Here is a 68696-nt window from a genome sequence, read left to right on the forward strand (position 1 = left end):
ATGTTCTGGTTGTATACTGAATTCAAATATATGAGAGGGGTATCGATCTTCATCTGGTGCGGAATACGAGTATATCCAACACATTCAGACTTTTGCTTTGAAGGGATAGTTTGGGTATTTTGATGTGGGGTTGTGTGAGGTTCTTATCCCTCATCAGTGTTAGCGGCAGTAGATGACTGACGGCATAAACAGCGTTTTCCTTTGACGCTACATCCCACTCAACGGTGCTGCTTCTGTACTGCAGGGAACACACTCACCTCACATCACAAGACCTGAACTTTCATTTTAAGGTTCAGAGCCAAGTTTGCCATCAAAGGTTCATTTTAGTGTTTCAAGAGAGTTTTATTTGCAAGATGTGTCTTGTCTGTTGTACAGTCGCACTTTTATGCCAGAAATAAAACGAAACAGACTTTAAGAAGATATTTAAGAAGATATCAAGTAAAAAGCTTTTTACTTTTACTGCACAAACAACCAACCAAACAAATAACAACAAACCACTGATAAAGGTTTAATATTTATATGAACACAACATGGTCAACCTACAAATGAACAATTTGACCTGAAGCCAGAAGTTTCAATACACTTTAATCTGAGAATACACACTTTCTTCAGTCTTCAGCTCTTTCTGCTTTCTTCCTCTTGTAGCTTTCCTTCCAGCGAAATTCAGCGCAGCGTAGTTCAGATCATGTCCACCATCAGTCTGTGCAGCAAATAAACAAGCTCATCATAGTGCAATCATATTCATGTTCTGTGCTGCCGGAGAGTTTTTAATCAATAAACTGGTATCATAACTTACAAAATCATGTGCCGTCTGGCTCGAGCTGTCGGGTCCTGCTGGGGAAGAGACGCTTTCTCTTCCTGATAAATGAAAACAGGGATATAATGCTTTTGACTCGACACTTTGACCTGATTTTCATTGAAAAAATTATAAACAGATATATAAACATATATAGTTGTTTGATTTCCATAAATACTGACATTGTGTAATGCACAACTTCAATACTGTGAACAACCAGGAATACAAAGATTCAAAATTAAGTGAATTAGAACTGATTCATTAATTAATCAACTTCTACTGATATCTATTATTTCAACTCTGTACATGAGGTTAAAGTTCACCCAGTCCTGTGTGAAGTAAGAAACCATCCGAGTATTAATGTTTTGATTCAGTCAACAACACTCACCTTTACTTTGTTCACATATTGATCTTGAAGTTCGGCGACAGATGAAAACAATATTTCCAATCAGAGAAATGACCAAGCAGATTATTGCCATCACCAGAGCAATTAACTCAGGACTCATTCTTCGCTCTAGACAACAAAGACAAAAACTTACCAGTCATGATGTTATTAAAATGTTATGAATACCAGTACTGAATTCAGAATCATACCGGTTTCCACTTTGGCTCCATTTCCAAACAGTATCTCTCCACATGTGGCCACAGCACAGTAGTAAGTTCCAGCATCAGAGGAGCTGACCTTCTTAGAGAAGTGGTGAACGCAGCTTTTCTGAGTGTCAGATCTGTCTTCACATTCATCACGTCTGTTTCCATCAGTGTAGAGGATGTTTGGATGAGATTTATCTGATCCGACTCTGAACCAGAACACACTGTGATCTCCTGGACATGTTTTAGTCTCAGAGTCAGAGAGGACTGAACACTGGAGAGTCTTCAAGTCTCCTGGACGGACTGGATCAGAGGCTGTCGGCTGCTGAACAACAGTGTAGTTCCATGTCCTCTGACTGTTTCCTGTATATTTTAAGAAGTTAAAATATAGCGTTAGCAGGACATATAATCATTTCTACCAAACAGAAATTATAAGTGAGTGTTCCGGAAGTAGTTAATTTGCCTCTAAATACTAGCAGTTAAAGTGAATGTTTATATTAAAAAAAAACAGATCATATATTTACCTTTCAATGACAAATACGTTCCACTCCAAGTGATCTTTGCCCAGTCCATGACTGCACAGTGATACATTCCCTCGTCTTCCTCAGTTGTCTCAAAAATGGTCAGATAGCTGATGCTCATGTTAACTTTCAGATCCACCCTGGAGGCAGAATATTCCACTCCGAACACAGGGGTTGTTTTTTTCCGATGTGACACAACTAGCTTCAGATTGTCTCCAACACTTTGCTTGTACCAGTGAAATTGTCTTTGGTTCAACTCGTAATCAGGCAAAACACACGTGAAAGTCGCGGATCCACCGAGTTGAACTGTGGTGACTGGAATCAGCGAATCTAGATGAAATCAAAATGTAAAATTCGTTAAACAGGAAATGATAATTGCTGTGGTAAATATGTAAAGAGCACAAGACAATCATACACATAGACTGCCTGCAGATACTTAAATGAATAAATATCATTATTATACATCACTTACATCCCTGATGGAGGAGAAGCAGTGTCACACCGAACACGATCATCCTGACTTTATCTCGTGTTTGGAGACTTCTCGGTTATTTTGTGAGTGAAGGTGGTGACATGTCCTGATAGGTCAGACCATCAGCTGCTTCTGATTGGCTAGAATGCTGCACTTCCTGCCTCTGGGGTGTAATCCTGCTCTATGTGGAGCATATTGCCTCTCTCTATTGTTAATTCACTTACTAAATTATACATCTAACTAAACTAACTGATTCATAGAGATTCACATTTTTTTTTCTTCAAATTTGTTCATCTTCACTCAATCTTTTGACTCTTTCCTTTCTGGATTTAGTGTCGAGAAATACTATTATTCTGCAGGGGGCACTAAATAACAGCACTGACATAGGGGATATTGTTGCTTGTGGCATGTTTATTGCTTTTGCTTTTTTCCAAGTTAAATGACAGTTAATAAACATTACATCTTATAACTCTGAGTTCTCTAATTTGCATCCTCTGTTGGATTCCCATTCACAGAAACAACATGTGCTTGTACACCTTAAATCTACAATATGCAACTTCTGCCGCTAGAGGGCTCGCTATAAAAACAAACATACTGATGTTTACAAAGCTTGATTTGCAGGGCCGACTAGAGGTTTTGGTTTAGAGCCAGATCCTCTGAAGACTAAACACCTGGAGTCACTTCAGATTCTGCTCAGATCAAAGCTGTGTAGTGACGGAGAGATTTCTCTTTAACTTTAGGAATTAAGAAGTGGATTCATCTTCAGTCCTGTTAATTAACCTGACTGCAACAGGGAGCTGACCTCTGTTCGAATGTTCCTGCCATCAAACTCACTTCACTGATGATGTGTACACCAGTTTATCTGATGTTACTCAGGCACACGTAGGGTTAGCACTGATGCTAACATGCTCAAAATTAGGTTAAGCAGGTTTACCATATAATTCACAGTAGTTTAGTATGCTAACATTTGTCAATTAGCTCGAAACACACAGGTGACGGGTACCGGGGTTACATGGTGGAGTGTGAGACAGTGTCCGAAATGCTAAAGGCTGGAGATGGATGGCGGAATAGACCTTTGTTTGCTCTCAGCGATGGCGGTACAAGCCGGCCAGCTTATGTAGCAGAGCTAGGTGCTTGAATTTCGCACTTGGGAGTGTGGTCTGACCAGCGTTTGGAGGTAGATGGGTGCAGTTTCGTTGAAGGCCAGCAATCATCTTGAATTGGATGTGGGCTGCAACAGGAAGCCAGTGGAGGTCACGGAGGGGGGTCACATGGGAGAATATGGGTAGACTGAAATGAAGGCATGATGCAGACTTCTGGATACGCGTCAACGGTTTAGTCACAGATGGTGGGAGTCCAGCCAAGAGCGAGTTGCAGTAGTCCAGGTGGGAGATGCCCAGCGCTTTGACCAGGAGTTGCATTGCATCCTTTGTGAGGAAAGACTGGATCCTGTGGATGTTGTAGAGGGCAAATCTGCAGGATCAGGCCACAGCAGTGATGCTGGGGGTTCAGGATAGTCTGTTGTTGAGTATTACGCCCAGGTTCCTCGTTGATGAAGGCGATACTGTGATGTCCTCGACAGTGACTGACAGGTCTTTGTGAGGGAAGTCTTTCCCCGGGATGAAGAGGAGTTCAGTTTTACTAAGGTTGAGGTGATGCGCCATGTACCGGGGGAGATGTCTGCCAGATAATCCGATATATGTTGCAAGGTGAAACATTTTTATAGCATGACCTGACTTTCATATGAAGAGGTGGAAGTGATGAAAGCCGTCTCCACTGCTAACCCCACCGTCTTAACAAAGCCGGGTGTCTTCAGCATCTCCAGTCAGTAAACTCTCGCTAATATGTCCGCTAATAGTATGTTGGTGTGTGTGTGTATTATGTGTTTGAGTGTTGTGGTGGTGAAGAGGGGACAACCACAGCATGATGCAGTGGAAAATGTTTATTAAAGTCAAATAGTGAGTGCATGAGAGAGAGAGGTAACGCATTTCACATGAGCAGGACAGCGCCTGTGTGGCAGGAAATGCACTTTGTATTTATATTCTGTGATAACCAATCAGAAGCATTAAATTGTCTGAGCGTCTTCAACACGTCACCACCTTCACTCTCTTAAATACAAACACGCTTCCTCATAAAGTCAGTGTGTCATGATGATCGTGTTCTGCGTTACACTGCTTCTCCTTCATCAAGGATGTAAGTGCTGTCGAATCACGACGATTATATTTTATAATTCAAGTATCTTAATGCAAACTAGATGTAGAGTATGGTGGTTAGTGTGATTATCTTTTATCTTATTCATCTTCTGACATGATACTATAATTGTCATTTACTGATTAATCTATTGTACATTTTAATTTCTTTTAGATGCTCTGGTTCCAGTGACCACAGTTCAGCTTGGTGAATCTGTGACCTTCACATGTGTTCTGCCTTTAGATGAGTTTGGCAGTGATGTTCGCTGGTACAAGCAGAGTGTCGGAGATCATCTAAAATTAATTGTGGCAGTTAAGAATAATAACAAACCTGAGTATGGACCAGAGTTTTCTGACTCTAGATTGGCTCTGATAGTTGAGAAGACTATTAGTAAACTGACCATTTTTCGCACAAGTGAAGAAGACGATGGAATGTATCACTGTGCAGTCTTTTACTGGAATAAGAATTTTTGGAGTGCAACCTATTTGTCATTAAAAGGTAAATATGTGATCTGTTTTTTTTTACAATGTTTTGGAGTCACTTTAACCACTTTCAGCTCCATTGTGTTAATGTTCTTTAACTTCACTGAAACATCACACAGGAAACAGTCAGAGGACATTGAACTACACTGTTGTTCAGCAGCCGACAGCCTCTGATCCAGTCCGTCCAGGAGACTTGAAGACTCTCCAGTGTTCAGTCCTCTCTGACTCTGAGACTAAAACATGTCCAGGAGATCACAGTGTGTTCTGGTTCAGAGTCGGATCAGATAAATCTCATCCGAACATCCTCTACACTGATGGAAACAGACGCGATGAATGTGAAGACAGATCTGACACTCAGAAAAGCTGCGTTCATCACTTCTCTAAGAAGGTCAGCTCCTCTGATGCTGGAACTTACTACTGTGCTGTGGCCACATGTGGAGAGATTCTGTTTGGAAATGCTCAAGTGGAAACTGGTATGATTCTGAATTAAGTACTAGAAGTCATATTTAAAGCATGTTAATGACATAATTATTGATGCGTTATTTTCTTTGTTGTCTAGAGCGAAGAATGAGTCCTGAGTTAATTGCTCTGGTGATGGCAATAATCTGCTTGGTCATTTCTCTGATTGGAAATATTGTTTTCATCTGTCGCCGAACTTCAAGATCAATATGTGAACAATGTAAAGGTGAGTGTTGCTGACTGAATAAACAATTGTATGACTTGAAGAGTTCAAATACTGTAAGAAGAGTACCGTCACACAGGACAGGATGAACCTCAACTTCATGTTCTGGGATAAAACGATACATTTCAGTAAATATCTGTTTTTCACATTATTAATTAACGTATCATCAAACATGCAGAACAATTTAAGTAATTTACTTCAAGTTTTTCCTTGTACATCATGCAATCTCAGTAATGATAGATTTCCAACTGTATTCATTTTCAATTTTGATAGTCATTTGTTGAATCAGTGGAGGATCATTAAGTAAAAATCTGATTTAGAACAAAACGTTCTTGTTTTTATTGAACATCAGGAATAGAAGGCATACCTTCACAAGCAAGAAATGACAACTCGAACCAACCAGTACATGATGTTGTAAGTACTGTTATTTTATTAACATAATTCCCAGCAGCTCTGTATAAAAAATGACTATATTGTTAAAGAATTATTTATCTTCTGCACAGATGGAAGGTGGAGATGATCTGAACTATGCTGCTTTACATTTAACTGGACGGAAAGTAACAAGAGGACATACGAAGAAAGAGCTGAAGACTGAAGAAAGTGTGTATTCTCAAGTTAGATGCTGAATGTGAAAGTGTGTCCATGAAATCATGTGTATAGTTGGTTTACAGTACTGGCTGATTGACAGTGTACATAAATAACATTGTGGCTTCCCTTCAAACTATAATGTGAATGAGGTGTTTCATGAAAAAAGCCACAATCATCCTGCAGTACATGCTCTTTGTATTTTCATGCTTGTATATCGATCATTGCATTATATTATGTGTTTGTGTTTACTTGCCCTCGCTGACTTAAGTCAAAAAATAATACGCACAAACTTTTTCTCACATATCCTTCAAACAATTCAATTTCTGCTTTTATTATTTTAGTTGAAATCGTGTTTTGTCTGCAATTTAAATCTGTAGATAAAAATAAATTGATGAAAATCTTTCTGAGTGTTAAATGTTGATGTTCAACAGGCCTGGTTACAGCAGAAAACATATCATCTTGTATATCAATCACTGAATTATATTGTGAGTTTGTGTTTACTTACCCTAGCTGACTCAGGTCAAGAAATAATACACATAAACGTTAACAGAGATATTAAAGTCTATAACTTTTTCATTGCAGATCTGTCATTCAATTTGTTTATCTGGTTTTATTGTATCAGCTGAAATAATGTACTGTCTGTATTTGAAATCTGAGGATTAAAATAAATTGATCAAAAGCTTTGTGAGTATTAAATGTTGATGTTCAACAGGCCTGGTTACAGGAGGAAACATAATGTCTGCATAATGAGCAAGTGCAGCCACAGATCACAGGTCGAGGCAAACCTAGTCTGGGAGAGCAAAACTTAAATCCACATGAAAACAGAAATCTCTGTTGCTTGAATCATATTAGCTTTAGAGAAACAACAGATTTCAATGATTGGTTAAACTCAGGATGTAGCTTCCAAAGTCAGAGCCTTTATGAAAATTCAACTTTGTGTTACTATTTCTCTAATGTGGCTCAGCAAGATTATACATAATTTATACACTATATTGCCAAAAGTATTCACTCACCTGTCTTGACTCGCATATGAACTGAAGTGACATCCCAGTCTTAATCCACAGGGTTTAATATGACGTTGGTCCACCTTTTGCAGCTATAACAGATTCAACTCTTCTTGGAGGCGTTTCACAAAGTTTAGGAGTATATTTATTGGAATTTTTGACCATTTTTCCTGAAGAGCATTTGTGAGGTCACACACTGATGTTGGATGGGAAGGCCTGGCTCTCAGTCTCTGTTCTAATTCATCCCAAAGGTGTTCTGTTTGGTTGAGGTCAGGACTCTGTGCAGGCCAGAAATTAATCCACACCAAACTGTCTCATCCATGTCTTTATGGACCTTTGTGCAGTGGTGCACAGCCATGTTGGAACAGGAAGAGGCCATCCCCAAACTGTTCCCACAGAGTTGGGAGCGTGGAATTATCCAACATCTCTTGGTGTGCTGAAACATTCAGAGTTCCTGTCACTGGAACTAAGGGGTCAATCCCAGCTCCTGAAAAACAACCCCACACTATAATCCCCCCTCATCAAACTCTACGCTTGACACAATGCGGTCAGACAAGTACCGTTCTCCTGGCAACCGCCAAACTCAGACTCGTCCGTCAGATTGCCAGATGGAGAAGCACGATTCGTTATTCCAGAGAACACGTCACCGCTGCTCTGTAGTCCAGTGGTGGCGAGCTTTACACCACTGCATCCAACGCTTTGCATTGCACTTGCTGATGTATGGCTTGGATGCAGCTGCTTGGCCATGAAAACCCATTCCATGAAGCTCTCTACGCAGTGTTCTTCAGCTGATCTGAAGGTCACATGAAGTTTGGAGGTATGTGGTGATTGACTCTGCAGAAAGTTGGCGACAAAGTGTAGGTTTTAAGCTTTTATGGCTTTTATATTTATAAACAGATGATGAAATATAACATCAAAATAAAATAATAAAACTATATTGTATGATGGTCCGAGATCAATAACATATATTATAACAGCAGACATACACATGTTTTACAGTATCTGAAGTTAATGCCCTGGCATCTGTAACTGTAGCTTACCTGGATGATGCCTAAGACCAAAACTCTATAGACATTTTCAATACAGGCCTAAACAGGCCATTCAGCTGCTACACATATGTGTACATTCATCATTTCCAGCATTGAATATGAACATATGTTTTTGTATAAATCAAAGTAATAGCATTGTATACATTTGGGGAAAGGAACTTTGGACAGTGCTAATTCAATACAACAAGCCATTCAACCACTGGAAAACAAGGCACTTTCAATACATTTGTAAGGAACTATAGATATTTAAGTGCAGTATAAAAAGAGCTTTTGGGTGGACATCGCCTTACATTTCTGTAAATAGACTTGACCTGCAATCAGTTCATTGGACAAACGCAGAGTGATAGGCTTTGGATTAACACATTTCCCATTCTCAGGAGGCTTTGCTTCCATTCTACATTAATTTAGGAACAAACAAACAAATATTGGCTGGACTTCTACTTCAGTCTAGTTCAGTAGATCTTAGAGATTTCCGCAGAGAATTTAAACAGCATCAGTAATTTCGATGAGCCCAAGGGCCGGCCGCGTACGTCTCACGGCCGCTCAGAATAATCTGTGGGCTGGTACGCACAAATTCATCGGCCGGCCGACTGAGAAAACTCCTGATCGTCCCGACTGCCACTCCGCCCCTGCCTACGACATTACTCATCACCCGCCTGCCTATGGTAACAGCCCAGTCGCCAGGACAAAATGTTGACAGTTAATGTTTCTGGTAACCACTGATACATTCATACCATACTGACAATTCTAAAAAGCATTTCATATCACGATTAAATTACAAGTTTATAACCTGAATTTCACATGAACAGGTAGAAGTGAAGAAAGCTACCGAAGCAGCAACCACAGTTGGAAGCTGCGTTTTCAATACTTGTGAGTATGAAACCAGTGGCCACGGGACATTTTCCAGCCTGTTCGTAGCAACAAACTCTAACGCTAATATTCTGCGCAAAGAGTATGCTTGTGTGTGTGTGTTATGTGTTTCTGTGAATTACTGTAGCTGAAGGAGGCAGCAAGATGCAGTGGAAAAAAATCTTAATTAACATCAAATAGAAAGTGCGTGAGAGAAAGAGGTAACATGCTCCACATACAGCAGGACAACATGTCTGTGGCAGGAAATGCACTTTGAATATATATTCTGTGATAACCAATCAGAAGCATCAGATGGTCTGAGCCCCTTCAACACGTCACCACCTTCACACTCTTAAATACAAACACGCTTCCTCATAAAGTCAGTGTGTCAAGATGATCGTGTTCTGCGTTACACTGCTTCTCCTTCATCAAGGATGTAAGTGCTGTCGAATCACGACGATTATATTTTATCATCTATCTTAATGCAAACTAGATGTAGAGTTTGGTGGTTAGTGTGATTATCTTTTATTCATTCATTTTAATTTTAATGTCTTTTAGATGCTCTGGTTCCAGTGACCACAGTTCAGCTTGGTGAATCTGTGACCTTCACATGTGTTCTGCCTTTCGATGAGCTGAGCAGTAAACCTCTTTACTGGTACAAGCAGAGTGTCGGAGATGATCTGAAATTAATTGTAACATTTAGGAAACATATAAACCCTGTGTTCGGACCAGAGTTTTCTGACTCTAGACTGGATCTGAAAGTTGAGAAGAATATTAGTAAACTGACCATTTTGAGAACAACTGAAGAAGACGAGGGAATGTATCACTGTGCAGTCATAGAGTGGACTGAGATTTTTTGGAGTGGAACCTATTTGTCATTAAAAGGTAAATATGTGATCTGTTTTTTACAATGTTTTGGAGTCACTTTAACCACTTCCAGCTTCATTGTGTTAATGTACTTTAACGTAACTGAAACATCACACAGGAAACAGTCAGAGGACATGGAACTACACTGTTGTTCAGCAGCCGACAGCCTCTGATCCAGTCCGTCCAGGAGACTTGAAGACTCTCCAGTGTTCAGTCCTCTCTGACTCTGAGACTAAAACATGTCCAGGAGATCACAGTGTGTTCTGGTTCAGAGTCGGATCAGATAAATCTCATCCGAACATCCTCTACACTGATGGAAACAGACGTGATGAATGTGAAGACAGATCTGACACTCAGAAAAGCTGCGTTCATCACTTCTCTAAGAAGGTCAGCTCCTCTGATGCTGGAACTTACTACTGTGCTGTGGCCACATGTGGAGAGATACTGTTTGGAAATGGACCTAAAGTGGAAACTGGTATGGTTCTGAATTCAATACTGGTATTCATAACATTTTCATAACATCATGACTGGTAAGTTTTTGTCTTTGTTGTCTAGAGCGAAGAATGAGTCCTGAGTTAATTGCTCTGGTGATGGCAATAATCTGCTTGGTCATTTCTCTGATTGGAAATATTGTTTTCATCTGTCGCCGAACTTCAAGATCAATATGTGAACAAAGTAAAGGTGAGTGTTGTTGACATTTTTAGTACTCCAACTGAATGACCTTAAAAGTTGAATGAATCAGTGGAGGATTATTATGTAAAAAATCAGATTTAGAACAAAATGTTCTTGTTTTTTATTGAACATCAGGAATAGAAGGCATACCTTCACAAGCAAGAAATGACAATTCGAACCAACCAGTACATGATGTTGTAAGTACTGTTATTTTATTAACATAATTCCCAGCAGATCTGCATAAAAAATGACTATATTGTTAAAGAACCATTCATCTTCTGCACAGATGGAAGGTGGAGATGATCTGAACTATGCTGCTTTGCGCATAACTGGACGGAAAGCTACAAGAGGACGTACGAAGAAACAATTGAAGACTGAAGAAAGTGTGTATTCTCAAGTTAGAAGCTGAATGTGAAAGTGTGTCCATGAAATCATGTAAATAGTTGGTTTACAGTACTGGCTGATTGACAGTGTAAATAAATAACATTGTGGATTCCCTTCAAATTATAATGTGAATGAAGTGTTTCATGATAAAAGCCACAATCGTCCTGCAGCACATGCTCTTTGTATTTTCATGCTTGTATATCAATCGTTGCATTATATTATGTGTTTACTTGCCGTAGCTGACTCAAGTCAAGAAAGAATACAGAGATATTAAAGTCAGTAACTTTTTTCTTACATGACTTTCAAACAATTTGATTTCTGCTTTCATTGAATTAGGTGAACTAACGTATTGTCTGTATTTGAAATCTGAGGATTAAAACAAATTGATCAAAATCTTTGAGTGTTAAATGTTGATGTTCAACAGGCCTGGTTACAGCAGAAAACATATCATCTGACCAAACGCAGCAAGAGAAGCCACAGATCACAGGTAGAGGCAAATCTAGTCTGGAGGAGCAAAAGTTAAATCCACATGAAAACAGAAAAAAAACAAAAAAAACAGCACTGTGCAAGCAATGAAATGGGAGGACAATTCAACTGGTTGCAATGGATATTTTTTCAATCATATTAGCTTTAGTGGAACAATGGATTTAAAGAAAGGCTTCAGCAGTGTGATTAGTCAAACTAAGGATGTAGCTTCCAAAGTCAGAGCTCTATGAAAATTCAAATCTGTGTTACAATTTCTCCAATGTGGCTTAGTAAGGAGACACAGTGCATGAAAACATAAAGAGGGAATATATATCCATACTATTATATATTATACATAATATATATGAAACCACAAAACCAAAATTAATGTGAAGTAGCAACATAGAGGAACTTTCAGATTTAACTTATCTGTGGTTTTTGCATTAAACATACTTAGCTAACAGTTATGTGCTTCATTATCAAATCCAATTCCCAAATCAATGAAGCTCTATACCACGTTCTGACAGCTACCCTGCACCCAGGTAGATTTACACGTAGCGTGCGCGCACACACACACACACACACACACACACACACACACACACACACACACACACACACACACACACACACAATATTAGATCCCACTCATGTTCTTGCAAGACCTACCCTACTCTGCTTCTGATTGATTGGCATATTTGGTTACATTCTCTGTGCTTGAATTAAACAGTACCTCTGGACCATCCTTGAACAGAGGAGGTGGCCTAACACATTACTTATCACCCATCTTCAATGCTGTACTGAGCTCCCTCCCAAGACAACTCAACAGCCATTCACACCTGGGCTCACCTAGCCATAGCAACCAACATGAAGGCTGGGTAAATGATCAACAAGTAGCCGTTACGACTCTGAAACTCAGAGCTCACATTTGTCCTTAATGACTCTTTAAGGACACTCCCACACAGAGTTTAAAAGCCTGCAGCTCCCATCCAGTTAGTCAGAACTGAAGAAGCCTCTTGGTTGAGAGGTGACACGTCTTTATGAACCTGAATCAAGTCCAGTTGACTACGATACAGCACTTAGATTGACCGTGACCTGGAGGATCGTGACTCTTCATCAGCAGTACCTCTGGTAATGTCTGCTTTAGGTTGTTCATAAGCTGTAGTTTTACAGGTAAACACACCGACCTCTTCAGCTTCTCTCTGTGTCCTCTGCTGCTCCTGTCTGGATTATTCATCCTCTGGAGTCACTCTTTAGATGGTCTCTGAGCTTGTTATGTAAAGTTGACAGGTCAGCTACCCGGCCTGTCTGCTCTACCCAACAAGCCCAGAGACACTGCAGCTGTGAAAACCAGTTGTTGTGGTGTGTTTACCAGGGCAACTACAGTTCACACTCTGCTGACTGTTTGTTTTACAAACCGTCCCCAATAAAACAAAGGAGTTGTTAAAACAAACAGCCAATGGCAGAGCTGCTGCAGTGTACTGTGAGCCGTAGTTCCCCTACCGGTAAAGACACGACGACGACCGGCTCTCGCAACTGCAGTATGTTTGGGCTTGTTAGGTAGAGACAGGCCGGGTGGCGTCTGTCTGGTCTGCAGGTCGAGCACAGAGACACTCTGAAGTGCAGCTCCTGAGGATGAGTGACCCTGACAGGAGCAGCAGAGGACAAGGAGAAAGGCTGAAGAGTCGATGTGTTTACCTGCAAAACTACAGCTTATAACCTTCTGAAAACAGACATTACCAGAGCTACTGATCAGTTTGAGTGAAGCATAGAGAACACAACTATTAAGGCCAACCAATCAGAGACATAGTTAGGCAGGTATTGCAATATATACTTTTAGCCACCATAAATCTGTGTATCAGGAGCCTGTGCCACAAAGCTTTTCGTCTATAAATGATTTTGCTATTAGTGGGTCTCAAGGCAGGTGATGATTCATCAGCAAAGAAGTGGTTGAATTGTGATTGAATAACAGCCCAGTCGCCAGGACAAAAAGTTGACAGTTAATGTTTCTGCTAACCACTGATACATTCACACCATATTGTCATTTCTAAAAAAATAAAACATGTCATATCACTCTCACATTACATTTTTACAGTATGACCTGACTGACTTTCATATGAAGAGGTGGAAGTGATGAAAGTGGAGTTACAGGAGAGAAAGCTGTGAAGTCAGTGAGCGCAGTTTGAAACTGCATTTCGACATCTGTGAGTGTGAAACCAGTGACCACTGGATGATTTCCAGCCTGTTGAAGCAACAACTTGATGATAGAGCCCTCCCCACTACTGCCCCCACCCTCACCACAAAGCTGGGTGACTTCAGCATCTCCAGTCAACAAACACACACAAACTCTGTTGGTGTGTGTGTGTGTGTGACTCTACTTGGGTACAAGATAGCAGTTAGAACGCGGTATAGAGCTTCATTGATTTGGGAATTGGATTTGATATTGAAGCACAAAATAGTTGTATGTTTTTTGGAAACCAGAGTTGAGTGAAAACTGAAAATACCTCTATGTTGCTGCTTCACATTAATTTTGGTTTTGTGGTTATATATATATATTATGTTTAATGTATAATAGTATGGATATATATTTCTTCTTTATGTTTTCATGCACTGTGTTTCCTTACTGAGCCACATTGGAGAAATAGTAACACAAATTTGAATTTTCATAAAGGCTCTGACTTTGGAAGCTACATCCTGAGTTTGCCAATCACACTGCTGAAGCCTTTCTTTAAATCCATTGTTCCACTAAAGCTAATATGATTGGAACAGTAGCCTTTGCAACCAGTAATGCCTGAGATAACCAGTTGAATTGTCCTCCCATTTCATTGCTTGCACAGTGCTCAGTTTCTGTTTTCATGTGGATTTAAGTTTTGCTGTCCCAGATTAGATTTGCCTCTACCTGTGATCTGTGGCTGCTCTTGCTGCATTTGGTAAGATGATATGTTTTCTGCTGTAACCAGGCCTGTTGAACATCAACATTTAACACGCACAAAGATTTTGATCAATTTATTTTTATCTACAGATTTAAATTGCAGACAAAACACGATTTCAACTAAAATAATAAAAGCAGAAATTGAATTGTTTGAAGGATATGTGAGAAAAAGTTTGTGCGTATTATTTCTTGACTTAAGTCAGCGAGGGCAAGTAAACACAAACACATAATATAATGTAATGATTAATATACATGCATGAAATATGAAGAGCATGTGCTGCAGGATGATTGTGGCTTTAATCATGAAACACTTCATTCACATTATAGTTTGAAGGGAAGCCACAATGTTATTTATGTACACTGTCAATCAGCCAGTACTGTAAACCAACTATACACATGATTTCATGGACACAGTTTCACACTCAGCATCTAACTTGAGAATACACACTTTCTTCAGTCTTCAATTCTTTCTTCGTACGTCCTCTTGAAACTTTCCGTCCAGTTAAATGCAAAGCAGCATAGTTCAGATCATCTCCACCTTCCATCTGTGCAGCAATTTAAATGGCTCTTTAACAATATAGTCATGTTTTTATGCAGAGCTGCTGGGAATTATGTTAATAAAATAACACTACTTACAACATCATGTACTGGTTGGTTCGAGTTGTCATTTCTTGCTTGTGAAGGTATGCCTTCTATTCCTGACGTTCAATAAAAACAAGAACATTTTGTTCTAAATCTGATGTTTTACATAATGATTCAACACATTTCAATCATCTGCATTATATGAACTTTTATTCAACAGTCATTCAATAGGAGTACTTAAAATGTTGATTCAGTCAACAACACTCACCTTTACATTGTTCACATATTGATCTTGAAGTTCGGCGACAGATGAAAACAATATTTCCAATCAGAGAAATGACCAAGCAGATTATTGCCATCACCAGAGAAATTAACTCAGGACTCATTCTTCGCTCTAGACAACAAAGACAAAAACTTACCAGTCACCATGTTATTAAAATGTTAGGACTTCCAGTGCTGAACACAGAATCATACCAGTTTCCACTTTGGCTCCATTTCCAAACAGAATCTCTCCACATGTGGCCACAGCACAGTAGTAAGTTCCAGCATCAGAGGAGCTGACCTTCTTAGAGAAGTGATGAATGCAGCTTTTCTGAGTGTCAGATCTGTCTTCACATTCATCGCGTCTGTTTCCATCAGTGTAGAGGATGTTCGGATGAGATTTATCTGATCCGACTCTGAACCAGAACACACTGTGATCTCCTGGACATGTTTTAGTCTCAGAGTCAGAGAGGACTGAACACTGGAGAGTCTTCAAGTCTCCTGGACGGACTGGATCAGAGGCTGTCGGCTGCTGAACAACAGTGTAGTTCAATGTCCTCTGACTGTTTCCTGTGTGATGTTTCAGTTAAGTTAAAGAACATTAACACAATGAAGCTGAAAGTGGTTAAAGTGACTCCAAAACATTGTAGATAACAGATCACATATTTACCTTTTAATGACAAATAGGTTCCACTCCAAAAAGTCTCAGTCAAGTCTATGACTGCACAGTGATACATTCCCTCGTCTTCTTTGATTGTTCTCAAAATTGTCAGACTACTAATATTCTTCTCAACTTTCAGAACCAGTCTGGAGTCAGAAAACTCTGGTCCATACACAGGTTTATAATTATTCTTAATTGCCACAATTAATTTCAGATGATCTCCAACACGCTGCTTGTGCCAGTGAATATCACGGCGAAACTCAATAGAAGGCAGAACACATGTGAAGGTCACAGGTTCACCAAGATGAACTGTGGTCACTGGAACCAGAGCATCTAAAAGACATCAAAATGTACAATAGATTAATCAGTAAGTGACAATAAGAGTGTAATGTTAACAAAGATAAATAAGATCAAAGATAATCACACTAACCACCATACTCTACATCTAGTTTGCATTAAGATACTTAAATGATAAAATATAATCGTCGTGATTCGACAGCACTTACATCCTTGATGAAGGAGAAGCAGTGTAATGCAGAACACGATCATCATGACACACTGACTTTATGAGGAAGCGTGTTTGTATTTAAGAGTGTGAAGGTGGTGACGTGGTCAAGACGCTCAGACCATCTAATGCTTCTGATTGGTTATCACAGAATATAAATACAAAGTGCATTTCCTGCCACATGGGTGTTGTCCTGCTCTATGTGGAGCATGTTACCTCTCTGTCTCTCATGCACTCACTATTTGATGTTAATAAAGCTTTTTTTTCCACTGCTTGCTGTGGTTGTCTCCTCACCACCACAACATTCACATAAACACACACACACACACGCACACACACAAACACACACACGATACAATGGACCCCACTCATGTTCTTACAAGTCCTACCCTACTCTCCCTCTGATAAGTTTGCATTTTTGGTTCCATTCTCTGTGCTTGACTGTTTACTCACAAAGTAACGCTGAAACCTCCTTGAACAGAGGAGGTGTCCTAAGACATTACATATCACACATCTTCAATGCTGTACTGAGTTCCCTCCCCAGATGTCTTAACAACCATTCACACCTGGGCTCACCTAGCCATAGCAACCAACATGAAGGCTCTTTGGGTCAACCATCGACAATCTGGCCTAACGACTCTGAAACTCAGAGCTCACACGTGTCCGTAACGACTCTGTAAGGACACTCCCACACAGAGTTTAAAAGTCTACAGCTCCCTTCTAGTTAGTTAGAACTGAAGACGCCTCTTAGATAAGAGGTGAAACGTCTTCAGGAGACTGAAACAAGTTCAGTTGACTTCGACACAGAACTTAGATTTACCATGACTCTTCATCAGCAGTACCTCTGGTAATTGTCATTATCTTGTAGGGTCATGTCATCAGAGGAGGGGCCATTCATTTATCCCCCTCCATTTCTGTAAATAGACTTGACCTGCAATTGATCAATTGGATGAATGCATTTCCCATTCCCAGGAGGCTTTGCTCCATTCTACATTAATTTATGAGCAAACAAGTTAAATTGCAGGTTGTTTTTTTTTTATTTGTGACCATGAAAGTTCTGTAACGCCTAAATAAGAAGAATTAAGGCTAAAGATAGTTAAGATGAGCTTAAGATAGTGTGCAGGGTAACCATGACTGAGATATAGAGAGTCAGCAAGCGGTATTAATAGTGGTTGGACTTCCACAGCACTTTAATATAGTAGATCTTAGAAGCTTTCGCAGAGATTTTAAACCATGTCAGTGAATTCGATGAACCCAAGGGCAGGCTGCCTCCATTTCACGGTTGCTCAGAACAATCTGTGGGCCGGGTCCCGCAAATTCATTGGCTAGCTGGCTGACTGGGAAAACTCTGGATTGTCCTGATTGCCACTCCGCCCCTGCTGTCTGCTCTACCTAACCTAACGAGCCCAGAGACACTGCAGCTGCGAAAGCCAGTCATTGTGGTGTGTTTACCAGGGCAACTACGGCTGTGTGAGCCAATCCAGACCGGCTCTCGCAACTGCAGTATGTTTGAGCTTGTTGGGTAGGGACAGGCCAGGTGGCGTCTGTCTGCTCTTCAGGTCGAGCACAGAGACACTCTGAAGTGCAGCTCCTGAGGATGAGCGACCCTGACAGGAGCAGCAGAGAACCAGGAGAAAGGCTGAAGAGTCGATGTGTTTACCTGCAAAACTACAGTTCATAACCTGCAGAATACAGACATTACCAGAGCTACTGTGTGAGTGAACAGTTTGAGTCAAGCATAGCAAATACAACTAACAAGGCCAACCAATCAGAGACGTAGTCGGGCAGATCTTGTGATATGTACTTTTAACCACAAAACTATCTATAGATAAATGACCTGTGCCACAAAGCTACTAGCCTATAAATGAGTCATCATATTATTTCTGTACTTTATCTTTAAATTTGTGAACTATATGAAATTACACATGTACTAAGAATTCTTAGCAAGTTTAAAGGAACCAGAATACGTGAAAAGAAATCTAGTCTGTTAAAAATGTGGGATGAGAGAACCCAAAGCCCCTCCTTAGATTGTCCCACCCACATTTTAAATTTCTTAAGCCCATGACAGCTGATAGTTATCAGCAAGTAAAAATGAAAAAACATTCCAAAATGAGAATAAGAGAGAGAGAGAGAGAGAGACAGAGAGGTAACATGCTTTACATAGAGCAGGACAACAACCATGAGGCAGGAAATGCACTTTGACTGTATATTCTGTGATAACCAATCAGAAGCATTAGATGGTCTGAGCATCTTCAACACGTCACCACCTTCACTCTCTGAAATACAAACAAGCTTCCTCATAAAGTCAGTGTGTCATGATGATCGTGTTCTGCGTTACACTGCTTCTCCTTCATCAAGGATGTAAGTGCTGTCGAATCACGACGATTATATTTTATAATTCAAGTATCTTAATGCAAACTAGATGTAGAGTATGGTGGTTAGTGTTATTATCTTTGTTAACATTACACTCTCATTGTCATTTACTGATTAATCGTACATTTTAATGTCTTTTAGATGCTCTGGTTCCAGTGACCACAGTTCAACTTGGTGAATCTGTGACCTTCACATGTGTTCTGCCTTTAGATGAGCTGAGCAGTGAACGTCTTTACTGGTACAAGCAGAGTGTCGGAGATGATCTGAAATTAATTGCGGAACTAATGAAACATTCAAACCCTGTGTTCGAACCAGAGTTTTCTGGCTCTAGATTGAATCCAAAGGTTGAGAAGAATATTAGTAATCTGACCATTTTGAGAACAACTGAAGAAGACGAGGGAATGTATCACTGTGCAGTCATAGACTGGACTGAGAATTTTTGGAGTGGAACCTATTTGTCATTAAAAGGTAAATATGTGATCTGTGATCTGTTGCAATGTTTTGGAGTCACTTTAACCACTTAAAGCTTCATTGTGTTAATGTACTTTAACTTAACTGAAACATCACACAGGAAATAGTCAGAGGACATGGAACTACACTGTTGTTCAGCAGCCGACAGCCTCTGATCCAGTCCGTCCAGGAGACTTGAAGACTCTCCAGTGTTCAGTCCTCTCTGACTCTGAGACTAAAACATGTCCAGGAGATCACAGTGTGTTCTGGTTCAGAGTCGGATCAGATGAATCTCATCCGAACATCCTCTACACTGATGGAAACAGACGTGATGAATGTGAAGACAGATCTGACAGTCAGAAAAGCTGCGTTCATCACTTCTCTAAGAAGGTCAGCTCCTCTGATGCTGGAACTTACTACTGTGCTGTGGCCACATGTGGAGAGATTCTGTTTGGAAATGGAGCTAAAGTGGAAACCGGTATGATTCTGAATTCAGTACAGGAAGTCCTAACATTTTAATAACATGATGACTGGTAAGTTTTTGTCTTTGTTGTCTAGAGCGAAGAATGAGTCCTGAGTTAATTGCTCTGGTGATGGCAATAATCTGCTTGGTCATTTCTCTGATTGGAAATATTGTTTTCATCTGTCGCCGAACTTCAAGATCAATATGTGAACAATGTAAAGGTGAGTGTTGCTGACTAAATCAACATTTTAAGTACTCCTATTGAATGACTGTTGAACAAAAGTTCATATAATGCAGATGATTGAAATGTGTTGAATCAGTGGAGGATCATTATGTAAAACATCAGATTTAGAACAAAACGTTCTTGTTTTTTATTGAGCATCAGGAATAGAAGGCATACCTTCACAAGCAAGAAATGACAACTCGAGCCAACCAGTACATGATGTTGTAAGTAGTGTTATTTTATTAACATAATTCCCAGCAGCTCTGCATAAAAACATGACTATATTGTTAAAAAATCATTTATTTGCTGCACAGATGGAAGGTGGAGATGATCTGAACTATGCTGCTTTGCATGTAACTGAACGGAAAGCTGCAAGAGGACGTACGAAGAAACAATTGAAGACTGAAGAAAGTGTGTATTCTCAAGTTAGATTCTGAATGTGAAAGTGTGTCCATGAAATCACGTGTATAGTTGGTTTACAGTACTGGCTGATTGACAGTGTACATAAATAACGTTGTGGCTTCCCTTCAAACTATAATGTGAATGAAGTGTTTCATGATTAAAGCCACAATCATCCTGCAGCACATGCTCTTTGTATTTTCATGCTTGTATATCGATCATTGCATTATATTATGTGTTTGTGTTTACTTGCCCTCGCAGACTTAAGTCAAGAAATAATACACACAAACTTTTTTTCTCACATATCCTTCAAACAATTCAATTTCTGCTTTTATTATTTTAGTTGAAATCGTGTTTTGTCTGCAATTCAAATCTAAATAAATTGATCAAAATCTTTGTGAGTGTTAAATGTTGATGTTCAACAGGCCTGGTTACAGCAGAAAACATATCATCTGACCAAACACAGCAAGAGCAGCCACAGATCACAGGTAGAGGCAAATCTAATCTGGTAGAGCAAAATTTAAATCCACATGAAAACAGAAACTGAGCACTGTGCAAGCAATGAAATGGGAGGACAATTCAACTGGTTGTCTCAGGTTTTACTGATTGCAATGGATATTGTTCCAATCACATTAGCTTTAGTGGAACAATGGATTTAAAGAAAGACTTCAGCAGTGTGATTGGCAAACAAAGGATGTAGCTTCCAAAGTCAGAGCTCTATAAAAATTCAAATTTGTGTTACAATTTCTCCAATGTGGCTCAGAAAACACAGTGCATGAAAACAAAGAGGGAATATATATATACACGATACATAATATATATCAAACCACACACCGAAAATAAATGTGAAGCAGCAACATAGAGGACCTTTCAGTATTAACTTATTTGTGCTTTTGTAAAAAACATACAATTATGTGCTTCAATATCAAATCCAAATCAATGAGGCTCTATACCACATTCTAACTGCTACCGTGTACCCAGGTAGATTTACACATAACACACACACACACACACACACACACACACACACACACACACACACACACACACATACGATTTAATGGATCCCACTCATGTTCTTGCAAAACCTACCGTACTCTGCTTCTGATCGGTTGGCAATGTTTATTATGTTTTCTGTAATTGACTTAAACTGTGAGCTCACACAGTACCTCTGGACCTGGTCCCAGGACATTACTCATCACCCAGCTGCTATGCTGTACTGAGTGCCCTTTCCAAACAGCTTAACAACCATTCACACCTGGGCTCACCTAGCCATAGCAACCAACATGAGGGCTGGTTGGGTCAATGATCGACAAGTTGGCCTAATGACTCTGAAACTCAGAGCTCACACGTGTCCTTAACGACTCTGTAAGGACACTCCCACACAGAGTTTAAAAGTCTGTACCTCCCTTCTAGTTAATTAGAACTGAAGAAGCCTCTTGGTTGAGAGGTGAGACGTCTTCAAGAACCTGAAACAAGTCCAGTTGACTATGATACAGCACTTAGATTGACCGTGACCTGGAGGATCGTGACTCTTCATCAGCAGTACCTCTGGTAATGTCTGCTTTAGGTTGATTATAAGCTGTAGTTTTACAGGTAAACACACCGACCTCTTCAGCTTCTCTCTGTCTTCTGCTGCTCCTGTCTGGATTATTCATCTTCTGGAGCCACTCTTCAAATGGTCTCTGAGCCTGTTAGGTAGAGTTGACAGGTCAGCAACCTGTCTGCTTTACATAACATGCCCAGAGACACTGCAGCTGTGAAAGCCAGTTGTTGTGGTGTGTTTACCAGGGCAACTACAGCTCACACTCTGCTGATCCACTGCTGGCTGCTTGTTTTCCAAACCACCCACAAAAAACAAAAACAAAACATGAGCCAGTAACACCTGACAGCCACTGAGCATACAGCTAGGAAATAATAACGTGTCAGTATTGCTGACAGATTTCTTGGGGACCTTGTAGTTTACTGGACAGTCTGCAGTACAACCAGAGACAGGGAGGGAGCTCAGTGGACCAGGATACATTTACTGGTCTAAACAGAAGACAATAGAGACAAGAATTAGCTATCTAACATGCTGTTTCCTAACTGCATGTTCAGTGTCTGTCTGTTGATAATGGTTTGTGCTTGTATTTTCCTTGCAACTGTATAAAACAAACAGCCAGCAGCAGAGCTGCTGCAGCGTACTGTGAGCTGTAGTTGCCCTGCAGGTAAAGACACCACGAGGACTCCACTGTTACAACTGCAGTATGTTTGGGCTTGTTAGGAAGAGACAGGCTGGGTGGCGTCTGTCTGCTCTTCAGGTCGAGCACAGAGAAGTGCAGCTCCTGAGGATGAGCGACCCTGACAGGAGCAGCAGAGGACCGAGAGAAAGGCTGAAGAGTCGATTTGTTTACCTGCAAAACTACAGCTTATAACCTTCTGAAAACAGACATTACCAGAGCTACCGAACAGTTTGAGTCAAGCATGGCGAACATAACTAACAAGGCCAACCAATCAGAGACATAGTCGGGCAGATCTTGCGATATGTACTTTTAGCCACCAAAACATCTATATATCAGGGACCTGTACCACAAAGCTATTAGCCTATAAATAAGTCATCATATAATTTCGGTACTTTTAGCTTTTTAATATCTGTAAATATGTGGTCTGTGTGAAATTACATAAGGCTGTTTTCCAGCCTGTTTCCAGCAAGCGGATTTTGAAGAGACAAACTATCGCTCATATGTTCCTTAACAGTATGCTAGTGTGTGTGTGCGTGTGTGTGCGTATAATGTGTTTACGTGAGTGTGGTGGTGGTGTAGAGGAGACAACTGTAGCTACAGGAAGCAGCATTATGCAGTGGAAAAAAATCTTAATTAACATCAAATAGAGAGCGCATGAGAAAGCGGTAACATGCTCCACATACAGCAGGACAACTACCGTGTGGCAGGAAATGCACTTTGAATGTATATTCTGTGATAACCAATCAGAAGCATTAGATGGTTTGATGTATCACGACCACGTCAGCACCTTCACTCTCTGAAATACAAACAAGTTTCCTTATAAAGTCAGTGTGTCAAGATGATCGTGTTCTGCCTTACACTGCTTCTCCTACATCAAGGATGTAAGTGCTGTCGAATCACGACGATTATATTTTCTCATTTAACTATCTTAATGCAAGATGCAGAATATGGTGGTTAGTGTTATTATCATTTATCATATTCATCTTTTTACATTGCTCTAAACTTGCTAATTGTCATTTACTGATTAATCTATTGTGCTTTTTAATTTCTTTTAGATGCTCTGGTTCCAGTGACCACAGTTCAACGTGGTGAATCTGTGACCTTCACATGTGTTCTGCCTTTCGATGAGCTGGGCAGTAAACCTCTTTACTGGTACAAGCAGCGTGTCGGAGATGATCTGAAATTAATTGTATCATCAAGGTTACATTCAAACCCTGTGTATGGACCAGAGTTTTCTGACTCTAGATTGGATCTGATAGTTGAGAAGACTATTAGTAAACTGACCATTTTTCGCACAACTGAAGAAGACGAGGGAATGTATCACTGTGCAGTCATAGACTGGAATAAGAATCTTTGGAGTGGAACCTATTTGTCATTAAAAGGTAAATATGTGATCTGTTATCTACAATGATTTGGAGTCACTTTAACCACTTTCAGCTTCATTGTGTTAATGTTCTTTAACTTAACTGAAACATCACACAGGAAACAGTCAGAGGACATGGAACTACACTGTTGTTCAGCAGCCGACAGCCTCTGATCCAGTCCGTCCAGGAGACTTGAAGACTCTCCAGTGTTCAGTCCTCTCTGACTCTGAGACTAAAACATGTCCAGGAGATCACAGTGTGTTCTGGTTCAGAGTCGGATCAGATAAATCTCATCCGAACATCCTCTACACTGATGGAAACAGACGTGATGAATGTGAAGACAGATCTGACACTCAGAAAAGCTGCGTTCATCACTTCTCTAAGAAGGTCAGCTCCTCTGATGCTGGAACTTACTACTGTGCTGTGGCCACATGTGGAGAGATTCTGTTTGGAAATGGAGCCAAAGTGGAAACTGGTATGGTTCTGAATTTTATACTGGTAATCATAACATTTTCATAACATCATGACTGGTAAGTTTTTGTCTTTGTTGTCTAGAGCGAAGAATGAGTCCTGAGTTAATTGCTCTGGTGATGGCAATAATCTGCTTGGTCATTTCTCTGATTGGAAATATTGTTTTCATCTGTCGCCGAACTTCAAGATCAATATGTGAACAATGTAAAGGTGAGTGTTGTTGACTGAAGCAATTGTATGACTTGAAGAGTTCATATACTGTAACAAGAGTACCATCACACAGGAAAGGATGTTTTGGGATTAAATAATACATATCAGTAAATATCTGTTATTTTTCACATTATAATTAATGTATCATCAAACAGGCAGAACAATTTAAGTCACCAAAAGTTTTTTCCTTGTACATTATGCAATCTCAGTCATGATAGATTTCTGACTGTATTCATTCTCAATTTTGATTGAAATGTGTTGAATCAGTGAAGGATCCTTATGTAAAAATCTGATTTAGAACAAAATGTTCTTGTTTTTATTGAACATCAGGAATAGAAGGCATACCTTCACAAGCAAGAAATGACAACTCGAACCAACCAGTACATGATGTTGTAAGTACTGTTATTTAATTAACATAATTCCCAGCAGCTCTGCATAAAAACATGACTATATTGTTAAAGAATTATTTATCTTCTGCGCAGATGGAAGGTGGAGATGATCTGAACTATGCTGCTTTGCACATAACTGGACGGAAAGTTTCAAGAGGACGTACGAAGAAAGAGCTGAAGACTGAAGAAAGTGTGTATTCTCAAGCTACATGCTGAGTGTGAAAGTGTGTCCTTGAAATCATGTGTATAGTTGGTTTACAGTACTGGCTGATTGACAGTGTAAATAAATAACGTTGTGGATTCCCTTCAAACTATAATGTGAATGAGGTGTTTCATGATAAAAGCCACAATCGTCCTGCAGCACATGCTCTTCATATTTCATGCTTGTATATCGATCATTGCATTATATTATGTATTTGTATTTACTTGCACTAGCTGACTTAAGTCAAGAAATAATCACAAACTTTAACAGAGCTTTTAAAGTCTATACATTTTTCCTTTCATATCTTTCTGTTTTCATTGTATAAGTTGAAAGAATGTATTATATGCCTTATAAATTGGAGGATTAAAGAAAATTGGTCAAAATCTTTGAGTGTTAAATGTTCAACAGGCCTGGTTACAGCAGAAAACATATCTGACCAAACGCAGCAAGTGCAGCCACAGATCACAGGTAGAGGCAAATCTAGTCTGGGACAGCAAAACTTAAATCCACATGAAAACAAAAATTTCTATTGCTTGAATCATATTAGCTTTAGAGAAACAATGGCTTTCAATGATTGGTCAAACTCAGGAGGTAGCTTCCAAAGTCAGAGCCTTTATGAAAATTCAACCTTGTGTTACTATTTCTCCAATGTGGCTCAGGAAGAAAACACAGTGCATGAAAACATAAGGAGGGAATATATATACATAATATTATAGATTATACAAAATATATATAAAACCACACACCTAAAATAAATGTGAAGCAGCAACATAGAGGACCTTTCAGTATTAACTTATTTGTGCTTTTGCAAAAAACATACAATTATTATGTGCTTCAATATCAATGCTACCCTGCACCCAGGTAGATTTACATGTAGCACACACACACACACACACACACACACACACACACACACACACACACACACACACACACACACACACACATACTCATGATATAATGGATCCCCCTCATATTCTTACAAGACCTACCCTACTCTGCCTCTGATTAGTTTGCATTTTTGGTTACGTTCTCTGTGCTTGACTTAAACTTTAGACATTAGGTATCATCCACCCACAATGCTGTGCTGAGTTTCCTCCCATGACAGCTCATGTTGACACCCGCCCGCCCGCCGGCGGCCGATTTCAGTTAAGTGACTGTATGTCTACACTGCGCAGTGACGTATCTCGCTTCAACTTTCATCATTACTGACATACTATACGTCGTTAGAAAGGGTAGAATCTCCGCAGTTCATTAATCCAGTTGATTTTGCAGACATCATGAGCACTAAACCACAAATCATTGATATTTACCAGCATGGTGAACGTGAGATACAAGAAACACACGGCGACTCCCTACCTTTGAGGCGGCCATAAAGCCGTAATATGTGTCCATTCCTCAATTATTTATATTCCGGTTGTCCGTAAGAATCCACTGATCAAAAGCACCAAAATGGCTTTTCATAAAATTATTCCAGCTTGTGAATATCGTCCTGTAAAGTCCACTTGTTCACCGTCTACCAACTTTGTTTGTCAAATAAAATCCAGACTTTACCGGCCGCATCTTTATTTTCTCCACTTCCGGTATGGTGTTGTTGGTTGCGCTTGTTTTCATCACTTTGCTGGCTACAAAACAAAAGTGCCCCCATCTTTTTCTGTTCAGTTTTCACCCCAGCACAGCCTGTGAATAAATGGAGCGCTCCTTGTTTAAAGGACCAATAGGCTTTGTTTACTGTTGTTTGCCGCCTTAGTACAGGGATAGTGTGTTGGCTATCAACATGTCAATCACTCAGGCTTCTAGCCAATTATTTTACCGTTCCAACGATGGTGGGCGTGTCCAGGTCCGTTAGGTCTGAGCCGTCTGGCAGCTAGCGGGCTAACTTTACGCAGCAGACTCACACACACCGGACATTTAACATTATTTTTGACGGCAATTTTCACAGTTTACAATGGCGAAATCCACAAAAAAACTAAATATGTCCGAGAAGAAGACCTGGAATGGATCATGGCATCATCTGATGAAACTGAAGACAGTGAGTAGGGCTCTGAGAGAGAGGAGATGTTTGCTCAGGGCCTCGACGACATCTTTGATCAGTGAGTAACGTTATCTTTGATGATGTTTGATTTATTTATTTAGCCATGAGTGAAATTTGAATGAAAGTTAGTGGGAAGGGGTTCTTATGCTTACAGTGAAGAGTACAGTATACATTAGCATTTCATAAATGATGCTAAATGTTTAGGGCCCCAGGGGCTACTTAGCCTCGCTAGCCTCAACTACTCAACCAAAGCTATGTAATCCTTGTAATTCTGTTCTATGATGTAATTCTCTTTGAGCCTCTAATTCCCTTTTATTTAGATTTTTTTTGTTATTAAGCTTGTAAACAAATTGAACTAGATCTTTTTTCACTGACTAGACACTGGGAATATTCCCCCAATTCAATAATTCTGTTTATGTACGGTTATTTTCCTGATGTTTTTGTGTAATATGTAATATCATATATCTGTGTTTATTTGTTTCCTATGTAAATAGCACCCTATTAATTGCATTTATATATTTTTTCATTATATTTGGTAACATTTGTGCATTGCATTGTGTTTTGTAGGTCACAGTCTGAAGACAGTGAGGTGGATTGGGAACCTGAAAGTGAGGCAGTCAGACGCCCAACCCCCTCTCCTGCTGAACGATCCTCTTCTGCATCCACTAGTGCTACCTCCCCCGCTGCGTACATACAGTATTAGTATATTGAAAGATAATAAAATCCTTGTTTGAAATTCAGTTCAGTATGTCATTTTTGTATAATGGTTACTATTCTGTAGTGTCTTGTCGTATGACAGTATCTCAATATTGCCACCTAGAAGTGTGTGGAAACCCCTCCGACCACCCATCAAATGAATGTGTGAAAACATTATGTTTTGAATCATGGAGGAAGGCTTTATAGTCACCAAAATGCTTCAGTAATGTTTCCAGTGTCACAGAAGTGAGAAAAAGCATTTGGCACAATTTGGCCATTTGGAGACGTTTTGGAGAGGTTTGTGGACGCCAGTGACACCACAAACTAAAAACTCCATAACTCCCATAAGGTTAGGCCTAGAAGTCTGAAATTTCATCCAGGTGTAGTTGACAAGATGTAGAAGGTATGTGGTATATTGCCATATGGCTTACATAAAGCACATCCTAGTTATTGTTATTCAAATATGACCTATTTTATTCAAAGACAAAAAAAATGTTTTAGAGCTATGTTTGGGTTGATGTCATTTAGGTTGTGTGTATGGTACGTGCTAGGTAGGTAGAAACTAGAGGTAGCGAAAATTACCAACAACAGGTGGGTGACAAGGGGTTAACAACCATTCACACCTGGGCTCACCTAGCCATAGAAACCCACATGAAGGCTGGTTGGGTTACAAGGGCGCCTACCAACTCCGGGACTCAGAGCTCACACGTGTCCTTAACGACTCTGTAAGGACACTCCCACACAGAGGTTAAAAGTCTACAGATCCCTTCTAGTTAATTAGATTTGAAGAAGCCTCTTGGTTGAGAGGTGAAACGTCTTCAAGAAACTGAAACAAGTCCAGTTGACTACGATACAGCACTTAGATTGACCGTGACCTGGAGGATCGTGACTCTTCATCAGCAGTACCTCTGGTAATGTCTGCTTTAGGTTGTTTATAAGCTGTAGTTTTACAGGTAAACACACCGACATCTTCAACTTCTCTCTCTGTCTTCTGCTGCTCCTGTCTGGATTATTCATCCTCTGGAGTTACTCTTCAAATGGTCTCTGAGCTTGTTATGTAAAGTTGACAGGTCAGCTACCCGGCCTGTCTGCTCTACCCAACAAGCCCAGAGACACTGCAGCTGTGAAAACCAGTTGTTGTGGTGTGTTTACCAGGGCAACTACAGTTCACACTCTGCTGACTGTTTGTTTTACAAACCGTCCCCAATAAAACAAAGGAGTTGTTAAAACAAACAGCCAATGGCAGAGCTGCTGCAGTGCACTGTGATCCGTAGTTCCCCTACCGGTAAAGACACGACCACGACCGGCTCTCGCAACTGCAGTATGTTTGGGCTTGTTAGGTAGAGACAGGCCAGGTGGCGTCTGTCTGGTCTGCAGGTCGAGCACAGAGACACTCTGATATGCAGCTCCTGAGGATGAGCGACCCTGACAGGAGACGTGTTTACCTGCAAAACTACAGTTCATAACCTGCAGGATACAGACATTACCAGAGCTACTGAACAGTTTGAGTCAAGCATGGCAAATACAACTAGCAAGGCCAACCAATCAGAGACATAGTTTGGCAGGTCTAGTGATATGTACTTTTAGCCACCAAAACATCTATATATCAGGGACCTGTGCCACAAAGCTATTAGCCTATAAATTAGTCATATTATTTCCATACTTTTTAATATCTTTAAATATGTGAACTGTATGAAATTACACACATACTTAAAATTCTTAGCAAGTTTAAAGGAACCAGAATACGTGAAAATAAATCTAGTCTGTAAAAAATGTAGGATGAGAGAACTCAGAGACCCTCATTAGATTGTCCCACCCACATTTTAAATGCTTCCTAAGCCTATAAAAACCCATAGTTATCAGCAAGTAGAAATGAAAAAAACATTCCACAATGAGAATAAATGTTGAAAAGTTACTGAAATGCAGAATAAAAATCAGAGAGAGAGAGAGAGAGAGAGAGAGGTAACATGCTCCACATAGAGCAGGACAACACCCACGTGGCAGGAAATGCCCTTTGTATATTCTGTGATAACCAATCAGAAGCATTAGATGGTCTGAGCATCTTCAACACGTCACCACCTTCACTCTCTGAAATACAAACAAGCTTCCTCATAAAGTCAGTGTGTCATGATGATCGTGTTCTGCGTTACACTGCTTCTCCTTCATCAAGGATGTAAGTGCTGTCGAATCATGACAATTATATTTTATAATTCAAGTATCTTAATTCAAACTAGATGTAGAGTATGGTGGTTAGTGTTATTATCTTTTATCATATTCATCTTTGTTAACATTACACTGTAATGGTCATTTACTGATTAATCTATTGTACATTTTAATGTCTTTTAGATGCTCTGGTTCCAGTGACCACAGTTCAACTTGGTGAATCTGTGACCTTCACATGTGTTCTGCCTTTAGATGAGGGGGGTGGTAAACGTCTTTACTGGTACAAGCAGAGTGTCGGAGATGATCTGAAATTAATTGTAACATTTATGAAACATTCAACTCCTGTGTATGGACCAGAGTTTTCTGACTCTAGATGGGATCTAAAAGTTGAGAAGAATATTAGTAGACTGATCATTTTGAAAGCAACTGAAGAGGACGAGGGAATGTATCACTGTGCAGTCATAGACTGGAATGAGACCTTTTGGAATGGAACCTATTTGTCATTAAAAGGTAAATATGTGATCTGTTCTTTACACTGTTTTGGAGTCACTTTAACCACTTTCAGCTTCATTGTGTTAATGTTCTTTAACTTAACTGAAACATCACACAGGAATCAGTCAGAGGACATGGAACTACACTGTTGTTCAGCAGCCGACAGCCTCTGATCCAGTCCGTCCAGGAGACTTGAAGACTCTCCAGTGTTCAGTCCTCTCTGACTCTGAGACTAAAACATGTCCAGGAGATCACAGTGTGTTCTGGTTCAGAGTCGGATCAGATAAATCTCATCCGAACATCCTCTACACTGATGGAAACAGACGTGATGAATGTGAAGACAGATCTGACAGTCAGAAAAGCTGCGTTCATCACTTCTCTAAGAAGGTCAGCTCCTCTGATGCTGGAACTTACTACTGTGCTGTGGCCACATGTGGAGAGATTCTGTTTGGAAATGGAGCCAAAGTGGAAACCGGTATGGTTCTGAATTTTATACTGGTAATCATAACATTTTCATAACATGATGACTGGTAAGTTTTTGTCTTTGTTGTCTAGAGCGAAGAATGAGTCCTGAGTTAATTGCTCTGGTGATGGCAATAATCTGCTTGGTCATTTCTCTGATTGGAAATATTGTTTTCATCTGTCGCCGAACTTCAAGATCAATATGTGAGCAATGTAAAGGTGAGTGTTGTTGACTGAATCATCAATTTTAGTGCTCCTATTGTATGACTTTAAAAGTTGAAAATTGATGAATGTCCTTCTTGAAAAATTCTTGTTTTTCATTGAACGTCAGGAATAGAAGGCATACCTTCACAAGCAAGAAATGACAACTCGAGCCAACCAGTATGTGATGTTGTAAGTACTGTTATTTAATTAACATAATTCCCAGCAGCTCTGCATAAAAACATGACTATATTGTTAAAGAGCCATTTATTTGCTGCACAGATGGAAGGTGGAGATGATCTGAACTATGCTGCGTTGCCTTTAACCGGGCGGAAAGCTACAAGTGGACGTAAGAAGAAAGAGCCGAAGACTGAAGAAAGTGTGTATTCTCAACTAAGATGCTGAATGTATGTGATAACCTGTGAGTTGGTTCACAGTACTGTCCTGAATAACAGTGTAAAATAATGTTGCTTCCCCACAGACTTTAATGAAAATGAGCCGTTTATACTGATGACACTGATTGTTGTATTATACAGTGTGTTTGGATATTTTTTCTCTAGCTGATCTAATAAAACACAGAATACTTTAATATAGGTACTTAAGTCTATAACTTTATTATATATTTCACAGCAATTATGTTTCAGATTTTAATTACATAACTTTGAAAAATATATTGACTGTATGTGAAATCTGAAGATTAAAGGATGAAAACAAATGGATCAAATGCTTTGTCAAGTTTAATTGTTCTTACCATGGTCTTGTTGTCAAGTAAATCCTGATGTATTGACACCAATGAAACTACTAAAGTAGTTATATAATGTATATCACAATATACTACCAAGTATTTCACTGATGGTCAACATTAGGACTGTATGAGCCAAGCGGTAAGGCGTTCTCCCGTTGAAATAAAGATTTGAGCCAAACATCAGTAGTTTTTATTCCAATATATTCCAAACAGTGACATCTGTAATCTGCCCATGTACAACTTTGAGATTTATTTATTTATTTTAACACACAGCACAGTACACAAGACTGTACAGAGACAAGTCATCTGCCCGTCAAGCTTAGACCCACACTTTGATTTTTTTTGGTACCACTGATTCGAGAAGTCAGTCACCTTGGGGCTCTACCACTGAGAAGTGTTTGGACCAATAGAAAGAGGAGTTGACAAGTTCTGTCCAAAAGAATTGAGGCTTGCGGCTCTGTTGAGCCAATCACAGAGCGCCTCTCACATGCTCGTTTTGAGTTGCTAGTAGTGTCTGTTTGAAGATCAACAAAGCCAGAGCACGATCAAAGTGACACTGAACAGAGGTGGATATCTGCACACAAGGCAGCTTTATTTACACATAGCATGCTTCAGTTAAAGTGGCAATTCAATGTGTTTTACACAGGTTAAGAAAAGCTTTTCACATTATAAACATTTAACTTTTGTGGCACGGCAACAAAACACTGTTATGTATAAGAAACTGTTGAAGGACGTGTAAAGGTTTACGAACCAGAGCAATCCAATTAGGACTCCTTGTTAGAACAAAACTACAACTACTGTATTGTATCGCACTATTTATTTGCTCAATATCTAAAAGACTAAATGACAAAATAAATGTCAGGAGAGTGTCATCGGCGTACAGTGATAAGCTGTTATTGTCATGTCAGATTTAACATAAAGGATGAATGTACAGATCAAATAGTAGTGGTCCAACAATCAAACCCTGGGGGATCAAAGAACATCTGGATAGTGTTTAGGACAACTGATGTGTTTAAGACTGAACAATTTGATGTTTCAGCATTAGGATTTTCTTTTTCTTTTAATAAAGATTAGGGATATTTAGAACTAATGTTAAAAACAGGCAGAGCAGAGAAATTTAGCAAAATTATAGACTTTAATAACTCTATTATGAAAATGACAGAATGACAAAAACAAAAAGGTTAATAGTAAAATATGGAACAGAACAAGCATGGTATGATTTTGGCTTTTATCATGAAACAGTTAACTCAGTAAAGTTCAAATGGAATCATGTATGTCACTATCAGAGATCAATCTGATATACATTCATAATTCATGTCAATCATTTTTTTTTTGTGGACACAGATTCACATTCAGCGTTTAACTTGAGAATACACACTTTCTTCCGTCTCCACCTCGTTCTTCTTCCTCCCGCTTGTAGCTCTTCTTCCAGATAAATGCAGCGCAGCGTAGTTCAGATCATCTCCACTTTCAGTCTGTGCAGCAAAAGGCTCATTAGACACAAGTTCTGGAATTATTTTATTGAAATAATAAATAACATAACTTGGTATCAGTACTTACAATATCATATACTGGTTGAGTTGAGACGACACGTTTTGCTTCTGAAGCTGTGCTTTCTGTTGCAGACATCGAATGAAAACAGAAATGTTATGTTAATCTGATTTCTCCAAAAGTATCATCAATGTATTCAACAAATTCAAATTGTTAATTTGTATGATATTAACAAATCTGCAATACGGAGGGTAAAACTGTGCAATAAATATTTGCTGGTAGATAAATTCACCCTGTCTTGTACAATACAGAAAACTTTTCAGACAAAATCATAGTATCGATGTTATGATTCATTACACTCACCTTTAACTTGTTCACATTTTGGTCTTGAAATTCGACAACAGATGAAAACAATATTTCCAATCAGGGAAATGACAAAGCAGATTATTGCCATCACCAGAGCAATAAACTCAGAATTCATTCTTGGACACTCTGGACAATGAAGAAAAAAAATGTATCAATTACATCATTAACGTGCTTTGAATGTAACTTCAATTACTGAATTCAGAATCATACCAGTTTCCACTTTAGCTCCATTTCCAAACAGAATCTCTCCACATGTGGCCACAGCACAGTAGTAAGTTCCAGCATCAGAGGAGCTGACCTTCTTAGAGAAGTGGTGAACGCAGCTTTTCTGAGTGTCAGATCTGTCTTCACATTCATCACGTCTGTTTCCATCAGTGTAGAGGATGTTCGGATGAGATTTATCTGATCCGACTCTGAACCAGAACACACTGTGATCTCCTGGACATGTTTTAGTCTCAGAGTCAGAGAGGACTGAACACTGGAGAGTCTTCAAGTCTCCTGGACGGACTGGATCAGAGGCTGTCGGCTGCTGAACAACAGTGTAGTTCAATGTCCTCTGACTGTTTCCTGTGTGAAGCAAAACTGTGTTAAAAAGATGCACATTTTATATGTCTCAAATGTTACTTTCACAGTTTGACGTGATAGTTTACTGAATGAACAAATGTAGAGCCGTTTCATCCAGCACAAGAGATCTCAGCGTAAAATAAGACTGTTGGAAAATTAATTGTCGCTTCAGTAAAAACAAAAGCAGAGGATTCTCCATTGTTGAAGTTCGGTTCACAGGGAACATTTTTAAATACAGTGAAAAGGTAATTTTATCAGTTAAATCAAGACAACACAGGTGACCACCACCTCAATCTCAGGCTGCTGAAAAAAAATATTTGAATCTATATTTCACTGGAAATAAATGAAATATGACATTTTGGGATTTTTCCAAACAGGCTTGTGATACTTAAAGGACACTACGTAGTTTTGGAGAACAAAAGCAAACTCAGAATTTAGATTCTTCAAATATTAATGAGGCAATTAAACAAAGTCAGACAAGCTTCTCTCAGAACACTGAAGCTAGAAAAGGTGGCAGGGTCCGCCTCATATACACAAAGTAAAACAGTAAGTTGAAGTGGTTAAAGCCCCTTAAAAGGTTATTTTTATAAACATTTATGTTTTGCAGCTTTTTATCAATTTGAGGCATGAGCAAAAACCTTGTTAGACCAAAAGTATTCCCTGAGATTACCTTTCAGTAACAGGTACGTCCCGCTCCATACCGTCTTTATAATCCACTCCGATACTGCACAGTGATACGTGCCCTCGTCGTCTCGCCTTGTCCTCAGGATGGTCAGGTTGCAAAAATTGTCATCGCTGTTCACCTGAAATCTCGAGTTCGAAAACCCTGGTGCGTACTCGGGCTGCGTAGATTTCTGCCGCGTCACGATTAGTTTCAGTAAATCGCCGGCACTCTGCTTGTACCACTGGATGCTTCTACGGCTGATCAGATCGTTAGGAAAATCACACGAGAAGGTCGCAGGTTCCCCGAGTTCAACTGTGGTTACTGGCACCAGTGTATCTGAATGAAACGAAAAAAAACAAAACGATACATAAAACAGTAAATGACAATTAATGTAGGATGAAGAAAATTTGTCATGATAGGAAACTGCAAGAATTTCTGTGCATCTAATTGACATTCCGAAATGAATAATTAGATATCACTCACATCCTCGATGAAGCACAAGCAATGTGAACCATAACAGGATCATCTTGACGTTGTGTCCTCTCAGGAACCTCGTTGGTATTTAACTGAACACAGGCGGTGACGTGACATTACAACTATACAGTATGTGACAGTGTCAATTGCATCACAGGACACAGATCAAGGCCACTTCCTGTCACATAGGTCTCATTCATGTCTTTGTGTACCCTCGCTTCGTTTTCGTCCATTACACATCACTGAAACATCACACTTTGAAGTTCTCACTGGAAACAGGAAGCCACAGGGTTAAGATTCCCTGAACAACAACAAAGTTATTGTAAAACGTGAGATAGTGCAGTAAGAAAGAAACTGAAAAGATAACATATATGTAGAAAGTTGCATTAGCAGTTCGTTAGCCTGAGACAGCTAGTGGAATGGCTTGAATAACAGCAAACTGGTCACAGAAAAACAAAATGACCAAAATCACAAAGCAGCTGTAATATAGAACACATACAGACAACACTCTTAACAAAGGCATGTGTGGAGAACATAAAAGACTGAATGTTGTACAGGTCACAGATTTGACAAAATGGTGTTAGAATATCAGTTAAACTGCAATTGTTATGGATCTTTAACAGAAACAGACTGATGGTAGCAGACGAGTTCATCGTTCAAGATTTGTGACGAGTCGAGTGGAAATCTCAAAACTACTCACGATGTGCCAACGTTAAGAAAAGTTCACACGGATGCAACAACTAGACTCTGGACTCAACATGCCTCCGTTCAAACTGCCGTCTTTTCAGGTGTGTGTGTTTTTTTTAATAGCCGGATATAAACTGTAGCACCTTAAAATATGAATGAGCACAGCGTGCATTTTGCAAAGAGTTATTGTCAGGAGTGAGACAGAGAGGCTGGGTGTTTGGGAGTGGCTGTGAATCAGAGCAGAGCAGAGGAAAAGTTGTGAAACTGTCAGTTTAGCAGTAGGTTATAGCGTCATATAGTCAGTGCTGTTACTTAGACGGATCAGTGAGGTGATCCTCCCCTTCCTCTGTCCAAAACGGCCATTTTGACTAGCTGATCGTCTGTGTTAGTGCTGATTGCATGACCTGTTTTACAGTCTTTAACCACAAGCTGAGTCGCAGGCAGCACTGAGATGGACAGGTTCACACTGCTGCAACTTCCCCTGTGATGTTCTCAATCTGTCTGGTCATGAATCTCCAGGCTGTATGCTCAGCCAGCCTCCTGTCCACACTGCAACACCCAAGACTGCATGTCTAGAAATCAAGAGATGTGGATGACCACCACCATTGTTGACAGCATTGTAAACAGTTCATATGAGACTTCATATGTAGAGTGGTGCACAGAGAACAGGCTACTGCTCACTGCTGGTTGTTGATTTTAGAAAAAAGTAGGCAAAGACACACACACACACACACACACACACACACACACACACACACACACACACACACACACACACACGTCTACATCAGTGGAGCTGAGATGGAGCAGGCGAACAGTTAGAGGTTCCTTGGTATAACCGTCACTGAGAACTGAATCAGAAACCAATTCCTCATCCACTGCTCACTTAATAATATACTATCATACTATGACATAATCATATTACATCATCACTGACAGCAGCAGCTTTGTATTGTGGTCACTTTTGCATTGACAAGCTGCAGACCTGTTACGGGAGGCCGACAGGATTTTGGAATGAAAAGCAGGCCTGATTTAATGAGCAGCAACACAAAAACTAAAACAAAGCATCAATTTAGAGGTTGGAAAAACATCGACTCGTGAAAAACAGGAGGAATAAAGCAGAAACATAAAGCCAGGAACAAAAAACAGAAACACACACCACATGGGAGACACTGGAAGACACAGGAACAGGCCCTGGAAATATCACAGATGAGGAACACAGGATGAACTGACGAAGACAAGAGGAAGCACAACGATTACACACACACACACACACACACACACACACACACACACACACACACACACGAGGTGATGAGGTGCAGGTGGAGTGGGGCAGGGTGAGGACAGGTGAGGGAAGGGAACGGAAAAACACTAGAAGGAAGGAAATCTCTCAGAGGGAGGAACTGAAAAGCAACACGTTACACACGAGGGCATGATTTCAAAATAAAACAGGAAGTAAGAGAACAACAAAGACCAGGATCATGTTGAATGGTAAATGATGACTGTTTTGGTAATAAGTGGACAATTTACAGAAATATCAGTGTGTTTAAAGAGGAAGTCACATCACGTCTCCTCCGATGGACTTCAATGGACCTTATTTCATAAAACCAAATAAACACTTGATCCTGTCTGAATTGTGACCAAATTACACGCAAGATGTGATATTATATTTTTTAAGTCAACAACTTTGCTAGACTTTGCTAACTAGATTGTGTTAAACTGCTCAGTGACCTACTGTACATCATCCCCCAACATACGTCACACACGGCACAGAAAAAAGATGAAAATCACAATAAACTGGTCACTGACATCTGCAGTTATGTGAAATTGTTAGCTGCCAAATTACAGGATGAGCTCCAGAAAGTTGCAGTTGTGGGTTTTGTGGTGACCGTTCAATACCACAACATCAGTAACCCGACTGTTGGGTGTGTAGTCTTTATAATTACGAGTTTTCACAAGACACTCATGACTTTAATGACAAACTGGGACCTCATGAAGTTGAATGATTTTCTTTTAAATTGATAAACATCGTATGTGCAAATCACAGGAAGGGTAGTAAATTATAAATATGCTCTATTTACACGTATGTATGTACTGTATGTTACGGGTCAACAGATTATCGTCCGGCGTGATCATCACATCTGATATTCAGAATTTTTCTGATTGGTTTGTTTTCCCCCAAAATCTGATTGTGGATAAAATCAATGAATTCAAAGATGTGCAGTTTTGGCTCTAATGCATCATGAAATCAGCACAGAAACTAGTGGCTTAAGTTATCAAATAAATGAGTAAATGAGTAAAAAAATATAAAATCTCAGCAGAAATTGAAAATACTCATTCTACAAAGTACAGCGCTGTACTTGAGTAAATGTACTTAATTATATCCCTTTACTGAGCAGCACTGTATGAAGTGTTGATAACTGTTGAACTTTGACCCGAGTTGTGCCAACAGTTTGGGTTCACTATGTTCTGAGTATCTGTACTTCTTATTTACACAAGTCCCCAACTAGGAACCAAAGCACTTGTTATATTCCTGGATCTTGTATGTGTTGACAGATCAGATCAGATCACAACACAACACAACAAGTTAATAACAAAGTATGAAATTAATGTCATGTTTATTTCAGTTAATATTTGTGTGGGTTGTTTCTGCACTCATTCATCAAACAAGACATTCAAGGTTGAAAGGTGTATCTTTAATCAGTTTGGTATCATATTTGGTCATAATGTGTATTTATTTATGGAGAAGAAAGAGAAGGTTTCCTCGTGGTACGACACCTCTGCATGGCATTGACACAAACATAGAATATGAGACACGGAGGAAGTTCAAGAGTCGTGACTCACAACGAAACAAACGTTCACAGATATAGGATCTCTGCAGTAAAGGTCAGAAAGTGCCAAAAGCTTATCTACGGTATCATACATGCAAAACATATAAATACAATGTGAAGTTCTATATAATACGTGCTTTAAGTTATGAAATAATAATGTGATGCTGACTTTTAATCCAACTCCACAGCCTTGACGTTAGTGTAGATGCACTCCTCCTCCTCCTCCTCTGCTGCTTTTGCTTCCCTTCTGTCTGCTCGGCTAGATTTTCTACCGCTGAATGTCGGCGCAGAATAAACCAAAGAGTCATCACTTGTCTGAGAAAACATATAGAGACACGTTACAAGATGGCTGATGACTAACAAGCTGATAACTTCCTGACTACATCTCTTCTCTTCGTACCTTACCTGCTGACTTTGGTGATCGACACTTGCTGCTGCCGGGTTCGTTTGAAGAGCAACAGCAGCTGTATCACACAATAAAAAACATTGATGTGAATCCAGTTTTTTCAAATACTGTATTATAGATTCATGTGTAAGTGAGTTTGCTTACCGGTGCAACAACCACACGATTGTTTCTTGAGTTTCTTGACTGAATAGAGGAGGAAGACTATGATGATCAGACTTAGAATCAAAGCGGCACAAAGCAGGTAGAGAACTGTATCTTTCTGCCAGTCCGCTGCTGACACAATATAAACACGAGAAAATAGTTTCAAGAGCAAAAACTTGAACTCAAATAGCACAAAATGCTTCTTTCCAGATACAGAAATATGATGCACCTTACCTTCGCTGTCAGGTTTTGGTCTGGTGTCACAAACTGTCTCCACACATGTGGCCACAGCACAGCAACAAGTCGCGGCATCAGAGGAGCTGACGTTCCTGAAGAAGCCGTAGGTACATTTCTCTGTGGAGAGTCCTTCTGGGTTTTCTTGAATATAATTAAAACTTGAATCAACATCTGATCCGTCTTTCAAACAGCACACACTGTGTCCTCCTGGACATGTTTTAGTCTCAGAGTCAGAGAGGACTGAACACTGCAGAGTCACTGAGTCTCCTGGACGGACCGGGTCAGAAGGAGGAACTGCAGTGGTGTCAGGTTCTGATCCTGAGGAATTGAAAATACATAAAAATAAAAAACACGTCCAAAACAAAAATAAAGCTGTTTTTCCTTTTTTTTTTTTTACTCTCTAACCTTTTCTGTGATGTATTTACCTTGAACTTTCAGGTCCACTCCTTTCAATAATGTCAAGTTTTGTTTTTCTGTTTTCACACAGTAGTAAACTCCAGTATCTCTCTGAGTTGCCTTTGTGATGCGCAGGACAAAAGCCCCAGACTCTTCTGTGGATCTGATGCGAGGATCAAAACTTGCAGAGCTAAATGTTTTATAGACTTCAGGAAGTTTTCCAGAAACAGGTCTGATCCAGAACACGGTATCTAACGGTCCACAGCGACATATCAGAGCCACGTTCTCTCCAACAGCAGCAGTCTTTGTCTCAAAGCTCTGCTCCACTGTGCATCCTGAAATACATTATTCTAAATCAACAGGAGATAAAGAATGATGTACGCACTGTCCTAAATAAGTCTAAGAGGATATACAACACTTTAAATGCACATCAGGAGTAAATCTGATACTTCTACTAATACTCACCCACTCCGCTGAGCGTCAGCAGTAAATGAAGTAGAATCATTTTCTGGTTATTCCTCTCGAGACTGCAGTCGAATCAGATGAATTTAAAAGAAGATTCACTTTAATGTGATCATATCAAGTGGGAGGCAACAGTTTCAGAGCAATCTGATTGGCCTCCCGTTACGTCGGCGTGTCGCTGTACCACCACAGAGGATATAAATATCAACCATCTTTCCAACATGAACACACGACACAACCCCAGCTGCAAGCTTCTGTTTCATGCTGGGTTTCTACGACTGACACTGAAACTAGACACAAAAAAAATGATTTGACCTTGATTTTCCGCTTCATCTGACGCTCACTCATATTGTTCAGCAGTTTAGGAAACACACACACGTCACTACATGAAATGTAGATTAAACTTGTTAGGTTTGTGTGTCAGGAGGAAAGAGACACAACACGGCACATTGTTCCTCTTGCATTAATAGAAACGCTAAAATAGATGACAGGTGCTAATATTTAATGATTCATGGAGTGTGATGTTGTTTTAACTCGGATGTTGATTAGCTTAGTGCACCAAAGTGACGAGGCCTGCTGAAGCTGCGGTTTGAGTTTCAGCAGAAGCAGGTGTGAAGTAAGTTACTGCATATTTTAAATGAGGGACCAACAATTGTAAGCAGGACACAACTGGAACAAACTGGTTGAAGTTCTCTGTGGTTTCACAGATGATGATGATGATGATGGTGATTGAGTTGCAAATGGACAAAAATAACGTCCCTGGTGGAGAAGTGCTAAAAACCACAGTGGTGACAGGATCCACAGTCGGAGGTCGATTCTCTGTGGTTAGTTTTAACACGCAGCCTCTCTCACGTACAGGTAGTGATGAGATCCATTATTGATCATAGGGAATTTAAATGAATGGTGAACATTAGACACACATCAAGGTATCTGTGACGGTGAAACATGTAGATGAATTTCCGTTTTTCTGGTCTCAGGTGACGTGATGCTTTATGCTGAAGTATTTAATGAGGCTTGATCGAGGAGAACAAGCTCAACATTAAGTGCAGTAACACAGTGACTATATGACTCTGACGATCAATATCCATGTTCGAATAAGCCATAACGGGTGTCAGCACATCACAAGGAGGAGCACAGTGGACACAGTCAGGGCTGCTACATCATCCTACTGCTGTACTATACTAGTTTTTAATTTAATGGACTCACGTATGATCTGAAGGAAAGAACTGAGTGAAAAATAAGAAGAAAAGAACAACAGATTTGAGCCTGAGACTTTGTTATGAACCACGACAGCCTCACAGTTAAGAGTTATGAAACAACTTCACCTACAAACAAGACACCACATTTAGATGGTGACTGATAAGAGTGAAAATCTGCAGCAGCGTTGTGGTTTGTGGCCTTCAGCAGGGTCAGCGTGTTGTTGACGTCAAGATGTTGGTTTAACGATAAAGATGTTGAAGATAAAGTGGCGCTGGAGGTGAGACACGTGATAAATGACCACACATTTAAATGAGCAGCTGCCTGACACAGTGCTGTGTTCACATCACGCGCGGTTAAATACACAGCAGGGTGGACACAGGATGTACAGCTGCAGCTGTAAAATGTCTCGCAGCGAGTACTTTCATGTACTTTCACAGGCACAGACACACACAGAAACACACATATACTGACAAATGAATGACGCATGGAAACTTTAGCATTGTTGTGGTAAGGTGTCAACACAGAGGGGCTTTCTCTACCTCTCTCTTTTTCTGCTTTAGACTCAGGAAGCTGGGCTCGAAGAGGAATGAAACTACAGTGTATTATTTTTAGAAGTGTATTTTTTTTAATTACACTTTGGTCCCTCTGAAGGTTACCGGTCCCTGCCTGATCTGTTAGGGGAGAGCAGGAGCTTGAATTATGATCTTAAAAGGAACAGTACGCCACAAAAACTTTTATAGAGCTTCACAGCAAAGCAGTGGTGCAGCATCCTCTTAAATAACTGAAGTAACTGAACAATATATGCTCCATGCAGCTCGGAGCATTATGGTGCACCCTGTCTGAAGTGGCTGCATCATCTGTTCAAACAGATGTTATTATTTATGTTAAGTCTGAAGCTACGTCAGCTGTTTAGGAGAATTAATAATGTGTAGTGAAGTAGACAACATCTTTATTTCTGGGCGTCATTTTCGTGTTCATACTGTTATGTTAGGTCTCGATTAAAAGATGTTTGCATGCTTTATTATTTTTTGTTTTTTTAATCATTGCTGCAGCGCCTCTGTTCACTCGCTGTACTAACAATGTCTCTTTAAGGCCTCCACTCCTGAAAAAGTCTGCTCTGATTTGTCAGCTCTCAGCGCACTAAGCAGATGTTTATGGCTGCATTTTTTTAAAAAAACCCACGCGATTCATAGACATTATTTCTTCTCTGAGTGAGCACATTAATCAGGGAGAAAAACTGAGCGTTGACACTTTGTTTAACTTGAAGAACGGCCTGCTGACACCTCGTGCAGGCCGCCTCTTCCCTCACTGCGCTGTCACCCTCGCTACATATCCTGTCGCAGCACACAGTCACGTCTGTTCTGAGTAAACAGCCTCGATGGTCGGTCAGCGGGTGGAGAACTAGCCCACCGCAGCTTGTGTCAGGCAGTGTAGTTGTTGCATGTGGCTTTGCTTGTTGTTTTCTCAGCACACACACACACACACACACACGCACACACACGCAGAGGTCCTGTACAAAGTGCTCTGAGACGAGGAAGATGGAGTTTATTCATCTGCGTAGTTGACCACAAACATTTTTTGTACTGTACATTTTTTTTCAGAGCAATATTTTGAGTGTTGCAACAAAGATTAACTGTGTCTACAACATAAAATACTGTGTGTGTGTTTCATCACACAACCAGGCCTGTGAACCACGACCACTTTCAGACCCTTTGTTCGCTTTTTGGTCCGATTCAAGGACTAACTGAATATACATGTTGTATCTTCAGCTTGTTTTGTTTGTGATCACATGCCAACATTCAAGAGTGGTCTAGAATGTGCCATGGATGAGCAAGCTCTTCTCTCATTGGTCAGAAATATTACCAGGTACGACTTGCCTCAAGATGCTTCCTCTGTTACGTTTAGTGCAGAATGCCTCAATACAAAGTACAGACAAAAAAGTACAAACCAGACAGAAGACAAAGACTAACACACATGCACACACACACACACACACACACACACACAAATGAGGTGATGAGGTGCAGGTGGAGTGGACAGGTGCGGGTAAGGAACGGAAAAACACTAGAGGAACTAAAAAGCAAAATGCGACACATGAGGGCACAATTTCAAAATAAAACAGGAAATAACAGAACAACAAAAACCAGGATCATCCTCCTCTTTGTTTTGTTTATTCTTTGTTATCATGGAGCACAAGCAGTGTGTATTGTTGTGTTTTAATGCATTTATCTGGTTTATATTACCAGCAGTCATCAAAGCGGATGCATGACAAGACCACACTGTCAAGACTTGCCAGCAGATTAAAATTACCGACACATGTATTTATGATTGTTCATAACAGCATGATGTATGTAACTTCAGTTATATAAATAACATTTATTTTAACCCAAACCTCAGTGTTATCCTGAACCTAACCAAACTGCACCTGACACAGTCCTGTCAGCTCGTCACTCGTGTCTCTCGTTTTGTGAGTCACAGGCAGTCAGTGGTCATTTAAGTCTGAAGATGTGTTGCGTGTCCAAACAAACTAAATATGAAATACACACACATTGTCACAGTTTGACAAAGTTCCCAAATGTTCCCAAATTATTTTCATAGTTTTTCCACTGTGCTTCAAACATTAAACATGATGCCAAGTCTTATGTAAATATTAATTAATTAATTAATCATATCAAACAAACAGGGAAACTGAAAATTGTGCACATTTAAATAAACAAGTTTTAATTTGATTATAGATTTGGTATCTTTTTTTAATAATTGTCGTTAAAAAGTTGTTCAGAAACACACAAAGCAGAAACAGAAAACATCATTTAATTTAGTACAATTATTTTTACACTGCACTGAGACTTACAGGAGAAGTTAACAGATCGGGAACTTCACTCAACAACCTTTCAAAAGTCTGTTCGATCAGCAGCTTGATTAAACTCTTCAATGATAAAAAATGCACAAAAATAAACCAAGACTTAATATGTATGAGATGCAGGATATTACTGACAGCCATTTAAACTTAAATGTTATCGTCATGAGCATTTCTGTCCTGTTAACCTTTTCTCTTTTATATAATTACCGAACAAACTTTTTTTTACAGTGACTACAAAAATACAAAACATGTCACGATGAGAGAATTTTACTGATATCAGGTGTGAGATTGTTGTGCAGCTGTACCTTTTATCCAAATGATATTGTGTTAAATTAGTGAATCCATAGTTGAGATTGTTAATCTCTAACAAAAGTCCTGATGTCAGAGTAGGTCGTCTCTGCCTCTACTGGTTTTACCGTGTTTCTGTCTGCTTTGCGAGGTTTCCTCTTGGTGAATGTCGGTGCAGAATAAGTCAACGACTCTTCATCTCTCTGAGCAGAGATACAGAAATAATGTCACGAGAGGACAAATGTTAAGATTTACATTTGCTAATGACTTTTTAACTTTTGCATTTGTTACCTGCTGACTTTGCTGACCATCACTGGCATTTGTTTCCACGACAGCATCTGTATTTAAAAAAAAAACCAAAATGATAAACATATATATTAGATAAAAGATACGGTCTGTTAATTTAGATTCATTTATTAACATATAAAAATTTAAATCTTGTTGAGTTAGCTTTTTGCAATATGCTGTTTGATGGATTGAACTTGTGTTACCGTTGCAACAACCACAAGATTTCTTCTTCATGGTGTAACTCAGGTAGGAAATCACAATCAGACTTATCACCAGAGCATCACAGAGCAGAAACACAACTATATTGGCCGTCTGCAAATTCCACATGTTGAGTGCTGAGATAACATGAAAAGGAGAAAATAATAAGAGTCTTACTGGATCTGAAGAGATCAGAATGAATGATTATTATAGATCTTTTGGGGGGAATCTTTACCTTCAGTGTCCAGTTTTGTTCCATTTCCAAACAGAATCTCTCCACATGTGGCCACAGCGCAGTAATAAGTCCCGGCATCAGAGGAGCTGACGTTCTTAGAGAAGCTGTAGACACATTTCTGTGGAGATCGAGCCTCGAGACTCGTCTCACATTCAGCACCACTGTTTCCATGAGAGTAAATGAAACTGTGCTCAGATTCTGATCCGGCTCTGAACCAGAACACACTGTGATCTCCTGGACACGGTTTGTTCTGGGAGTCAGAGAGGACTGAACACTGCAGAGTCACTGAGTCTCCTGGACGGACCGGATCAGATGGAGGGAGTTGAATGACGGCGGTGACATCTGGTTCTGGTCCTGGAAAATAAAGACATGTGTATATATATATATATATATATATATATATATATATATATATAACCCTAACAGCTAGATAAGTAAAGTGCTGTTATGAATTATATTTACCTTGAAGTCTTAGAAATGTTCCTTCCACAAATGTCATGTGGAGGCTGTCCACCTTTACACAGTAGTAAAGTCCAGTATCACTTAACTGTGCTTCACTAATATGCAGAAGAAATGTTCCATCGCCTTGTTTTGCTGTAATACGAGGAGTTTTGTTCACACCATCATAATCAAAGTTAAATGTCCCTCCCAGTGATTCAGGCATGTTTCCAGAAACCAGCCGGATCCAAAACAAATCAAATGTTGAAAGCAAAGACTTCTGACGGGCGCAAGTCAGAGTCACATCATCTCCAACATCAACAGTCTTCATCTCAAAGTTCAGATCGTCTGTGCATCCTAAAGATAAAATGAAATAGAGCAGTGATCAACAACAGATAGATTCAGATGCTCCCTGCTGTAAACTCTTGCGTGAATATAATAAACCTAAACTACATGTGGAGAAAAGACTTGACTACTTACGTCCGACTCTGAGCATCAGCAATGAATAAAACACGATCAGCATTTTGTTGTTGATTCCCTTGAGACAGCAGTTAAATCAGATCGTATTAGAAGAAGACTCATCTTAATGTAACGGCATTGAGGGGGAGGGAATCATTTCAGAGCAGTCTGATTGGCTCCTCGTTACGATGTAGTTTCAGTGAACCACCACAGTGGAAATAATATCGACCACTTTTCCAACCTTGAAACACAAACAGAACTAACAGCAAACTTCTGTTTAGTGTTTTGGGTTGGGTTTACATGTAGACACACCAGAGGATTTTATTGCACTCAAATGATGAAGATGTTCAGGAAACACACTCCCATCACCCTAAATGACATGTATTTAGAGAGATTTCTAACCAGAATGATGAATACATCACAAATGATACACTTTAGTGTAAAGGTGAGGACGTACACGAAGGTCCACCCACACAGTCATTTTCACACTTGTTGTTTATAATTAGACCTTTGACAGAACTGTGTGAGCATTGACAACCTGCATTTAGCTGACATACCCTCACACTTCCTTTGTTAGTATATGGTGTTTATGATCCTAAACAGGACGCCAAGTTTAATGACATCAACGTGTCTTCACCCAACTCCCACCTGACTGGAGGTCATGTTGACATACTCCTCAGTGAACTCCATGTACAGTACTGATATGAATTTGTTGAACACTGCATCAGTCGTGGCACTCTGACCAGGCAGATGACTAAAACTCCCTCCCTCCTTGACCTTTCAACTTGGCTACAGTTAAAATTGAGAGCCAAATGCATATCAGAAAGAGCTGTGGAGCCTTACAAACATCTGATATAGATGGTCCACTGAGAGCATACATAAAGGAAATAGTAAATGTTTACATCAACCTAAGCCTTACTGTCCCTGCCGTTACATTAGAGACCATTTCCTTGGTTTATGCACAGAGTTTCCAAAAAACTTTCCAAACTGGTCATTGCCAAATGGATCAGAGAGACAGAAAGATACAACAAATGTGGAAGAATACACAAAATGGACAAATGCACCCTAAAGAGGCCGTGTAACATCTGTAATAATAATAATATCTGTTGAATATTCTCCATGATGTCAATGCAACCAAATCGGCCACAGTGATGTTGAGATTGACACTTTGCATTATATGAATGAAAATAGGGTCACAAGGTCAAAACATGACAAGATAGCTCTTGATCTATTCTATTCTAAGACAGCTAGAGTAAATATAGACGGTGTAATGTGCTACGCCTCTCCACTGCTTAGAGCCCCTAATATCCCCGTCCTCAAAGCTCCGAAGGAAGATGTCTTGCCCCGTCTCTGTGCTACAGAAAGACGCCTGTCCAAAGATCCTAAACTGTCTGATAAATATCAAGAGGAAGTGGATAATCTTGTGCAGTCAAGTTACATTCAAAGGATTCCTAGTGAGCAGATAGACCAACCAAATGAAACAAACACAGAGTTGTATTTGACTGCTGCTTTGGAGACATGGGACACTTGGTCCCTCTCGGCTTGGAGTTCTCCTTAGATTTCACCAACATCTCGTTGCCATCTGTGGAGATATCAAAGGTATGTTTCATCCAGTACGCCTTTTGAACAAGGACAAACCTCCACTGTGTTTCATATGAAGAGGGATGCAACTAGACCAGGATCCTAGTGTTTATGAGTGGCAAGTCTTGCCTTTTGGAACAACTTGTAGTCCACGCTGTGCCACCTACGCAGTCCACAAACATGCCCAAGATCACTGTGATGGAAATGAGGAGGTCCTTCAATCTGGCTCAAAGCTCCCCTGCATCTCATGAAGCCAAGTCACTAGTTGACAAAATAGGACCTCTGCTTGCTAATGGTGGTTTTGACATCAGACAGTGGGCTAGTAACAATCCAGCTGCCCTCAAAACTGATGAATCTGTTCCAAATAATAGCAAACTACTTCCCCTGTCTCCCGAATATCACCATGAACTTGGCTTAATCATAGTGGGAGGACGACTTCGAAGAGCAGAGACCCTTGATCATGACTATATCCTTCCAATTATATTGGATCCAAAACATCCCATCACCAAACTTATTATTAAGCATTTTGATGAGAACTTCTCCATCCAGGGCCTGAGCGTGTCCTGGGAGAAATGAGATGCAGATACTGGATCCTTCGTGGTCGACAAGGTATTCGCCAACATCAACACCAGTGTCAAGACTGTCGGAAATGGCGAGCCAAAACAGTCATTCCCAAAATGTCAGACCTTCATCTAGCCTGCCTTCGCTCATCAAAGCCCCCATGCTGGTCCACAGGCATGGACTGTTTTGGACCTTTCATGGTGAAAGTTGGTTGTCGTACAGAGAAAAAGGTGGGTCATACTCTTCAAATGTTTAACAACTCGCTGCATACACCTTGAACTACTGGACAGTATGGATGCAGGTACATCCTTAATGGCCTTCAGACAATTTGTGTCACGCAGAGGGAAACCTTTTGAACTCCTCTCTGATTGTGGGACACATTTCAGAGCAGGAAAGGCAGAGCTGCAAAATGCTTTCCAGGCTATGGAACCAGACTTAAAGCAGCAATTATGCACATACAAAAGTGAATCTCCAATTCAATCCTCCATCTGCCCCACATTTTGGTGGAAGCTGGGAACGTGAAATAAACCAAACATGCTGCTGATGGGGCGGCCCGACTCCTCTCTTCCTCAGGTAATCTATTCAAGTGAACTCCTTGGCAGAAGAAAATGGCGTCACAGTCAGATCTCAGCAAATCATTTCTGGGCAGCATTTATTCGCCATTATCTCTCAAACCTTCAAACCAGGCAAAAATGGAAATCTGACAAGGAAAGCCTGGATTCAGGTCAGTGGCTCATGACAAGGAGACCAAGTGGAATAATGGTGCAAACACCACCCACTGTTCCTCCCACTTTATAAATAGAGGCCTGGATGAGGCCTTCCTCCTCTTTCTCTCCAAACATTCACCAGGCTGAGTCTGTGTTGGTGCTCACCTGAGTTTGCCATGTGCCTTTGTGAATCCTTCACTGTAAGTAGTATGTAATCATTCATTTGGATTATGAAGTTTAAATATGATGAGTATCATTTAATATAATTTGCTAAATAGTACTGTGATTGGAATATCTTCAGCATATTGTTTGAAATAGTAGAGTATTTAACATTATTAGAAGTTGGATGTCTGATTTGTTTGGGCAACATATTGTAATTTGTTTTGTGGTTTCTGGGCTCTCTTCAATCAATCTGCAATCTTTATTGAAACAGATCTAAAGCCCGCGTCCGAATCAGAATCGGCCGCATTCTGATGTTCTCCAATTTATGGCAAAAGCAAGGCCAAAATGCTTCGCCCTCTGCCCCATCAGATCTTCTATTAAGCCTTCGACTGTAGGAGATCTACCAAATGCCATCCCCCTTCTCTTCCTATGTGTGGGTTTTAGAGTCCCTTTTCCAGTACACACCCACTTCTTCTAATTGGTCACTTTGGTAAATTATCCAATAGACTAAAAGAGGAGTTGACCTGTCTCCCTGCTCATCTCCCATAACTCATCTAACTTGGCTGCAGTCAACAGTAGGTCTTCTCCCCAAAATGATCTGTCTGTCCTTCTATATAAACATAAATGTTTGGGCATTTCCCACCATTTGGCGTGGGGGCCAAACTCAGTTTAGTACTTTATGGCCTGCTAACCTTAAACATGCCCCCAGCTGAAGAACAACTCCAGGACCCTTGGCGCAGTGTCTACATTCCTTAAGGAGAAACAATTAGTCATCGTTAAATCTAAACTATGTAAACTCAAAGATCAGAATGTGTTGCCATCCAGATACCTCAGTTTCTTTTCTTTTAGAACCATGGCAGTCAACCAGGAATCATTATAATACCAGCATTCATATCATTCTGGGAAGATAAACAAATAATAATTGTTTGCAGCCAGTGTTTCCTGGTGGTTTCTGGCTCCACTTCAAAAATTATATCTACAACAACGCATGATTATACTTCATGTCCACGCTGCACACCTGTGCTTGTGCTCGAGCATGAGTGACTGTGTTTCTTCCAACCATGCCAGGGCCAAGAAAGTGTATCATGCTTGAGAGAAAGATGCACTGACACAGTGATACATAAGGACCCAGGAGCCATTGTTAAGAGATTCAAATGCTTTACATCATCAGTGATAACCCGCCTGTCACTCACATAGGCAGGAGGAGAACAGCGTCCATCCTCTACACTCGCTTCACTGCTCGGGCTGGTGAAAGTCAGCAGCAGAGCGACGCTCTCACAGTGTCACAGAAACACATTCAGCTGAATGTGAGAGTTTCTGAACTATGTATTTTTATCTGAGGAGGAAACCACAACATAACACAATCCAACACAACACCACACAGTGTCATACACAACCTCTCTATCTACAGGGCCTGCAGTGTATTTGCTGGACGGGTGTGTTGTGGTCTGTCGTCTTCATCACGGTCAGTACTGTTGACCTCATTGTCTTTTACACAAAAAGCTCTAACTGTAAAAAAGAGTTTCAAACAGAAGCTCTTCATGTTCTTTGTTTTTCAGCTTCCTACATTCCAAAACAGACGCACCAGAATACACATTCACAGTCAGCACTGAGAAACAAACGCTGCATGGAAACTGAAGCGTTGTTGTGGTCGGGCTTCAAACTGAGGTGAGACTCTTCTGCCTTCCTCACTGACTATTTCAGCCTCAGGAAAGTGGCCTGTAACACTTCAGTACATTTCTTTTATGGCCAGTGTTTAACATCACAACAACTTTAAAAAGGGACAGTTACAGGAAGCAGGACATTTAGAGACACTCCTACCTTCTGATTGGTTGTTCTTGTCAGAGGAGGGAGGTGCTAATCACTCACTGGTTTGAACCAATTGAACAACAGAATTTTCTTATAGCAGCTGCATCCTACAGTGATTACTACTGTAGTGATTTTTAAAAAACAAACCATGGCAAACAAACTGAATATGAAAAATGATGAAGTAAAACAGGAAACTGAAAATGGTGCAAATTAAAGTAAACACGGATTTGGTATCTTTTTTAATAACTGTTGTTAAAAAAGTTGTTCAGAAACACAAAGCATAAACAGAAAACATCGATTTCATTAAACTGTAAAAACATTATTTTTACGCTGCACTGAGACATACAAGAGAAGTTAACAGACACAATGAGAGAATTTTCAGGTCATCCAAATAAAATCTTATTACCGATATCAGGTGTGAATCATACTGTACTGAATTAGCAAATCCATAGTTGAGATTGTTAATCTCTAACAAAAGTCCTGATGTCAGAGTAGGTCATCTTTGCCTCTGCTGGTTTTACCGTCTTTCTGTCTGCTTTGCGAGGTTTCCTCTTGGTGAATGTCGCTGCAGAATAAGTCAACGACTCTTCATCTCTCTGAGCAGAGATACAGAAAAAATGTCATGAGAGGACAAATGTTAAGATTTACATTTGCTAATGACTTTTTAACTTTTGCATTTGTTACCTGCTGACTTTGCTGACCATCACTGGCATTTGTTTCCATGACAGCATCTGTATTAAAAAAAACAAAATAATAAAAAATATTAGATAAAAGATGCTGTCTGTTAATTTAGATTTATTTATTAATATTTCAATATGAGTCTTGTTAAGTTAGCTTTTTGCAATATGCTGTTTGATGGATTAAAGTATTACAAACTTGTGTTACCGTTGCAACAACCACAAGATTTCTTCTTCATGGTGTAACTCAGGTAGGAAATCACAATCAGACTTATCACCAGAGCAGCACAGAGCAGAAACACAAGTATAGTGGCCGACTGCAAATTCCACATGTTGAGTGCTGAGATAACATGAAATGGAGAAAATAATAAGAGTCTTACTGGATCTGAAGAGATCAGAATGAATGATTATTTTAGATCTTTTGGGGGGAATCTTTACCTTCAATGTCCAGTTTTGTTCCATTTCCAAACAGAATCTCTCCACATGTGGCCACAGCACAGTAATAAGTCCCGGCATCAGAGGAGCTGACGTTCTTAGAGAAGCTGTAGACACATTTCTGTGGAGATCGAGCCTCGAGACTCGTCTCACATTCAGCACCACTGTTTCCATGAGAGTAAATAAAACTGGGATCAGATTCATCTGATCCGGCTCTGAACCAGAACACACTGTGATCTCCTGGACACGGTTTGTTCTGGGAGTCAGAGAGGACTGAACACTGCAGAGACACTGAGTCTCCTGGACGGACCGGATCAGATGGAGGGAGTTGAATGACAGCGGTGACATCAGGTTCTGGTCCTGGAAAAAAAAAAAAAAAAAGTTTTACTCCCTTTAATGAAAATAAAAGTATTTAAGTATATTAATTCATATCATTTAAGGAAACGTGACATCTTTACATATACGTTTAAAACATCTAAATATATAAATTGCTGTTATAAATGATGTTTACCTTGGATTCTCAGAAATGTTCCTTCCAAAAATGTCATGTTGAGTTGCTTTTGTTTTAAACAGTAGTAAAGTCCAGTATCACTTAACTGTGCTTCACTAATATGCAGAAGAAATGTTCCATTGCCTTGTTTTGCTGTAATACGAGGAGTTTTGTCCACACCATAAAAATCGAAGCTGTGTGTTCCTCCCAACAACTCAGGCATGTTTCCAGAAACCAGCCGGATCCAAAACAATTTAGTTGAGAGCCAAGACTTCTGACGGGCACAAGTCAGAGTCACATCATCTCCAACATCAACAGTCTTCATCTCAAAATTCAGATCGTCTGTGCATCCTAAAGATAAAATGAAATAGAGCAGTGAACAACAACAGATAGATTCAGATGCCCCCTGCTCTAAAATGATGCAAGAATATAATAAACCTAAACTACATGTGGAGAAAAGACTTGACTACTTACGTCCGACTCTGAGCATCAGCAGTGAATAAAACACGATCAGCATTTTGTTGTTGATTCCCTTGAGACAGCAGTTAAATCAGATCGTACAACAGGAAGATTCATCTTAATGTAACGGCATCGAGGGGGAGGGAATCATTTCAGAGCAGTCTGATTGGCTCCTCGTTACGATGTAGTTTCAGTGAACCACCACAGTGGAAATAATATCGACCACTTTTCCAACCTTGAAACACAAACAGAACTAACAGCAAACTTCTGTTAGTGTTTTGTGATGGGTTTTCATGTAGACACACCAGAGGATTTTATGGCACTCAAATGATGAAGATGTTGAGGAAACACACCCCCATCACCCTAAATGACATGTATCAAGAGAGATTTCTAACCACAATGATGAATACATCACAAATAATACACTTTAGTGTAAAGGTGAGGACGTAAATGAAGGTCCACCCACACAGATGTTTTCACACTTGTTGTTTATAATTAGACCTTTGACAGAACTGTGTGAGCATTGACAACCTGCATTTAGCTGACATACCCTCACACTTCCTTTGTTAGTATATGGTGTTTATGATCCTAAACAGGACGCCAAGTTTAATGACATCAACGTGTCTTCACCCAACTCCCGCCTGACTGGAGGTCATGTTGACATACTCCTCAGTGAACTCCATGTACAGTACTGATATGGATTTGTTGAACACTGCATCAGTCGTGGCACTCTGACCAGGCAGATGACTAAAACTCCCTCCCTCCTAGACCTTTCAACTTGGCTACAGTTAAAATTGAGAGCCAAATGCATATCAGAAAGAGCTGTGGAGCCTTACAAACATCTGATATAGATGGTCCACTGAGAGCATACATAAAGGAAATAGTAAATGTTTACATTAACCTAAGCCTTACTGTCCCTGCCGTTACATTAGAGACCATTTCCTTGGTTTATGCACAGAGTTTCCAAAAAACTTTCCAAACTGGTCATTGCCAAATGGATCAGAGAGACAGAAAGATACAACAAATGTGGAAGACAAATATACCCTAAAGAGGCCGTGTAACATCTGTAATAATAATAATATCTGTTGAATATTCTCCATGACGTCAATGCAACCAAATCGGCCACAGTGATGTTGAGATTGACACTTTGCATTATATGAATGAAAATAGGATTCCTAGTGAGCAGATAGACCAACCAAATGAAACAAATACAGAGTTGTATTTGACTGCTGCTTTGGAGACATGGGACACTTGGTCCCTCTCGGCTTGGAGTTCTCCTTAGATTTCACCAACATCTCGTTGCCATCTGTGGAGATATCAAAGGTATGTTTCATCCAGTACGCCTTTTGAACAAGGACAAACCTCCACTGTGTTTCATATGAAGAGGGATGCAACTAGACCAGGATCCTAGTGTTTATGAGTGGCAAGTCTTGCCTTTTGGAACAACCTGTAGTCCACGCTGTACCACCTACGCAGTCCACAAACATGCCCAAGATCACTGTGATGGAAATGAGGAGGTCCTTCAATCTGGCTCAAAGCTCCCCTGCATCTCATGAAGCCAAGTCACTAGTTGACAAAATAGGACCTGTGCTTGCTAATGGTGGTTTTGACATCAGACAGTGGGCTAGTAACAATCCAGCTGCCCTCAAAACTGATGAATCTGTTCCAAATAATAGCAAACTACTTCCCCTGTCTCCCGAATATCACCATGAACGTGGCTTAATCATAGTGGGAGGACGACTTCGAAGAGCAGAGACCCTTGATCATGACTATATCCTTCCAATTATATTGGATCCAAAACATCCCATCACCAAACTTATTATTAAGCATTTTGATGAGAACTTCTCCATCCAGGGCCTGAGCGTGTCCTGGGAGAAATGAGATGCAGATACTGGATCCTTCGTGGTCGACAAGGTATTCGCCAACATCAACACCAGTGTCAAGACTGTCGGAAATGGCGAGCCAATCCAGTCATTCCCAAAATGGCAGACCTTCATCTAGCCTGCCTTCGCTCATCAAAGTCCCCATGCTGGTCCACAGGCATGGACTGTTTTGGACCTTTCATGGTGAAAGTTGGTTGTCGTACAGAGAAAAAGGTGGGTCATACTCTTCAAATGTTTACCAACTCGCTGCATACACCTTGAACTACTGGACAGTATGGATGCAGGTACATCCTTAATGGCCTTCAGAAGATTTGTGTCACGCAGAGGGAAACCTTTTGAACTCCTCTCTGATTGTGGGACACATTTCAGAGCAGGAAAGGCAGAGCTGCAAAATGCTTTCCAGGCTATGGAACCAGACTTAAAGCAGCAATTATGCACATACACAAGTGAATCTCCAATTCAATCCTCCATCTGCCCCACATTTTGGTGGAAGCTGGGAACATGAAATAAACCAAACATGCTGCTGATGGGGCAGCCCGACTCCTCTCTTCCTCAGGTAATCTATTCAAGTGAACTCCTTGGCAGAAGAAAATGGCGTCACAGTCAGATCTCAGCAAATCATTTCTGGGCAGCATTTATTCGCCATTATCTCTCAAACCTTCAAACCAGGCAAAAATGGAAATCTGACAAGGAAAGCCTGGATTCAGGTCAGTGGCTCATGACAAGGAGACCAAGTGGAATAATGGTGCAAACACCACTCACTGTTCCTCCCACTTTATAAATAGAGGCCTGGATGAGGCCTTCCTCCTCTTTCTCTCCAAACATTCACCAGGCTGAGTCTGTGTTGGTGCTCACCTGAGTTTGCCATGTGCCTTTGTGAATCCTTCACTGTAAGTAGTATGTAATCATTCATTTGGATTATGAAGTTTAAATATGATGAGTATCATTTAATATAATTTGCTAAATAGTACTGTGATTGGAATATCTTCAGCATATTGTTTGAAATAGTAGAGTATTTAACATTATTATTATTGGATGTCTGATTTGTTTGGGCAACATATTGTAATTTGTTTTGTGGTTTCTGGGCTCTCTTCAATCAATCTGCAATCTTTATTGAAACAGATCTAAAGCCCGCGTCCGAATCAGAATCGGCCGCATTCTGATGTTCTCCAATTTATGGCAAAAGCAAGGCCAAAATGCTTCGCCCTCTGCCCTATCAGATCTTCTATTAAGCCTTCGACTGTAGGAGATCTACCAAATGCCATCCCCCTTCTCTTCCTATGTGTGGGTTTTAGAGTCCCTTTTCCAGTACACACCCACTTCTTCTAATTGGTCACTTTGGTAAATTATCCAATAGACTAAAAGAGGAGTTGACCTGTCTCCCTGCTCATCTCCCATAACTCATCTAACTTGGCTGCAGTCAACCGTAGGTCTTCTTCCCAAAATGACCTGTCTGTCCTTCTATATAAACATAAATGTTTGGGCATTTCCCACCATTTGGCGTGGGGGCCAAACTCAGTTTAGTACTTTATGGCCTGCTAACCTTAAACATGCCCCCAGCTGAAGAACAACTCCAGGACCCTTGGCGCAGTGTCTACATTCCTTAAGGAGAAACAATTAGTCATCGTTAAATCTAAACTATGTAAACTCAAAGATCAGAATGTGTTGCCATCCAGATACCTCAGTTTCTTTTCTTTTAGAACCATTGCAGTCAACCAGGAATCATTATAATACCAACATTCACATCATTCTGGGAAAATAAACAAATAATAATTGTTTGCAGCCAGTGTTTCCTGGTGGTTTCTGACTCCACTTCAAAAATTCTATCTAAAACAACGCATGATTATACTTTATGTCCACGCTGCACACCTGTGCTTGTGCTCGAGCATGAGTGACTGTGTTTCTTCCAACCATGCCAGGGCCAAGAAAGTGTATTATGCTTGAGAGAAAGATGCACTGACACAGTGATACATAAGGACTCATGAGCCATTGTTAAGAAATTCAAATGCTTTACATCATCAGTGATAACCCGCCTGTCACTCACATAGGCAGGAGGAGAACAGCGTCCATCCTCTACACTTGCTTCACTGCCCGGGCTGGTGAAAGTCAGCAGCAGAGCGACACTCTCACAGTGTCACAGAAACACATTCAGCTGAATGTGAGAGTTTCTGAACTATGTATTTTTATCTGAGGAGGAAACCACAACATAACACAATCCAACACAACACCACACAGTGACATACACAACCTCTCTATCTACAGGGCCTGCAGTGTATTTGTTGGACGGGTGTGTTGTGGTCTGTCGTCTTCATCAGGGTCAGTACTGTTGACCTCATTGTCTTTTACACAAAAAGCTCCAACTGTAAAAAAGAGTTTCAAACAGAAGCTCTTCATGTTCTTTCGTACATTGCAAAACAGATGCGCAACAACACACATTCACGGTCAGGGCTAAGAAACAAACGCTGCATGGAAAGTGAAGCGTTGTTGTGGTCGGGCTTCAAACTGAGGTGAGACTCTTCTGCCTTTCTCACTGACTATTTCAGCCTCATGAAAGTGGCCTGTAACACTTCAGTACATTTCTTTTATGGCCAGTGTTTCATATCACAACAACTTTAAAAAGGGGCAGTTACAGGAAGCAGGACATTTAGAGACACTCCTACCTGGTCACTCTATGTCACGATTGAATTCAGCTCAGTTTTCGGCCCTTCTGTTTGGTCGTTCTTGTCAGAGGGGGGAGGTGCTAATCACTTGCTGGTTTGAACCCTGATCTGTTTAACAAGACTTCTTAAATGAAGGCGAACTTACATGATGTCTGTCTGAATGTCCACAAACAGGTTTCACATGTGTGCTGAAGTCTAAAGTGAAGGACAGTTAGACTCCAGTACTGCACGCTGATAAGCTATCATGTATTTTAAAAACTTTAACAAAATAATATAACATATCGAATTTTCTTATGTCAGCTGCATCCTGCAGTGATTATTACTGCAGTGATTTTTAAAAACAAATTAATCATGGCAAACAAACTGAATATGAACAATGATGAAATAAAACAAACAAGGAAACTGAAAATGGTGCAAATTAAAGTAAATACGGATTTGGTATCTTCTTTTAATAACTGTTGTTAAAAAAGTTGTTCAGAAACACATAAAGCATAAACAGAAAACATCGATTTCGTTCAACTGTAAAAACATTATTTTTACGCTGCACTGAGACATACAAGAGAAGTTGACAGACACAATGAGAGAATTTTCAGGTCATCCAAATAAAATCTTGTTACCGATATCAGGTGTGAAATTGTTGTGCAGCTGTACCTTTTTTCCAAATTATACTGTGTTGAATAAGCAAATCCATAGCTGAGATTGTTAATCTCTAACAAAAGTCCTGATGTCAGAGTAGGTCGTCTCTGCCTCTGCTGGTTTTACTGTCTTTCTGTCTGCTTTGCGAGGTTTCCTCTTGGTGAATGTCGGTGCAGAATAAGTCAACGACTCTTCATCTCTCTGAGCAGAGATACAGAAAAAATGTCATGAGAGGACAAATGTTAAGATTTACATTTGCTAATGACTTTTTAACTTTTGCATTTGTTACCTGCTGACTTTGCTGACCATCACTGGCATTTGTTTCCACGACAGCATCTGTATTAAAAAACAGCATAATATTATAATGTTAAAAAAATATGCTGTCTGTTGATTTAGATTTTTTTATTGAGATTTCAATGTAAATCTTGTTAAGTTAGCTTTTTGCAATATGCTGTTTGATGGATTAACGTATTAGAAACTTGTGTTACCGTTGCAACAACCACAAGATTTCTTCTTCATGGTGTAACTCAGGTAGGAAATCACAATCAGACTTATCACCAGAGCAGCACGGAGCAGAAACACAACTATAGTGGCCATCTGCAAATCCCACATGTTGAGTCCTGAGACAACATGAAAAGGAGAAAATAATAAGAGTCTTTCTGGATCTGAAGAGATCAGAATGAATGATTATTATAGATCTTTTGGGGGGAATCTTTACCTTTCAGTTTTGTTCCATTTCCAAACAGAATCTCTCCACATGTGGCCACAGCGCAGTAATAAGTCCCGGCATCAGAGGAGCTGACGTTCTTAGAGAAGCTGTAGACACATTTCTGTGGAGATCGAGCCTCGAGACTCGTCTCACATTCAGCACCACTGTTTCCATGAGAGTAAATGAAACTGGGATGAGATTCATCTGATCCGGCTCTGAACCAGAACACACTGTGATTTCCTGGACACGGTTTGTTCTGGGAGTCAGAGAGGACTGAACACTGCAGAGACACTGAGTCTCCTGGACGGACCGGATCAGATGGAGGGAGTTGAATGACAGCGGTGACATCAGGTTCTGGTCCTGGAAAATAAAGATGTTTTACTCCCTTTAATGAAAATAATAGTATTTAAATACGCCAATTTAAAATTTAATGAAACATTTATTTTATATATAAATTTGAAACATCTAAATATATAAAGTGTTGTTATAAATGATGTTTACCTTGAATTCTTAGAAATGTTCCTTCCACAAATGTCATGTGGAGGTTCTTCACTGTTACACAGTAGTAAAGTCCAGTATCACTTAACTGTGCTTCACTAATATGCAGAAGAAATGTTCCATTGCCTTGTTTCGCTGTAATACGAGAAGTTTTGTCCACATCATCAAAATCAAAGCTGTGTGTTCCTCCCAACAACTCAGGCATGTTTCCAGAAACCAGCCGGATCCAAAACAAATTAAATGTTGAAAGCAAAGACTTCTGACGGGCGCAAGTCAGAGTCACATTATGTCCAACTTCAACAGTCTTCATCTCAAAGTTCAGATCGTCTGTGCATCCTAAAGATAAAATGAAATAGAGCAGTGATCAACAACAGATAGATTCAGATGCTCCCTGCTCTAAACTGATGCGTGAATATAATAAACCTAAACTATATGTGGAGAAAAGACTTGACTACTTACGTCCGACTCTGAGCATCAGCAGTGAACAAAACACGATCAGCATTTTGTTGTTGATTCCCTTGAGACAGCAGTTAAATCAGATCGTACAACAGGAAGATTCATCTTAATGTAACGGCATTGAGGGGGAGGGAATCATTTCAGAGCAGTCTGATTGGCTTCTTGTTAAGATGTAGTTTCAGTGAACCACCACAGTGGAAATAATATCGACCTCTTTTCCAACCTTGAAACACAAACAGAACTAACAGTAAACTTCTGTTTAGTGTTTGGTGGTGGGTTTTATTGGACTTTTAATCTGACACTGACTCTACTGATGAAGATGTTGAGGAAACACACTCCCATCACCCTAAATGACATGTGTCAAGAGAGTTCTCTGACCACAAGGACAAGCATTGCATAAACGACACACTTTGGTGAAAAGGTGAGGTTTTACACGAAGGTTCACCCACACAGATGTCATCACACACGTTGTTTATAATTAGACCTTTGACAGAACTGTGTGAGCATTGACAACCTGCATTTAGCTGACATACCCTCACTGTTCCTTTATCGGTATACATGTTTATGATCCTCAAAAGGACGTCAAGTTTAATGACATCAACATGTCTTCACCCAACTCCCACCTGATTTAGGGTCGAATCAGACAGAGTAAAAGATCACACGTGTCGGAGGGCAGGACCGGGCCTTTAAATAAGGGTGCTACATAAATGATACAGTGCAGTAGTTCCTGAACATTAGTTGTGGATGTATCACGCCATCATGTGTAATACACTCACAATCTCTCGTTTGAACTCACCTGCCCCTGAAAACACCACAGCCTCACTCAGTGTTCAAGTCAGAAACAACAAACACGCAGTGTTCGATTGCATTTTTCAGAATCACAGCACCAAACTACCTAGTTAAGTTCAGGAGAAAATCATGGTTTGCCTTAAAAGAACAATTTCAGCCATCATTAAATGAAACTCTGGCCAGAACTGAGACACCAAGATTACTCTACCATGATGTCATTCATTTCGGCACAGCAGATAACATATACTTTTTGTGGTTTATTTTGTGTGGTTTCGGTTGCAGATGGCTCTCACATTCCTGGATTTCTCGATTGTGCGAGGTGTCGTAATATGTATTATTATAGATAGATAGATAGATAGATATACTTTATTAATATTATATTATATTATATTTGCATTGTGCTCACATGCTTTTGGTCGCACATGAGTGACCGTATTTCTTCCAACCTAGCCAGGGCCGAGAAAGTGTACCATGCTAGAAAGAAAGATGTACTCAGCCATTTTTTTGGTGTTTTACATGATCATTGATGACCCGCCCCTCTGCCTGCCACTCACAGGCAGAGCACAGCATCCATCCTCAACACTCACTTCACTGCTCTTCAGAGGGCTGGTGAAAGTCAGCAGGTCACGCTATGTCACTATCACCTTCAACTCAGTTTTCAGTCCCTCTGATTGGTAGTTCTTGAGAGAGGGGGGAGGTGCTAATCACTCACCGATCCCAACCCTGATCTGTTAAACAAGACTTCTCAAATGAAAGAGAACTTACATGAAGTCTGTCTGATTATCCACAAACAGGACTCAATAAACTGATATAATGATTGTATGTTTCAATACAACTGATATGTACTATTGTAAATCTCTATTGTTGTAGCTTTAAATACCCAGTTTAGAATCAGTAGTTGTACTGTAATGAGCACATTAACCAGCAAATAAAACCAAAACTTGTATTTTGTTCAACTGAAATTAGCCTTCTGAAACCTGTCTCAGCTCTTCCCGCGCTACGTATCCTGTTGAGGCCCGTAGTCAGGTCCTGTTCTGAGTAAACAGCCTTGGTGGTCGGTCAAACAGTCGACTGCAGCTTGTAGCTGTCAGTGCAGCTTGTTGCATGTGGCTTTGCTCGTTCTCACGACAAGATGTGCAGAAGAGCTTCACAAAGTGTTGTAGCAACAGAACGAAGGAGGAGTTCATTAAGTTTAGAGGTTTTTCCCTCACGTTATTCATGCACTGTATTTTCTTTTATCAGTGCATTTCTCTGCAGAATGATTCATTGTGACTAAAACAAAAAAGTTTCCACAAGTGTTTGTACACAATTGTGGTGAACAGACACACAGCAGTTCACTCTCAAAACCTCAAAATGTTGGTCTGACACGCCAGTTAGACTCCAGTACTGCAACACAATAATATACTGATCATGCATTTTAAAAAGAATTAATGTGTTACATTTACTGGATTTAGAAGCAGGGACACATAACTGACAATTTTTTGTAGAGTTTAACAAATTTTATTAATAGTAACTCAGCCACCCACTAAACTCTGTGAGTTTTTAAGGGAGTCTGACTGGATTGACCTATTAGGTTTTAGCCTGAATCTCTGACACGTGTGTCATTTACACACAAACACTACCATATTATCTTGCAGGATAGTGAAGTGGAGGCAGCTAGTGAATGTTGCAGCACTCAATTCGACCACAAGGAAAGTGAAAATGTGAAAGAAGAGGAGAGAGTCGCCGCAAGTACTGTTAGAGCAGCTCACCACAACCAGCACCACCTTTCTCTACAGGCAGAGTCAGCTGCTCTGCAACTGTGTTCAGAGGAACTCAGTTTGTTCAGAGGACCTCAGTTTGATTAGGGAGAGTTCACATGTGAGTAATTAACAATAAATAAGGATGGAGTGACTTTAATGTTAAAGCGTCGTGTAGAGAACTACGTGTCATGATCTGGGATTCTCTGACTTCATCTTGTGTTTTGATTTTGATATTTTGCCCTCGTGTGACCCTGCTTACAGCCCGTGCATCATTCTGTACACCAAACAAAACCCCAGTGGACCCACTCTTGGGAACCTGTGTTGCCGACAAGGTGCCGCCCCCCCAAAAAAAGTCAACATTCCCAGCCATGTCCTGGCTCCCTGAGGTCTGGAGCCCTTTTCTGCTGTTACTTGCTGCTGCCCAGGACTTTGTCTTCTCTGCTGTCCAGCACCCTGGAGCCGCACCAGGTCAACACCTCCGATCTGTGCCTGCCTGAAGCCCCAGCTCTATAGTCGGCAGACCACCTGGCGCTTTCCAGGTCGACCGCTTCCAGTGTCTCTCCATCGGCTCCCAGGCAGACCGCTGCAAATGATCCTCCATCTGCTTCCAGGCCGACCACGGCCAGTGATCCTCAGTCGGCTCCCAGGCTGACCACTTCCAGTGTCTCTCCATCGGCTCCCAGGCCGAATGCTGCCAGCGATCCTCCTTCGGCTCCCAGGCCGACTGCTTCCAGTGTCTCTCTGACAGCTCCCAGGCCGATCAGTGTTTGTGATCTTCAGTCTACTCCCAGGCTTCCAGAGTTTCTCTGTTAGCACCCAATCTAACCGCATACAGTGTCTCTCCGTTGGCTCCCAGGCCGACCACTGCCAGTGATCCTCTGTCAGCTCCCAGGCCAATTGCTTCCAGTGTCTCTCCGTCGGCTCCCAGGCCAACCACTTCCAATGTTTCTCCACTGGGTCCCAGGCCGACCACAGCCAGTGATCCTCCATCTGCTTCCAGGCCGACCACAGCCAGTGATCCTCCGTCGGCTCCCAGGCTGACCACGGCCAGTGATCCTCAGTCGGCTCCCAATCTAACCGCATACAGTGTCTCTCCATCAGCTCCCAGGCCGACCACTGCCAGTGATCCTCTGTCAGCTCCCAGGCCAACTGCTTCCAATGTTTCTCCATTGGGTCCCAGGCCGACCACAGCCAGTGATCCTCCAACTGCTTCCAGGCCGACCACAGCCAGTGATCCTCCGTCGGCTCCCAGGCCGACCACGGCCAGTGATCCTCATTCGGCTCCCAGGCCGACTGCTTCCAGTGTCTCTCCATCGGCTCCCAGGCCGAATGATGCCAGCGATCCTCCTTCGGCTCCCAGGCCGACTGCTTCCAGTGTCTCTCTGACGGCTCCCAGGCCGACCAGTGTTTGTGATCCTCAGTCTACTCCCAGGCTGACCGCTTCCAGAGTTTCTCTGTTAGCACCCAATTTAACCGCTTACAGTGTCTCTCCGTGGCTCCCAGGCCGACCACTGCCAGTGATCCTCTGTCAGCTCCCAGGCCGACTGCTTCCAGTGTCTCTCAGTCGGCTCCCAGGCCAACCACTTCCAATGTTTCTCCATTGGGTCCCAGGCCGACCATGGCCAATGATCCTCCATCAGCTCCCAGGCTGACAGCTTCCTGTGATCCTCCGTTGGCTCCCAGGCCGACCACGACCAGTGATCCTCCATCAGCTCCCAGGCTGACAGCTTCCAGTGATCCTCCATTGGCTCCCAGGCTGACCACGGTCAGTGAGCCTCTGTCAGCTCCCAGGCCGACCGCTTCCACTGTCTCTCCATCGGCTCCCAGGCCGAATGCTGCCAGCGATCCTCTGTCGGCTCCCAGGCCAACCACTTCCAGTGTCTCTCTGACAGCTCCCTTGCTTGGTTTCCCAGTCGACATTTCGGCCTCCAGATGGTCTCAGCCCTCTTGGCCACCGGCATCTAGAGGGCCTTTGTCTCTTCTGCTGGCTTCCAATGGGTCCCAGCCTCTGCTACCTCCACCTGCTTCAAGTGAGTCCCAGCCAATGTCCCCGGTCTCCTGAGGGTCTCAGCCTTCATGGCCCCCTCCTCCACCCTCCCAGCTTTGTTTGGACTCTGTGCATGGTCTTGTGGACATCTAGAAGCTGTCCCTTGAGGGGGTGGGGGTACTGTCATGATTCGGGATGTTTTGTATTTCATCTTTTTTATCCCTCCACTCCTAGTGTTTTGTGTGATGTCCCCCTTGAAGTTCCCTGTGTTTACTCTAGTGTCTTCTGTCTTCCTTATGGTGTGTTATTTTGGCTTCCAGTTTTTCTATGTTTTGTACTTTGCTTTTGTTGGTACTTTTTGTCCCTTTTTGTCTATTTTTTTGTGTCTAGCTCCCTTGGTTTGTACTTGTTCAGCTTATGGTAAAATATAGCTCGCCTTTTGTTCCCCGCCCATCTTGCCTCCCGTGTAAGGTCTGCGTCTGGGTCCTCAATTATAACCTGAACTGTAACACTGTGAGTAACTTCTATTACTGTTGTAACAGTGAAGGAGGAAGGCTATAAAAACCAGACCTATAGCCAAAGTAGCACACAGCAGATAAACGAGAGCATCAGCTGTCGGTGACCACGTACTGGGTCCTGAAACATTATTAAAAGGGAAAAACAAAGAACATGAGAAAATAATCAATAGTTGACCTTGATGGAGTTTATTTGATTTTTTTGTATAATTTGACACTTGAATATTTGAATTTTCTAAACAACAAAACAAAGATACCTCCAATGTCCAGTTTTGTTCCATTTCCAAACAGAATCTCTCCACATGTGGCCACAGTGCAGTAATAAGTCCCGGCATCAGAGGAGCTGACGTTCTTAGGGAAGCTGTAGACACATTTCTGTGGAGATCAAGCCTTGAGACTCGTCTCACATTCAGCACCACTGTTTCCATGAGAGTAAATAAAACTGGGATTAGATTCATCTGATCTGTCTCTGAACCAGAACACACTGTGATCTCCTGGACATGTTTTGTTCTGGGAGTCAGAGAGGACTGAACACTGCAGAGTCACTGAGTCTCCTGGACGGACCGGATCAGATGGAGGGAGTTGAATGACGGCGGTGACATCTGGTTCTGGTCCTGGTAACTTAATGAAACATGTGACATCTTTATATATACATTTAAAACATCTAAATATATGAATTGCTGATATAACTGATGTTTACCTTGAATTCTCAGAAATGTTCCTTCCACAAATGTCATGTCAAGGCTCTTTACATTTACACAGTAGTAAAGTCCAGTATCACTTAACTGTGCTTCATTAATATACAGGAGAAATGTTCCATCGCCTTGTTTTGCTTTAACGCGAGGAGTTTTGTTCACACCATCAAAATCAAAATTAAATATTCCTAACGATTCAGGCATGTTTCCAGAAACCAGCCGGATCCAAAACAACTGAGTTGAGAGCCCAGAGTCCTGGTGGGCACAGGTCAGAGTGACCTAATCTCTGACTTCAACAGTCAGTATCCCAAAGTTCAGATCATCTGTGCATCCTAAAGATAAAATGAAATAGAGCAGTGATCAACAACAGATAGATTCAGATGCTCCCTGCTCTAAACTGATGTATGACTATAATAAACCTAAACTACATGTGGAGAAAAGACTTGACTACTTACGTCCGACTCTGAGCATCAGCAGTGAATAAAACACGATCAGCATTTTGTTGTTGATTCCCTTGAGACAGCAGTGAAATCAGATCGTATTAGAAGAAGACTCATCTTAATGTAACGCCATCAAAGGGGAGGGAATCATTTCAGAGCAGTCTGATTGGCTCCTCGTTATGATGTAGTTTCAGTGAACCACCACAGTGGAAATAATGTTGGCCACTTTTCCAACCTTGAAACACAAACAGAACTAACAGCAAACTTCTGTTTAGTGTTTCGTGGTGGGTTTTCATGTAGACACACCAGTATTTCATTGGACTAAAATGATGAAGATGTTGAGGAAACACACACCCTAAGTGACATGTATTAAGAAAGTTTTGTGACCACAAGGACAAACATTGCACCAACAGCACATTTTGGTTTGAAGGGGAGGTTTTACACGAAGGTCCACCCACACAGATGTCATCACACACGTTGTTTATAATTAGACCTTTGACAGAACTGTGTGAGCATTGACAACCTGCATTTAGCTGACATACCCTCACTCTTCCTTTATCGGTATACGTGTTTATGATCCTCAACAGGACGTCAAGTTTAATGACATCAATGATTCTTCTCCAATCTACCACATTACTGGAAGTCTAATCAGACAGGGAAGAAGACACATGTGTTGGAGGGCAGGACCGGGCCTTTAAAGAAGCGTGCTACATAAATGACACAGTGTAGTAATTCCTGAATATCAGTTGTGGATGTATCACACGATAATGTGATAAACTCTCTTTTGCACTCACCTGCCCCTGAAAACACTACAGCCCCATTTGGTGTTCAAGTCAGAAAAACGCACACAATGTACGATTACATTTTTAAGAATAAAAACATAAAGTGCTTGTACTCGAGCATGAGCGACCATGTTTCTTCCAACCGTGCCAAGGCCAACAAAGTGTATCATGCTTGAGAGAAAGATGTACCTAGCCATTTCTTTCAGTGGTACACAAAGACATTTTTAAGAAATTCAGATGCTTAACATCATCGATGATGACCCGTCCCTCTGCCTGTCACTCACATAGGCAGGAAGAGCACAGCGTCCATCCTCTACACTCGCTTCACTTCTCTTCAGAGGGCTGCTGAAAGTCAGCAGCAGAGCGACGCTCTCACACTGTCACAGAAACACATTCAGCTGAAGGCAACTGAGAGTTTCTGAACTATGTTAAACCACAAAATAACACAATACAACACAACACACACTGACAGACACAATCTTTGTATCTATAGGGCCTGCAGTGTATTTGTTGGACCGGTGTGTTGTGGTCTGTGGTCTTCATCAGGGTCAGTACTGTTGACCTCATCAGATTTTACAAGAAAAGCTCCAACTGTGAAATAGAGTTTCAAACAGAAGCTCTTCATGTTCTTTGTTTTTCAGCTTCGTACTTTCCAAAACAGACGCACAAGAACACACATTCACGGTCACCACTGAGAAACAAACGCTGTGTGGAAACTGAAGCATTGTTGTGGTCGGGCTTCAAACTGAGGTGAGACTCTTCTGCCTTTCTCACTGACTCGTTCAGCCTCATGAAAGTGGCCTGTAACACTTCAGTACATTCCTTTTATGGCCAGTGTTTAATATCACAACAGCTTTAAAAAGGGGCAGTAACAAGAAGCAGGACGTTTGGAGACACTCCTACTCGGTCACGCTATGTCACGATCGCCTTCAACTCAGTTTTCGGCCCTTCTGATTGGTCGTTCTTGTCAGAGGGGGGAGGTGCTAATCACTCACTGATCTGTTCAACAAGACTTCTTAAATGAAAGAGAACTGACATGAAGTCTGTCTGATTAACAACAGGTTTCACATGTGTGCTGAAGTCTAAAGTGAAGGACAGGAATCAATAAACTGATATAATGATTGTATGTTTCAGTACAACTGATGTCTACTATTGTAAATCTCTGTTGTTGTAGCTTTAAATACCCAATTTAGAATCAGTAGTTGTACTGTAATGAGCACATTAA

The 68696-nt window shown here is 40.7% G+C and overlaps 9 protein-coding genes and 1 long non-coding RNA gene across 20 annotated transcripts in view; 4 read left to right on the plus strand and 6 right to left on the minus strand.

Moving 5' to 3' along the window:
- Positions 1–434: 434 nt before the first annotated feature.
- LOC119007103 lies at positions 435–8100 on the minus strand. Its single transcript, XM_037076487.1, has 6 exons — positions 7333–8100; positions 1909–2235; positions 1391–1747; positions 1185–1310; positions 797–858; positions 435–700 (listed from the first exon to the last, which is right to left on the minus strand). Exons 1-6 carry the CDS (start codon positions 7346–7348, stop codon positions 575–577), a joined length of 1014 nt encoding a protein of 337 aa, XP_036932382.1. The 5' UTR covers positions 7349–8100; the 3' UTR covers positions 435–574.
- Positions 8101–9361: 1261 nt separating this feature from the next.
- On the plus strand, positions 9362–11387 carry LOC119007096. Of its 2 annotated transcripts, none has more exons than XM_037076476.1 (6): positions 9362–9657; positions 9780–10106; positions 10207–10563; positions 10644–10769; positions 10890–10957; positions 11047–11387. In XM_037076476.1, exons 1-6 carry the CDS (start codon positions 9615–9617, stop codon positions 11167–11169), a joined length of 1044 nt encoding a protein of 347 aa, XP_036932371.1. In that variant the 5' UTR covers positions 9362–9614; the 3' UTR covers positions 11170–11387. The 2 variants fall into 2 exon arrangements, with proteins under 2 accessions (XP_036932371.1, XP_036932372.1); XM_037076477.1 differs by having other exon boundaries at positions 10896–10957.
- A 3375-nt stretch (positions 11388–14762) lies between these two features.
- On the minus strand, positions 14763–16594 carry LOC119007102. The gene is made up of 6 exons (XM_037076486.1): positions 16552–16594; positions 16055–16378; positions 15598–15954; positions 15392–15517; positions 15178–15239; positions 14763–15086 (listed from the first exon to the last, which is right to left on the minus strand). The coding sequence occupies exons 1-6, from the start codon at positions 16592–16594 to the stop codon at positions 14964–14966; spliced, it is 1035 nt and encodes a 344-aa protein (XP_036932381.1). The 3' UTR covers positions 14763–14963.
- A 2274-nt stretch (positions 16595–18868) lies between these two features.
- Positions 18869–20747, plus strand: LOC119007105. Its single transcript, XM_037076489.1, has 5 exons — positions 18869–18911; positions 19065–19391; positions 19932–20057; positions 20222–20283; positions 20374–20747. The coding sequence occupies exons 1-5, from the start codon at positions 18869–18871 to the stop codon at positions 20494–20496; spliced, it is 681 nt and encodes a 226-aa protein (XP_036932384.1). The 3' UTR covers positions 20497–20747.
- A 2771-nt stretch (positions 20748–23518) lies between these two features.
- LOC119007095 lies at positions 23519–25676 on the plus strand. 2 transcript variants are annotated; one of them, XM_037076473.1, is made up of 6 exons: positions 23519–23561; positions 23736–24062; positions 24163–24519; positions 24600–24725; positions 25050–25117; positions 25208–25676. In XM_037076473.1, exons 1-6 carry the CDS (start codon positions 23519–23521, stop codon positions 25328–25330), a joined length of 1044 nt encoding a protein of 347 aa, XP_036932368.1. In that variant the 3' UTR covers positions 25331–25676. The 2 variants fall into 2 exon arrangements, with proteins under 2 accessions (XP_036932368.1, XP_036932370.1); XM_037076475.1 differs by having other exon boundaries at positions 25056–25117.
- Positions 25677–29709: 4033 nt separating this feature from the next.
- LOC119007098 lies at positions 29710–32157 on the plus strand. The gene is made up of 6 exons (XM_037076480.1): positions 29710–30220; positions 30394–30720; positions 30821–31177; positions 31258–31383; positions 31496–31557; positions 31648–32157. Exons 1-6 carry the CDS (start codon positions 30175–30177, stop codon positions 31768–31770), a joined length of 1041 nt encoding a protein of 346 aa, XP_036932375.1. The 5' UTR covers positions 29710–30174; the 3' UTR covers positions 31771–32157.
- Positions 32158–32285: 128 nt separating this feature from the next.
- On the minus strand, positions 32286–40942 carry LOC119007092. 8 transcript variants are annotated; one of them, XM_037076464.1, is made up of 11 exons: positions 40836–40942; positions 40400–40705; positions 39741–40292; positions 39596–39654; positions 39360–39505; positions 35679–36928; positions 35202–35531; positions 34178–34534; positions 33965–34093; positions 33671–33726; positions 32286–33585 (listed from the first exon to the last, which is right to left on the minus strand). In XM_037076464.1, the coding sequence occupies exons 6-11, from the start codon at positions 35719–35721 to the stop codon at positions 33463–33465; spliced, it is 1038 nt and encodes a 345-aa protein (XP_036932359.1). In that variant the 5' UTR covers positions 35722–36928; positions 39360–39505; positions 39596–39654; positions 39741–40292; positions 40400–40705; positions 40836–40942; the 3' UTR covers positions 32286–33462. The 8 variants fall into 8 exon arrangements, with proteins under 8 accessions (XP_036932359.1, XP_036932361.1, XP_036932358.1 ...); XM_037076466.1 differs by lacking the exons at positions 32286–33585; positions 33671–33726; positions 33965–34093; positions 34178–34534; positions 35202–35531 and having other exon boundaries at positions 35728–36928; positions 39591–39654; positions 39741–39779; positions 39972–40292; XM_037076463.1 differs by lacking the exons at positions 32286–33585; positions 33671–33726; positions 33965–34093; positions 34178–34534; positions 35202–35531 and having other exon boundaries at positions 35728–36928; positions 39591–39654; positions 39741–39866; positions 39972–40292.
- Positions 40943–44784: 3842 nt separating this feature from the next.
- On the minus strand, positions 44785–53750 carry LOC119007097 (signal-regulatory protein beta-2-like). 2 transcript variants are annotated; one of them, XM_037076479.1, is made up of 6 exons: positions 53695–53734; positions 46364–46696; positions 45902–46255; positions 45672–45803; positions 45472–45518; positions 44785–45383 (listed from the first exon to the last, which is right to left on the minus strand). In XM_037076479.1, the coding sequence occupies exons 1-6, from the start codon at positions 53708–53710 to the stop codon at positions 45249–45251; spliced, it is 1017 nt and encodes a 338-aa protein (XP_036932374.1). In that variant the 5' UTR covers positions 53711–53734; the 3' UTR covers positions 44785–45248. The 2 variants fall into 2 exon arrangements, with proteins under 2 accessions (XP_036932374.1, XP_036932373.1); XM_037076478.1 differs by lacking the exons at positions 44785–45383; positions 45472–45518; positions 45672–45803; positions 45902–46255; positions 46364–46696 and adding exons at positions 51980–52214; positions 52303–52349; positions 52504–52635; positions 52734–53090; positions 53242–53571 and having other exon boundaries at positions 53695–53750.
- Positions 53751–58676: 4926 nt separating this feature from the next.
- LOC119008072 overlaps positions 58677–68696 on the minus strand; it is a 13131-nt gene continuing 3111 nt past the window's right edge. Inside the window, exons 8-18 of the mRNA XM_037078112.1 lie at positions 67756–67848; positions 65812–65929; positions 65068–65201; positions 64634–64948; positions 63578–64474; positions 60525–60588; positions 60069–60401; positions 59577–59927; positions 59347–59478; positions 59148–59194; positions 58677–59059 (exon numbers count right to left, since the gene is read on the minus strand). Coding sequence (XP_036934007.1) covers positions 58925–59059; positions 59148–59194; positions 59347–59478; positions 59577–59927; positions 60069–60401; positions 60525–60588; positions 63578–64474; positions 64634–64948; positions 65068–65201; positions 65812–65929; positions 67756–67848 — 2619 coding nt within the window. The 3' untranslated portion in view covers positions 58677–58924. The remainder of the gene's footprint in view (positions 59060–59147; positions 59195–59346; positions 59479–59576; positions 59928–60068; positions 60402–60524; positions 60589–63577; positions 64475–64633; positions 64949–65067; positions 65202–65811; positions 65930–67755; positions 67849–68696) is intronic.
- LOC119007107 lies at positions 65817–66827 on the minus strand. The gene is made up of 3 exons (XR_005071018.1): positions 66705–66827; positions 66255–66581; positions 65817–66175 (listed from the first exon to the last, which is right to left on the minus strand). It is a non-coding gene; the product is annotated as an uncharacterized LOC119007107 (long non-coding RNA).

This window comes from Acanthopagrus latus, chromosome 18, assembly GCF_904848185.1.
Source record: "Acanthopagrus latus isolate v.2019 chromosome 18, fAcaLat1.1, whole genome shotgun sequence".
Lineage (NCBI taxonomy): Eukaryota > Metazoa > Chordata > Actinopteri > Spariformes > Sparidae > Acanthopagrus > Acanthopagrus latus.

Coding starts and splice junctions, on each gene's coding strand:
- LOC119007103 (XM_037076487.1), bottom strand. Junction 859..1,184: donor AATATGTGAACAAAGTAAAG/GTGAGTGTTGTT, acceptor TTCATTTATCAG/GAAGAGAAAGCGTCTCTTCC. Junction 701..796: donor GCCAGACGGCACATGATTTT/GTAAGTTATGAT, acceptor TTTGCTGCACAG/ACTGATGGTGGACATGATCT.
- LOC119007092 (XM_037076459.1), bottom strand. CDS start 40,875: ATGATTCTACTTCATTTACTGCTGACGCTCAGCGGAGTGG. Junction 40,706..40,835: donor GCTGACGCTCAGCGGAGTGG/GTGAGTATTAGT, acceptor AATGTATTTCAG/GATGCACAGTGGAGCAGAGC. Junction 36,929..39,359: donor GCTGTGGAGTTGGATTAAAA/GTCAGCATCACA, acceptor CTTGATTTCTAG/ACATGCAGTCTTGGGTGTTG.
- LOC119007096 (XM_037076476.1), top strand. CDS start 9,615: ATGATCGTGTTCTGCGTTACACTGCTTCTCCTTCATCAAGGAT. Junction 10,564..10,643: donor TGGACCTAAAGTGGAAACTG/GTATGGTTCTGA, acceptor TTTGTTGTCTAG/AGCGAAGAATGAGTCCTGAG. Junction 10,958..11,046: donor ACCAACCAGTACATGATGTT/GTAAGTACTGTT, acceptor TCTTCTGCACAG/ATGGAAGGTGGAGATGATCT.
- LOC119007095 (XM_037076473.1), top strand. CDS start 23,519: ATGATCGTGTTCTGCCTTACACTGCTTCTCCTACATCAAGGAT. Junction 24,063..24,162: donor AACCTATTTGTCATTAAAAG/GTAAATATGTGA, acceptor AACATCACACAG/GAAACAGTCAGAGGACATGG. Junction 24,520..24,599: donor TGGAGCCAAAGTGGAAACTG/GTATGGTTCTGA, acceptor TTTGTTGTCTAG/AGCGAAGAATGAGTCCTGAG.
- LOC119007102 (XM_037076486.1), bottom strand. CDS start 16,594: ATGATCGTGTTCTGCATTACACTGCTTCTCCTTCATCAAGGAT. Junction 15,955..16,054: donor AACCTATTTGTCATTAAAAG/GTAAATATGTGA, acceptor AACATCACACAG/GAAACAGTCAGAGGACATTG. Junction 15,518..15,597: donor TGGAGCCAAAGTGGAAACTG/GTATGATTCTGT, acceptor TTTGTTGTCTAG/AGCGAAGAATGAGTCCTGAG.
- LOC119007097 (XM_037076478.1), bottom strand. CDS start 53,737: ATGCTGATCGTGTTTTATTCACTGCTGATGCTCAGAGTCGGAC. Junction 53,091..53,241: donor AACATTTCTGAGAATCCAAG/GTAAACATCATT, acceptor TTTTTTTTCCAG/GACCAGAACCTGATGTCACC. Junction 52,350..52,503: donor ATCTTGTGGTTGTTGCAACG/GTAACACAAGTT, acceptor TTTTTAATACAG/ATGCTGTCATGGAAACAAAT.
- LOC119007098 (XM_037076480.1), top strand. CDS start 30,175: ATGATGATCGTGTTCTGCGTTACACTGCTTCTCCTTCATCAAGGAT. Junction 31,178..31,257: donor TGGAGCCAAAGTGGAAACCG/GTATGGTTCTGA, acceptor TTTGTTGTCTAG/AGCGAAGAATGAGTCCTGAG. Junction 31,384..31,495: donor AATATGTGAGCAATGTAAAG/GTGAGTGTTGTT, acceptor ATTGAACGTCAG/GAATAGAAGGCATACCTTCA.
- LOC119007105 (XM_037076489.1), top strand. CDS start 18,869: ATGATCGTGTTCTGCGTTACACTGCTTCTCCTTCATCAAGGAT. Junction 19,392..19,931: donor AACCTATTTGTCATTAAAAG/GTAAATATGTGA, acceptor TTTGTTGTCTAG/AGCGAAGAATGAGTCCTGAG. Junction 20,284..20,373: donor GCCAACCAGTACATGATGTT/GTAAGTAGTGTT, acceptor TTTGCTGCACAG/ATGGAAGGTGGAGATGATCT.